We start from the raw sequence: 72,089 nt of genomic DNA, 5'->3' as shown, positions 1-72,089 counted from the left end.
GAAACAAATGGACAGCAATGCCCTTTCCACATGATATCCTTGTTTCTAAACTGGGGAGACATAAATATGATGGATGGACCACTTGGTAGGTAAGGAATTGCCTGAATGGTTGCACTCAAAGGGTTGGCTCAATGCACTCAAAGAGTTGGTGGCTCAGTGTCCAGCTGGAGACTAGTAATGAGTGCTGTTCCTCAGTGTTCAGTATTGAGACAAGCACCATTTAACATCTTTGTTGGTGACATGGACAGTGATGTTTTGTGCACCCTCAGCAAGTTTACTGATGACACCAACCTGTATGGTGTGGTCAACACAGTGGAGGAACGGGATGCTGTCCAATGGGACCTGAACAGTCTGGAGAGGTGGGCCTGTGCAAACCTCATGAGATTCAATAAGGCCAAGTGCAAGGTCCTACATCTAGGCCGGAGCAATCCCAAGCAAAAATACAGGTTGACTGGGGAATGGACTGAGAGCAGCCCAGAGGAGACATCTGGGGGTGTTAATTGATGAGAAGCTTGGCATGAGCCTTCAATGGGCACTTGAAACACAGAAAGCCAACTGTATTCTGGGCTGCATCAAAAGCAGCATTACCAGCAGTTCAAGGGAGGTGATTTTTCCTCTCTGTTCTTGTGAGATGCCACCTGGAGCACTACATTCAGTACAGGGGCCCCCAGCACAAGAAGGACATGGAAGTATTAGAGTGAGTTCAGAGGAGGGTGACGCAAAGGGACTGGAGCACCTCTTCCATGAAGACAGACTGAAGGAGTTGGGGTTGTTTGGCCTGGAGAAGAGAAGGCTCTGAGGAGACCTTATAGCAGCCTTCTAGTACCTAAAGCAGGCCTACTGGAAAGCTTGGAAGGGACTGTGTCAGGGATTGTGGGGATAAGACAAGGAGAAATGGCTTTAAGCTAAAAGAGGTGAGGTTTAGGTTAGATATAAAGAAAAAATTCTTTCCTATGTGGGAGGTGAGGCACTGGCACAGATTGCCCAAAGAAGCTGTGGATGTCTCATCCCTGGGAGTGTTTAACGTCAGGTTGGATGGGGCTCTGAGCAACCTGATCTAGTGAGAGGTGTCCCTGCCCATGGTAGGTGGATTGGAACTAGATTATCTTTAAGGTCCTTTCCAACCCAAAATATTCTATGATTCTATGATTCTCACTGCACCAAGCCTGTCTGAATTTAAGAAGTGATTGGACTGTGCACTTAGTCACATGGTCTAAAATTTTGGGTAGACCTGTGTGGTGCCAGGAGTTGGATTTGATGATCCTTATAGGTCTCTTCCAACTCGGGGTATTTAATGATTCTATGACATGCTTCCAAGAACAACAAACTTTCTAATCCTGTGAAGATGGACAAGAGATAACGTGTCTGTATTTTGTATGAGCTTAGTAATATTTTTTATCAGCTTATGTAAAGTGCTACAGAACATACATGGGAAGAGAACCAATTTTATTTATTTATTTATTTATTTATTTATTTATTTATTTATTTATTTATTTACTTTCCACCTCAGTGTTAGCTTTGTAGGAGGAAATAAGAATCTGTGCCTTAATCGACACCTACAGTCCCAAGCACTGTAATATTCCTTCTGATTGTAGCTCACAGAGAAGAGATCTTTAATGCAGTTTTAAAGTTCCCTGAGGTCCACCAGAGGCATCTTTGATTTTCCACCATTGTGAATTTCATGTGGGTGCTGTACTAATTGCTCTGATCCTCTGTGAAAGTTAATACTGAAATACTCGTGTCAATGTATCTGGATCATTAGCTGACACCTAGCTGACATCTAGCCTTATGATAAAATTAGAGTCCTTTAACACTAGCACAGTTCTTTTTTTCTCCTGAAGACACTGAGGTTCTCACTCAATAACTGTCTGCTGGGAGGTTCCTATGATTTTTGCTGCCTTATTCTCTACAACGGCAACTCTGAATGCATTTTGTGATTGGTGCATGCTTTTTTGCCTCTCTTATTTTGGGTCTTCACTAATAGTTACACATTTACTTGGGATTGTTTCAGGCTTCTTAGCTATAAATTGCTTATTGTGATTCTGGAATCCCAAGAGTGTTCTGAAATGCTCAGTTCTCTTAAGATCCAGAACTACATTTGCTTTGTAGGCACACTGAACTCCAGTCTTTTTACCGTAAATTTATTACATGTAGAAACAGTTTTAAGAGGTAACTTGGGATGTTCTGCCTGCTCAACACTTTTCAGGTGACATTGCCAAAGAAATAGGTGGAGGTTGCTATATGTGCAGTCCCTGTGGCATGCACATGTGTTCCAAAGCACAAAGTGAACTAAGGGTATTTTTTATAAGATACCTGTTTGGAAGTTGATGATAATCCAGCAGGTGGAAAGGAAAAGCAAAAGGTAAAATTCATCTCTTCTTGCCTGAAGGTAATGGTTTATACAACAACCAGTAAAATCAATACTGAAAGGAAGTGATGAATTATGGAAATCTCACAAGATATATATTTTAAAAAAGCAAGCAAACAAAAAACAATCAGATGAGAATTTTCCCTGCTGAAAAGTAAGTCTGTAAAAGTTTTAAGTGTATATTCATTTTTCAAATATTTTCCATGAAAAAAAAAATTACTATTTCCATGAAAAAATATTACTATTAATAATATATATATATATATATATATATATATATATATATATATATATATTAAACTTGAATAATGGTTTCAGCTTTCCTGGGTTCAATTTTTAAAATATTAGGAGATTTTTTGTTATTATTATTTCATAAAATAGAAAGATTCATTTATTTGCACTATTAACCCTGAGAAAATCAAAGCTTTACGGTGGGAAAAAAGACACACTGTAAAGAATATCATTTGCCAATCTTTTCTTCTCTTCTTCCACTTGAATCTGAAATTTAGGCAGTTATTGAATCTATAGCTCCTCTGTCATCATGATGACAGAGAACCCTTTCCTATCACTTGATTTGACTGAGAGGTTGCAACATTTTCTTGAGATATGGAATGAACTACACGTGAATTTGCCACTACAAGTACATTACTGTAGAGTGCTCTGGTTTATGGCAAATTATTTTAACAACTCTCTGTAACAACTTGCTGTAATGTTATTGTCACATAACAGGGACAGTAGAGAAGCACATAATTCTTACTGTATAGAACTCTGTCCATCAAAAAACAAGATCTGATAGACGTGTTACCGAGGGATTTATAAAATACCTGTTAAGGGAACTGTGACTAAGGCTGAATAGATACAGAAATACCCAATACCCATCAGAGTTGCTAAAAATATTCCTGTTATTTTCAGTTTGCACAATGGCTTAATTCCCTAAGAAAATCTGGGTGACATATTTGCTACCCAGGTGAATAAACTGACAAATATTACCAGAGCTAGTTATAAATGAATGGCCTTTTGGACAGTAATCTTTTGTGCTATCTTATATGCCAGTGCATAAGGCAAACTATTTAAAATACTCTTTTCCTAGTGTGAATCTGGCAACTCCTGAGTAAGAGAAATGGATCACAAGCACTTCTTTTCGACATATGTCTCTTTTTTGATCATCTAGAAGCAGTTTCAGGCCATGTCATCAGGAATGAGAGCAATTTTGTGCAACAGATTAGCATTCTAAATAATAATTTATTCAAACAAGGATTAAATGTTAACTATATGAGTATAATTTTCAGAAAAGATTTTTGTGACTTTTGTGTGTGTGTGTGTGTGTGTGCATGCTTGTCTAGCATGCATTTGTATTGGAATATAGATAAATCAGATATATTAGTTTATTATAAATTGATTTTCCACATATGCTTTAATAGCTTCTGAAATTGAGCCATTTTTGCATAAAACAATTCACTGAACTTTACTGACAAGTAAAAGTAAGGTTCTATTACAGTAATGGAATTGTGTGGATTTAAACATCCAAAAACTGTCTGTGTGAGGTTCTCAGATAGTGGAAACCAGTGTCCCTCTACTGGAGTCCCCAGCCTGATTCTGTCAGCCAAAGTTCTGGTGTAAGGGATGTAGAATTAAGACAATTGTTTATGTCTTGAAAAATGGAATATCATAATGGAACTTATGGAATTTAATGGAACTGCCTTATTTGTTAAGCTATTGTGTCAATCAGTGGTAAAGGGAACAGGATACTCTCAAGAGGCTATAAAGTGGCTTGTTTGTGAGGATCACTGGTAGTCTCACATTTGTTTGAAAAGGAGTATTGATTGGTCAGCACTTACACAAAAGAAGAAAATTGGTAGTGTATAGCTGCCAAAAGGAACAGAAGTGACTTAAAGTTCTTAAAGTTATAATGAAAGCTTGAAAGGATTTCTGATGCAAATCTGAAAATCCCATTAGGTTATGAAAGTACAGTATCCAGTCTACTGATCTGTCTGGGTAAATAAGCTGAAAAACATAGAATATTTTTGCAACCTGAGCTTATGTTTGAATGTAGTATCTTGCTTCTATCTCATCCCCAGTGAAGGGGGAATGTTGGAAACAATCATTAAATAGGAGAATTTGTGTCTCTTGATACTACAGTAAATAAATAAATTAATAGTGTGGGAAATCAAACCTCGGTGTTTTCATAAAATTATTTCCTGAAGTTCTTTTCCTCAACAATCTTTGTGGTCTTCATTTTCTGTACTGATTCTGCTTTATTTCTATTCCCTTTTTTCTCTTTTCTCTTTCTATTCACTTCATTTTACTTAAATCCCTTCTCCACTGCTCATTAATGTAGCCACATCTTTCTTCCACTTGTTGTCATACACTTGTTTCCCCAAGGGCCTGTTTTACTTATGAAGCTCTTATTCTACCCCATACCATTCCTGAAATAAACTCTTCCACTCCCTACTAGATAATGTCACTACTATTCCTAAGAAGAAATTCCTCTATACAATATAGGTTCAACATATTATTATATGCACAGTTGATGTTATAAGTTGTATCCATCTCCAAAAGAGAGAGAGAACGTACAGACCAAGAAAAAGATTTTATTTTCCTAACAAGCAGTCATTAAGAAATTATTTTAAGACTCATAATCATTTCCCACTGTCTGACTGTATGTAAAAAAACAAACAAACAAACAAAAACAACAAACAAACAAAAACAAAAGATCAAAATCAAAGCAAAACAAACAACAGAAATTATGGTTCATGCAGAATATCAAATAATTCTATATGACAGTGTGACTCAAGCACTTTGAGTGCTAGTAGAGTACAAATTAAAGCCCACTTAGCCATTATGCTGTTTATCTCAATCAGAAAGATCTCAAGATTCTAAAAGAAAATTACTAATTTACCTGTTTTCTCTTTTTGTCTGTGCGTTGTTTCCATTGTTTGTTGAAGCACTGCACAGTTGAAACATACTCTTTAGGTTTCACCAAAGTGCATATTCAACACGAGAATGTGTAAGAACTTCCATTTAATATTTCATAAATTTGTGAATAGCAGTTCTTCAAAGGATTGCAAAGGACATTATGATTCTACAGGGTGTGAATAGTCAGTCTAATTGTAAAACAATGCCTGACTCCCCACTGCCTGTTTGCAGAATGCAGGCTCCTGAATTCCTGTGGTTCTAATTGTCTAAACTTGACAATGTGAATATCTTCTTCTCCTTCCTTTACTCTTCACCTGATTTTCCTATCACTGTGTTAAAAGATTAATTAATTAGGAGCACAAACTTTGGATCATTAAACATGGCAATTTGGTATGAAAAATAAATTGCTTTGTGGATTGTAACATATACTATTATACACTTCTATTTTCATAGAATCATAGCATCATTTAGGTTAGAAGTGTATATATATTGTACAGGACAGAATATACAGAATTGCATTTTAAAAAATTTACCCTGTAAGATGTGTAACTACTGCGGGGAATAGAAAATACATACACTTTCCAATATACTATTGCATCCATCTAGTGTATTTCATAAATATTAGTTACTGATTCAGTTCCTTCATGTTGAAATTAGTAAGGTGACAGACTTCAGGTACTACAGCATTGCAAAATGACATCTGTAGGACATGGTCTGGTACTTTGAAACTATTTTGATTTAGGCTGTTGCCTATCAGCAGAGTAGCGAATAATATACTGAGTCAGTGAGAAATGCAATGTCTGTTCTTCAATCTTGCTTTGCAGGAAATGATAGAAATGATTGTAAACAGATTTTCTCAAGTCCTAGCAGAATCTTAGAAACTCTTATTGCAAGGAATTCCAACTGCCTAGGAGCTCTAGCTCTGATGCATTACATTTCCAAGTTCCTGTGATTGCTTTTGTGGCACTGTTATATATGAAATAACAAAATAGAGTGCAGCCATATTTATAATGAATAACACTGGCAAAGCATTTATGAGCAGCTGCTGTTTTATAAAAGTTCTTTTTGATGTATTTATATATATATTTTTCTATCTTTGCCTGTTGAACTCTCTGTAACCAACAGAGTGGAAAATAACTCTCTGAAAGCTTTGATTCAGGAAAAGAATGTGTAGGCTTTTATAAAGTATAAGAACTTGCAAACAGCATTGCTTCAAAACATGTTCTAGACTCCTGGAGGACGATGAAATTCCTAGATTTGTTTGCCAGATACTAAACTTTCTGTGAGAATATCTTTTTCATTTAGATTCTCAGCCTGTTCTCTAAGTATGCAGCATATGAAAATTATACAAACATATCACTGTTGCTGAGTTAGAATGGAATCTATTTCTTCAGTCGTCAGTATGCTTGCAGCAGCAATCTTCCTTCATGTATTTCCTGCATGAAAAATGGTTTGTTCTGATCAGTTGTTCTTCAATTTCCATTTATATCTGTCATTCTGTAATATATGTAAGAAAATTCTCTGGTAGAATTCTGTTGCATTTAAAGATTTTATACATGTCAGTTTTAATCTTTTCCATCTCTTCTCTTTCATAGATTGAGGAGGCAGGTAATTCTTTTATTCTCATTTCTTTACTTCTGATCAAAGATTTGTAAACTTGCAGTCTCACAGTGTTCAAACGGAAGCATTTTTTGGTAAATGTTACAATTAATTTTGCTCACAGTTGCTTGTCTTTCCTGTCAGTTACTGATATTGAACTCTAGCTGGATCTGGAAATGGCTAAGTTTATGTATAAAAATAAGAAGAGTATTTCTGATTATTTATTTATTTATTTATTTTTAAAAGAAAAAACAAGCCCAAATATTCTGAAGTTAGTTAATTAAATCTGCACATGTATAGAAAAGAACTTTTTTAGTGTCTGCCTCCAATAACACATTTTTGTCCATACTGTATGAATTGCAGATCAATTAAATGCATACAAACTGTTTTACCTAGTTTTCTAGTCTGGAAATTTCTAGGAAGCAGTTTATCACAACTATCCCATCACAGTCAGATGAATCACCTTCTGGAAGTACCCCTGTCCTTTCTGTGCTCTTGTAAGGAGGAAAGAAAGCTAACCCATTTTCTTAGTTTTCCAATTGCAAAAACTAAGTAGAAATAACTCCTACCCTTTGAGTTTAAATAAGGTAGCTATACTCATGAAAGTAAATAATCCATTTTTCATTATAAAAATCAGTTTTATGATTTAGCAGTTGGAAGTCTGATCAGCACTTCCAGTGGAAGTCTGATCAGCAGCTATACTGCCTGTGTGAGTGTGTTGGCTGACAAGTACTGTGATAGGAGTCCTTCTAGACCTTGGAAACAACAGGGCTATTACTTTAGGTATGGAACAAAGGCCTCTTTTTCTTGTTACATCTTGTGTGGCTAAAATAGCTATGCCAGAAGGCAAAGTCTATGAATATCATTAGCTTGTTAAGAAGTAAGTGACTATCTTTTTAGTCTCATATTAAAGTCTTTTATATTCCTTGCTAATCTCAATGATCATCTACGTAACTTTAAACACAACCTATAACCAAAATTACCTCTGTTCAAAATCACCTCTATTCAAAGCAAGTAATTTTTTTTTTTTTTTCCCCTTTGAGGACATGTTACCAATTGCTATAGTACAAAGTGGAAAGGACTGGTAGTCAGTTCATAGCAATCTGTCACTGTGCACAAGCTGTATTTTTGTCGGCAGTGAAATTCACACCAGTCTGATCCCAAATGCACACCATTCATGCAGTAGAGAGCTATCTTCTGGAGACCCCATGTGTCCTCATTGCAAGTGTTGATCTTCAGATGGCATGACTTCAATGTTTGTTGCATCAGGGAGAAAATTATTCTGGACACACCAGTGATGTGCATGAGTGTGCACAGCAGAACAGTCCATTCTGATGCAAGGCAGGCTTATAGCAAGAAGAATCCCTTTTGTACTCTAAGTGGCTACAATATCCACACCAGTTTTAACCTTACCTTTCTGCTTTTTTAGCAAACCTTTATTAGTTTGTCTTAGTAGGGATGATATACTGCATCTGCTATAGAGAACTAGCATAACTTCAGAGGACTGCAGACTTTACTTCTGTATAAATCTTTGGGGACTGGGTCATCGTATTCATAGACCAGATCCATTAGTATCTTTAGCAAAGCTAGAAGTACATCAGTGAGGATTCAGTTCTGAATCCATCCTATATATTGCGCATTTCCACTGTGTTTTGGAACACTAAAACCCCTTCTATTTGTATCTTGACAGGAACAGCTTAGAATCCTTCCCTTTGCATGGAAGAAACAGAATTGGTTATCATGATTTTCCCCTCTTTTATAAAACATAAACATTTATGCAAAAAGTTAGATGTATCCTTTCCTTCTATTTCTTTGTCAGATCACCTTTCTACTCCCATTTAGAAAAGCATACAAGTAGGTGAGACCTATTATCACCAAGAATCCAAAAGTGGCATATGGAAGCTTCTTCTCATTCACAAGGCACAACATTCTGTTTCATGGTGAGAGAGGAAAGAAGAAAATCATCCTCAGGAATTTGGCCTTTTTCATAATTCCACTGAAGGTGTCATTAATCCATGATTATCACAGGCTCTTTCCAAGAGCAAGAAATAAACTGAGACAGGTTACTAAATAGGAATCATGCAGTAATACAAAGGACAAAGAACTCCTGATCACCTTTGCACCACAGTACCCAACTAGTGGAAAATGGCACTGGAAAATTCCTTGCTAATATATCAGAAACAGACTGTAAATGTTTTTCTGCCTTTCTGTATTTTTTCTTAAAACGTTTCAATACTTGACAAGTTACATTTTATACATGGGATTTGAAACATCACTTTCCAGTATTTCTATGCCCGATATTTTCTATGACTATGTTTAGTTACCTAAAGCTTGTGTGCTAAGTATTTGATCTGGAACATTCCATACCAGGTATTTGCTTCATCATACATGTATTTTTTATTATTATTTTTAAATATTTAGATTGAAACTGTCTAACATTTCCCATGATATGGGTAAAACATATCATTTTTCTCCTAATAAGGTATTGTAAGGTATTACTTAGGAGGAAATGTGATATTCAGAATTATGTGTTTTGATGGTGAAGAGGAAACCTTGGTGTTAGGTAAAAGGAGAAAAGAAAGGTGAAATGTGGGCTAGGTAAGGAAAGAGAATGAGATAAAGACAAAGTCATAAGGCAAAGCCCATCTAGGCAAGAAGTTTTCATGGAAGTATAGAAGGGATTTCAACAGAGTGCCCAGAGCCTGGAAAGTGTGCCATTATACTCTTTGGGTGACGCTAAGTAAGTTGTTCGCAGCATGCTTTTCACTCCTCTACCATTAGCTGTCTGGTCTAGAACTGACTGCCTGTATAGGGAGAACTGCAAATTCAACTTGTACATGTCCTATAACCTATGCGCTTACACATATTTTTTTCTGATGTTCTAAAATACACAAGTTTGCTTGAGAAACCATACTATTAGATGTACAAGTGCAAAGTAGGACCGGTAATTCAAACTGAAGTTAATTTCAAATATAGTTGCATGACATACCTAGCCCTGAAGAAACGGAGTTGTCTTAGGGCTGAAATACTGTGTTATTGTTTATTATACCAACAATAAAAAGATTATTAATTTTACCAACCTATTTTGTGATGCAAAAGAGGGAAGGCAGCCTTACTGAACACATTTTTTTTTTGTTCACTTTCTCTTTTTTTTTTTTTTAATTTTTTTTTTCCTTTTCTTCTTCTCTTCTGAGAAGGCCACAGGGCTCTTCAAAATAAAGATTACAGTTATATGGACTCCTTAGGGACAATGGAAGAAATGGATGAGGTGGGCTTTGTGGCTGAGAGGAGAGAAGAAATCACAGAATTGTAGGGGTTGCAAGGGACCTCAAGAGATCATTGGGTCTAACCCCCCTGCCAAAGCAGGTTCCCTAGAGCAAGTAAATCTGTGAGAAATTCATGTGGTTGAGGGATATCTTTGGGTATTTGCGTGTGAACACAAATAAGTAAGCAGGGGAGGGTGCCAAGCAATAGGAAGCAACATTCACATATAAAAACCTTCAAAAATAATTTTAATTGGTTTAAATAGTAAGGGTAAAATGAGGCGTAAATGACAGTGGGGGAAGGTTGGAAGGTGGAAGTTTTAGGGGTTAGAAGGTGGAGTAAGAGAGATGCATCAATTTTCTCTCATGTTGTTATAATTACAGTAGCCATCCTGCAGTTAAATTATCATGATCTGGGGATATATAGTTTGTTTGGTTGGTTTTGTTTGTTTTGTTTTGTTTTGGTTTGTTTTTTTTTTTTTTTTTTCCTCCAGGCTTTCTAGAAATTGTACATTTCATGAATTTGAACACAGAACTCTACCTCCAGCAAAGCAGTTAGGAGGGAGATGGAGTTATTGGAAGTCATACATAATTATTCCGTAATTTGTTAAAAATAAAACAAGCCAAGGAAATTTGACAATCACATATCTTTAGTAATGCAGAGGCAGAGTATTCTGTGGCTTATCAAAAGTGTGACTTTATGCACTTTCAGATTAGCAAATTCATCAAATCCCAAACTAGTGAACTTAAATGTATATCTGCACACCTTATCCAAATGTGAGGTTACTACTCACATGACATTAAGGAACTGGGCTAATTTTCTTATCTTGGTTTAAAAGAAGAAAGTGAGTCTCTCAGAAAACAAACATTGGGTAAATCAGGAATGCACGTGTGTTTCTTTTTCTCTCTCCCTTCTTCTGTAGAAGGTGGTATACATTGTATGGATAACCAAGCAGCAAAGACATGGACTTCAGTTTCCCTCATCCCATGTGGTATGTTAAGCAGAGGCCTACACAATCACTCTTTTCCACTGACCTAATGGATACTTAATTTTGAAGGAAAAATCCTTCCCAGCTGGGAAGCTTGGAAGTAATTCATGGAAAATAGTGTACTACGTTGGCGTGTAGTCCACTTTCCTTGCCTGAGGAAGACCAGCCCTTTCTTGTGCTGAAGCAAGCAGAGCAGCAATATAAATACAAGCTCTCTGTACTCTAATTCTCTTCTCTTAAGTGAGAACATTTCATTTTCTAGAGTATTATGGTGTATGTTTATCTCTCCTTTTAACTTTTCTTTTTGAGAAATGAATAGAAGGCTTATTCATCTAATGTCAGTATAAGGACTGAAACAGTTACTAAAGTTCAGAGAATACTGTCTTGCCAGAGAACCCATACATGATCAGGTCATTACTTACATACATACTTCCAACTTCTTTTTCATGCATTTCTTTCCGGGTTTCCTTCGCAACAGCATTTAGAGAGTCTTCTAAAGAGCCATTTCATAGTGGTTATGTGTGGGGACCCTCTTGTCTGCAACAGCCACATCCCCCACTGATAAGCCCTTGTTATGCATTGCACTGTAATGCATGAAACACCTTAAAGCATATAGTCATAAACTGCTGGTTCAAGATTACAAAGTTTACAGTAGTGTGGAAACCCCTTTAAACCTAACCATTAGCTTAACATTCTTTTCTTGTTACATCAATAAAATAATTTTATTGTTAGACTCCTTTCTAAAGGAGTCTACACATTACATTTGATTTTCAAGTAGCAAAATACATACTCCTTTGTTACAGAAAGCAAATACATATCAGTAATTTTGTCTTGCAAGAAAGAGTTCTGTCTGTTCCAGTCTGTTCCCAATCAGTAACCTGATCTGCATCTACCGGAACAAATGACAATGCTTTGATTTGAGGTCAGCAGTTCAAGACTGTTCCACAAAAGCTATATTCTGCCTTGAGAGTTAGGCTGAGGAATAACAAATCTCCCTTTGTTTCTTCCTCACTGAAGAAATCCATTTCTCCAGAGCAAGACTCTATGCGTGTAAGTCTGTGGGCCTGATAATTCACCCCAGGGTACTCAGCAGGCTGATGTCATCACAAGACTTCTCTCAATTACTTTTCAACAGTCTTCAGAATCTAGAGAGGTCCCAGTTGACTGCAAGCTGGCAAATGTTGTTCCAATTTTCAAGAAGGGCAAACAAGAAGACCCTGGAAATTACAGGCCTGTCAGTCTCACTTCAGTGACTGGTAAAATTATGGAGAAAATTATTCTGGGAGTTATTGAAAAACACCTGAAGGACAATATGGTCATTGGTCATAGCCAACACAGGTTCATGAGAGGAAGATCCTGCTTAACAAAATTTACTTTTATGACAAGGTCACCCATCTAGTTGACCAAAGGAAGACAGTTGATGTAAACATTTTGGATATCAGTAAAACTTTCAATACTGTTTCTCACAGAATCTTTTTCAACAGAATGTCCAGCACACAGCTAGATAAAGAAATAATACAATAGGTGAACGATTGTCTGATGGGTTTTGCTCAGAGTATTCTAGTAAATGGGGTTACATTAGGTTGGCAGCCAGTCACTATTGGGGTTCCCCAGGGCTCCATTTTAGGTCCAGTTCTCTTTAATGCTTTCATAAATAACTTGGATGCAGAACTTCATAGAGTCCTAGAATTGCTTGTGTTGGAAGAGACCTTAAAGGCCATCTAGTTCCAATCCCCCTGCCATGTGCACGGATGCCTTTCACTAGGTCAGGTTGCCCAGGGCCTCGTCCAACCTGATCTTGAACACCTCCAAGGATGGGGCATCCACAGCTTCTCTGGGCAACCTGTTCCAACGCCTTACCACCTTCTGAGTGAAGAATTTCTTCCTAATATCTAATCTAAATCTCCCTTTTAGTTTGGGAGTTGAAGGTATACTGAGCAAGATTGTGGATGGCGTTAAATTGGGAGAAGCAACTGACTCCATTAAGGGTAGAGAGGCCTTGCAGAGAGATCCTGACAAATTAGAGGGCTAGGCAATCACCAACCATGTGAAACTGAACAAGAACACGCATCAGATTCTGGACCTGGGAAAGGACAACCTTAGCTATAAATACAGACTGGGGGATGAGAGTCTGGAGAGCAGCCCTGCATAAAAGGATCATGGGGGTTTTGGTCGATGGCAAGTTGAATATGAGTCAGAAGTGTGCCCTGGCAGCCAAAAGGGCCAACTGTACCCTGGGGTGCATCAGGCACAGCATTGCTAGCTAGTTGAGGGAAGGGATTGTCCTGCTTTGCTCTGCGTTGGTGTGCCTCACCTCAAGTGCTGTGTGCAGTTTTGGGTGCCACAACATAAGAGGAACATTAAACTATGAGAATGTCCAAAGGATGACTACAAAATTGGTGAAGAGTTCATCCCAGAGAAAAGGAGACTTGAGGGGAGGCTTCATGGTGGCCTGCAGCTTCTTCACAAATGTCATGGAGGGGCAGGCGCTGAGCTCTGTCTCTGGGGATAGTGACAGGACCTGAAGGAACAGTATGGAGCTGGGACAGGGGAGGGTCAGGCTGGGTGTTAGGAAAAGGTTCTTCACTGAGAGGGTGGTTTGGCACTGGAATAGGCTCCCCAGGGCAGTGGTCATGGCACTAAGCCTTCTGGAGTTCAAGAAGCATTTGGACAATGCTCTCAGACATGTGGTTTGATTTTTGTATGGCCCTGCGTGGAGCTAGGAATTGGACCCTTGTGGTTTCCTTCCAACTCAGGATATTCTATGATTTTGTGATTCTATGAAGAATCATTCCTCTTGATTGGCTGCCATGGTGCTCTTTCCTCAGAAAAGCTGATGGTTATATATAAAGAAGAAACAGAGGGATGAACTACTTATTTTTCCTACCTCTTGGCCATTCATAGGTCAGATGCTACCCACTCAGGTATTGACTGAAACTCTTACTAATAGGTGGTGCTCTGATGGGAGCATGTATAGTGTGATCACTCATTACTGTACTGTACTGTACTAGGGTTTGGATCTGCTGTTTATTTAATTTAAATCATCTGAACTGAATTTTTGGACTCTTTGCTATGAGTATGCTAGAGATATGCAGTATTTGTGTATAAGGAATACATGAAAAAAATTCTGTAGCATGTTTTACAGAAAAGGCACTGCAGAAATGGGAACTTGGAGGTTTTCAGAGTTCTCAAAACCAGACTTAAAATACTCTCATGCAGGGATGCAATAGTTTAAACAGGCTTTATGGCAGTGTTTTCAAGAATTCATTAGGCACTTTACACGTGCAGTAAACATAATGTATAATGACATAAAGTCTTGTATGTAAAATAACAAGTTCAAGTCTGTGATTAACTGCTCAGACACTTTATTTATTTAAATCTGTTAACAGATGCTGAACTGCATGGCAAAATATGGCCAACATAAATGTGACTTCTACAAATAAACTGAATATAATCAATGCTATTCCAAGGGCTAAGAATTTCATTTAAATTGGCTAGGCTTTAAAAAGTAGGATCTTTGATTATTTTTTTTTCCAGTAAAATTGAAACACTGAGTTATTTTATGATCCCTACTCCAGTTATATGAGGTTTGCTCAATTCAAATTTCAGTGGGATTCTTTTGGAATTATAGATGACATCCGTATTAATACTGGAAGAGTTCATCATGATTAATGTCATTACAACAAGTGCTCAAGGGATTAATAGGGATTTGCTACTTGTTGCGAAGTGTTGAAGCCCTAGGGGCGCTGTCATCCAAGAACACTGGGGTGGTCTCATCTTGTCAGATCTTTCGGATTAGAGATATTAAATAAAAACATCTGTAAACTGATGCATTTACATTTTTCCTTTCTGTTATAAATGACATTGCTAACTCTACTGCACTTCTGGGGCCCATTTAATTTAGCAGTTGTTCAGTTGCTTCAGAAAGCACTTCATTAAAAACATTTATTGAATTAATTGTGATATTTCTAATACACCATGCATTATAAGATCGTCACCAGCTGTAAACTCTTCTCCCAGTTGCCTTGTACAGGCAAAACTGGAACATTTTATGTATCATTAAAGTGAAAATTCCAGTAGTTTTAATGTTCTGGTCTTGTCATGTAACACTCTGCAGACATGTGAAGAGTAAAGTTACTGCCATTTGATTTGTGCTTTCCTTCCAGTTAGCCTCTTATAAATGGGGATAAAATATCCAAGAACCAAATCCCTCACTCTTAATATTGTCTGGTTTTGACATTACAGCTGTGAGATAAGGGCTACTGAATTATGAAACTCACTGAAAAAAATGCACATGGCTGAGGTTTATAGGTAGCCACAAACATTATTTTGGCAAGCATTCAAAGTGATTTCCTTATGGGATAGGCAACTGTTTGAAAAGTGCCTAAACTAGAGAGACAAAATTCTGAGAAGAAATGTATAATTTATTTATTTATTTTAAACAGAAAAATGTACTCATTGGTATCTATGAATGAGGAACAGGGAATTAAGCTGTAGTTTTAAATCATTCCTACGTGATTTGGGAGGAGTCCTCTTTGGAAAAGTACTGTCTTATTCTACCAGTTCCTTTTGTACAATTGTGAATGTAGCATGGCTGCAAAGGATTTATTTTTATTTTATTTTTATTTTTATTTCTTTTTCTTTATTTTATTTTTATTTTTATTTTTATTTTTATTTTTATTTTTATTTTTATTTTTATTTTTATTTTTATTTTTATTTTTATTTTTATTTTTATTTTTATTTTTATTTTTATTTTTATCTTTATTTTTATTTTTATTATTTATTTATTTATTTTTAACCAGGACAATGCAGGTTCCTTCATCTTTCTCTGTTTTGTATAGTCACACATAAACGAGTACCAAATGCCTAAATCTCTGAGTCTCATCCAAGATTGTTTTGCTATCTAGTCTCTCTCTCTTTTTTTTTTTTTTTTTTAAATATGAATCTCTCTGACACTTGAACAAATAAGTACGTGCAGAGAACAGTAAATGTTACAGGTGTTAACTTCAATGGAATTAATAATTGCTTGGACACTTTTCTCTGTTGTCACTGAAGAGAGAGAATCTAGAAAACTTTCTTGAGTTACAGACTTAGAGGTGGAATTCAGCTACCTAAGAATCAGCAATTCTGGACACTTCAGAAGCACTAGGACATACGGCATGTGCAGCTGGAGATCACACAGGATTTTCTAAGACATTTAGCTGTCCATTCTTTACCACATTTAAATTTTAGACACCTACACTGTGATGGCATGAATCCTGCCCCGTCATAATATAAACTGTATGATATATATATATATATTATCACTAGAAGAACTTTTAAACAGTTCTCTCATTGCAAACCTTTGTTTATGTCCTACTTCAAGAATTGCTTCAATGACTAATTCAGCTCAAGAATGTTTCCCAAGTCCTGTGTTTATTCATGAGCAACCTTGTTAAGACTTTGAAATAGTGCTATTCCATTAAAAAAAAAAAAAAAAAAAAAAGCTTGGTATTAAAAATGAACACAAAGATCTTCAAGGGATAAAATTCTTAAGTCTGAATGGGATAACATGAATATGAATACCTAACCATATGAAAATGGCCTTTCTTCACTCAGGGTGGTGAGACACAAGAACAGGTTGCCCAGAGGAATGTGAATACACCATCCCTGGTGTTCAGTGCCAGGATGGATGGGGACTTGGCCAACCTGATCTAGTGAGGGGCATCCCTGCTTATGGCAGGGGGATTAGAACTAAATGATCTTTAAGGTCCCTTCTAACCCAAGCCATTCTATGATTCTGAACAGTCTGGGTCAAAATATAGCCTTTTGAATTGTTCTGCACTACCAGGAAAAAGGACTTAATTAAAATTGATGTGGCTTTCCTGTGCTTTCTTTTTATTATTATTTTTAATTTATTTTTTTTTCCCTCTGTTTGTCTAGGTGTAGCCATTCCATGATCTTCCTCAAGTTTTACATTTCTAAGTGTAAAGCTGTAGTAAAAGGCACTGGTGCCACTTCTAGCATATGAAAATATGGAAACAGCATCCAAGTTTATTGTCCTATGGATCCTAATGTAATATTATGGTTTATATAGCAGCCCCGTGCAGGACAGATGCATTGAATGGTAAATCTAGGTGCCTGAACTGATCATTCTTATGAAACTACACTTGAGATGACACAATAAATCCTCTCTCAGCCCTGTGAGCCAAGAAATGAGAATTATGACATATGAAGAACAAATATGGCCTTTACAGAATAGTAAATGCACCATAAATTATATGGCTTTTAGTAAGAGGTTGTATAAGGCTATAGACAGTACTTTATCCTACAGGTATGAGTGATGCCTGTCATTTTGTTACTTCACTATCTGTGTGTAAATAAAAAAAGTTATTTGCAAAATCAGATTTTCAATCTGTGTTGCTGGATTCTAAACAGCACAAAAGCACTTGCAATGAATTCAATTTAAAAATAAAGAAACATGCACCAAAACAACCCATCTTGTTCATGGACTGATCAGTGCAGGGATTTAATTAGTGTATGAGTTAACATATGATTTGGAAGGGTGCATCAAATCACACATTTGGATAAGAGAGGTCTTACAGTTCATGGAAGGAAGGGGGAGAAACTTCTAGCTTAGAAACATAAGAAGAGCTATTTCGGGGAATTGAAGAAGAGAGTTCAGAATCAATCCAGGAAAATATTCAGGGTCTCAGATTAATTCAGTTTTCAGGGGATAAACTGCATTCAGTTCTGGAGCCCTCAGCTCCAGGAGGATGTCGTCCTCTTAGAGTAGGTCCAGAAGAAGTACACAAAGATGAACAGAGGGCTGGAGCACCTCTCCTATGAAGAAAGAAGGCTAAGAGACTTGGGACTGTTAAGCATAAAGGAGGGAAGGCACAAAGGAGACCTCATTCCAACCTTTCAGTACTTAAAAGAGGCTCATAAAAATGGGGAACAACTTTTTGCTTGGACAGATAGTGATAGGAAAAAGGGGAATGGTTTTAAACTAAAACAGGAGAGATTTAAATTAGATGTTAGGAGGAAATTCTCCACTCAGAAGGTGGTGAGGCATTGGAATGGATTGCCCAGAGAGACTGTGAATGCACCATCCCTGGAGGTGTTCAAGACCAGGTTGGATAAGGCCCTGGGCAACCTGACCTAGTGGGTGGCATCCCTACCCATGGCAGGGGGTTTGGAATGAGATGGTCTTTAAAGTCTCTTCCAACCCAAGCCATTGTATGATTCTGTGATTCTCTGGACTTGAATAGTAGTTAGTACCTCTGCCAAAGGAAATTGTGGAAGAAGGGAACAATATAAGAAAAAGTGAAGAAAGAAAGTGTTTTCAGTGGCCAGAAAAGATTATTCAAGTCCTGATTGTGCGAACTTATGACAAATATCACAGTTTTAGTGCTGACACACTGCAACACTTAGCTTCTGTTATATGAACAATATTCCATCATCAACAAACAGAAAGGCCACGTTAAATATTTGTGTAGATCCTTCATCCTCCCATCCCCCTCAAATTACAAAGGTGTTACTGTAACTACTATGCATGCAACTAATTTATCAACTGGCTAGGTACTGACAGAATCATAGAATCATAGAATATCCCAAGTAGGAAGGGACCCATAAGGATCATCAAGTCCACCTTCTGGCACCACACAGATCTACCCAAAAATTCAGACCATGTGACTAATTGCACAGTCCAAATGCTTCTTATACTCCAACAGGCTTGGTACAGTGACTTCTTATAGTACAGTGCTAAGAATCTATATATTTAACTTTTTCTTATAAATTCATGGGTATTCAGTTGATAAAGGCAATATTTTCATTCCTTCATCACATTACAGTTTTGTGTGTTTTCCCTTTTTTCCTTTTTTTTTTTTTTTTTTTTTTTTTTTTTCTTAAAGCAGTGTGTTACTGGCATTATACTGATACTCATGACACCCATACCTATGGATGCAGAGCCTGGAGGCAAGCTCACTTTCAGGAACTGGAATATGGGAGAGAGTAGCTTGCAAGTTACATATGAATAAATAGCCCCCTTTGTGATTGTTAAACTTAGCAATACGAAGAAGAGGAAGAAGCTACACAGGCTGAAAATGTGTATTTCTAAATAAGAAATCTTATGTTTCAGTGGATGGTCATCTTGTCAGCACAAATACAATCTTTGGAAGATGACTTGTTAGTGACTAGATATTTTTCCTCTCCTGAAAATAGGTGTTGGCCGTTTCTCTAGTTTCTTTTGCAGACTCAGTCCCAAAGCAAAGCAGAATCACACTGACAGCAGAAAGATTAATCCAGTTAAGTGTTTAGTGATTCTGAGAGTGAATGTGTTCACATCAGTTGTGCAAATGTTGTTTGTGGAGATAGTTCACAATATGCTTATTGAGCTATTAGGACTTGCTCCAAGCTCATGTTGGTTCAAGAAGATGGATAGTGAACTGGGGGACTTCGGTCTAATAAAAGAGCATTGAACACAGGAGGACCAGCAAAGGAAGACGAAGAACAGCAGAAGAGAAGATAGTGAATGGCCTAAACACTCAGGTTGGAGAGGGGAACAGGAAAAGAACTGAAGCAGAAAATTAAACGGTCTGATACTGACTTTGAATAATGGCTATAGATCACCCTGAATCTTACTGCGCTAGTAAGATGTGTGCATCTTACTGCACACATATTAACACTCCCCAGCTGTGATCAGTTTTGTTAAGGTGCAAGGCACTTTCTGTCTCTTTCTCTCTCTTTCCTTATACGAATATCCATCCCTAATAAGGATGGATAAGGATATCCATCCCTTAATAAGGAAGGTCTAACTACTTAAAAGACTGTTCCATAGTAAAAATCTCTTTGAAATCTTTTGGAAAATTTGGGTATTTCCTTCTCCTTTCATTAACTCCTTCTGAAAAGTTGGTCCTCCTGTGAGCCCTTCACTCATCAGAATCTAATTATTATTGCCATCCATTTAGGTTTGGCTGCCTGGGTCTAGCTATCAGACGTAGCCTCATGGGAAATCAGACTTGCTGAGATATTTCTTAGCACTGCCAGTTACCTCTCTGGTGGGAGTCACTTTTTTTCTGCTTTCATTAACTCTTTTTCTGTTTTCCTGTTGACCACTCTTTAAAACCCACAATCATTGTATTCCCACAGTGAGATCATTGTATTCCCACAGCAAAACACCCAAGCCATGGATTTTGAATTGTAAAAATTATAGCTGGAAGAGATCAATTAGGTTATCCCACTAGTATTGCAAGATTATATCCCACACTGTAGTTTTCTACTGTTTTGTTCAGTCTGATTTTAAAAGCCTTAAGGGATAGGGTTTCTGCACTTTCTCTAGAAAATTTTTCAACAGTTTAATATAGCTTACTGTCAATAGGATGATTTATTGTTTTCTTTTTCATCTACATATTTCTCTGCATAATGCATTTCCATGACCCTTAAGTTACATTCTTTTGAAAATATTTGAAATCAAATATTTTTCCTTGATGAACATTATATGGGGTTTGATGTTCAGCATAAATAATAGATGTCCACTATGGAACACATAAAGCATTCAGTCTTTTTCTCTTCTTTTGTTCTTTCAAACATGTACCTATTGATAAAATATGAAAAATTCCTTAAAAAGGATTTCCTACTTAAACAACCCTTTGGAAAAATAAATAAATAAATAAATAAAGTATGGAATATTGAATCCACATCTAAGTAAAGTATAATATTTATGGATAAAATGATCTTTCCTAGAGAAGAGAAGCTCACTATATCCAATTATTTCTTTGTCTATTTTTCTAGCCACTTATTGCCTGGTTGCAGTGTCCCCAATTTGTCCAAAGTCACTGCTTATGTTTCTTTTGACAACCTGTAAGTTTGAGAATGTTTTTATCCTTTTCTGGTATTCTTATTGACATATACTAATTTTAAACTACTTGTTGTGCTGCTTCCAGACCTGGTCAGTGAAATCCTGCCCAAAGCCCATAATGTTCTTCCAGATTTTATTTGAATTCCCTTACTGGAAGAGTCTCTTACAATACTCTTTTTCACTTTCTTTCTTTGTCACTATGCACACATGGAAAAAAGAAAATAATTTTAAAACATCTAGTTCTCCTTGCTTAAACAGGTTTTTGCTTATTTTTTTCTATGTAGTTTTGCTTGCATTGCACAGTTTCATACTTACAACTTGATGCATTTAACGTACACAGGCACTGAACTGTTTATACATGCATTAGTAGGGCACCAACACAACAAAAAGTGAATAGAAGAAGCTGAAGAGAATTTATTGAGGAAAACAAGTAGTGGAAACTATTCAGAAAAGTCTTCTGAATTTAATAGGATATTTTCAGGAAGTGAAACAAAGAAATGCTTCATTTTGCATGTACTTATGTTTACAATAGAAAAATGATGGTCTTTTGACACCTGATTCTAGTTTAAACCCATAAAATGGATGATTCCCATCTGCTTTACAGGTATATCAAAAACAAAAGTAGGCTGCAACTTAGTAAATCAATCTAACCATTCAGAACTTTCATATGTTCAGGTGAAAAGAGTTTGACTTAAAGATGCTTAAGAGCTTGTTTTGATAAAATATACATATATATTTAACTTTTCTCAAAACACTAAAAATCAAACAAAACCAAAAATGAAAGGAAAGCATTGTTTGTTCTTGTTTTCTGGGTAACAATATTTGCCACAAAAATATTTTTCTTTGGAGAAATATACACAGTTTTAATTAACAACACTTTCAGCCATACCTGAGCCAGATACCTGCCTATCCAGAATAATTAGAAGAAACGTTGTACTGCACTTCATGCTATGTTAACACTGTTAGAGTTTATGTTACTTAAGTATTTTCCTCAGAAATGTTATCTTTTATTTTATTTTATTTATTTTATTTTATTTTATTTTATTTTATTTTATTTTATTTTATTTTATTTTATTTTATTTTATTTTATTTTATTTTATTTTATTTTATTTTATTTATTATTATTATTTTTTTCCAATGGCAAGGACCTGGAAAGTATTCAAATGAGGATGGCTTCAGAGGAAGCCTTCCTTTGTCATTTGTCACTGCCAAAATTCATCAGTAATATGGTACCATGAGAGGGAAATGCTGAAAGACTAAGGAAAAAAAAAATAGTGGAACTTTTAAGCATGATATTGAAATGAGATTTAGAGCAATGCCCCTAAAGAAAACCAGTGCTTACTTTTTTAGTTGCTGTGAAGCAAGGAAATGTAGACATGGAGGCATCATTTATCTTCTTTTTGCCCACAGGGGCTCCTTTCATTAGCCTGCTTGACTTTTAAAATTTCCAACTTGCTTGATAAAATTGCAGACTTGTAACGATTTCACTCAGCTGAAGAATAGGTTAGTAGGAGCTCCTTTGCACACTCTTCCCTGACCTATGGAACAGAGAGATTGCTGTTTTCTGATTCCCTCCTGCTCCTTCTTAGAGCAAGGACAGGATTCTCACTCTTTGGAAGGAAAGATGTTTAGATGTAGAGCTTAGGGATATGGTTTAGTGGGGACTGTTAGCGTTAGGTCAGAGGTTGGATTCGATGATCTTGAGGTCTCTTCCAACCTAGAAATTCTGTGATTCTGTGATTCTGTGAATCGGCAAAAGAAGGGTGGAGAGGAAAGAAAAGGAAAGGAAAAGAGAAAGGGGCAGATAGGGAGTTAAATTATTACAATTTTCTCAGAGGCATAAAGGATAGTTAGCTATGCAACTGCCCTCCTCCTTTTCTTTTTCAACAGCTCTGTCATAAAGGCAAAATCTAATCGAGTCTTTGAATTAATTCAGTTTCTGTAATTTAACATGCCTCATTGACTTGTGCCTAAGGGATTTCCACATGGTCTCTCATCCAAGTGCTAAGCAGGCCCTGGAGTACTTAACTTCAAAACAGGATCAGGTACATTCAGATTATATGCCTAAATCTCCTAGAGTCCTATGTTTTTTTCTTTTAAAATCAGTTCTGTGAAAGGCAGAGTTATGGTATCATGACAACAAAGTCTCTTCAGCTGCAGAATAGAGTTCTTGCAAGAACACTGAAAAATATCATGCTTCATAGTAGATAGGTTAAGCATTAACGTACCACGGAAAGAGAGTTGATTATATGTTATTTTCACAGAATCACAGAATCAGAGTATTGTCTAGGTTGGACGAGACCTCAAGATCATCGAATCCAACCTCTGACCTAACACTAACAAGTCCTCCGCTAAACCATATCACGAAGTTCAACATCTAAATGTCTTTTAAAGACCTCTAGAGATGGTGACTCCACTACTTCCCTGGGTAGCCCATTCTAATGCCTCGCAACCCTCGCAGTAAAGAAGTTCTTCCTAATATGCAGCCTAAAACACCCCTGGAGCAACTTTAGCTTTTTCCCCTCATCCTGTCACCAGGCATGTGGGACCAACCCCCACCTCTCTACAGCCTCCTTTAATGTACTTATAAAGAGTGATAAGGTCACCCCTGAGCCTCCTTTTCTCTAGGCTGAACAAACCCAGCTCCCTTTTCCTTACATCATAAACTGTGAACATGAGGAAGTAAAAGAAAATGAAATATCCAATGCCACACCAAGAATCAGTGTTAGAGTCAGGGTCAGAACTCAGGACATCTTCACCACCAAGGCCATAGCTCAGGCCACTCTAAGCGAGGTAGAGATTTTCTAGTTCCTGCACTGTAGAACTGCTTGAGATCCTTCTTTGTCTTATTAGAGGGCATGAAACATACTGAAAAATGACCAATGTTTTAAGGAGAGATATGAGATTATGATATTTTGGTCCAGACACATTAAGGAGTGTGAAAACCCTAGAGGTGTTGAACACCTTCAGTCACTACAGAAGTCATATGAGGTATGGGATATCATTATTATTATACATCATTAAATCCATTCTGTGTTCCTCTGGACTTTGCACCAAACACAGTATTTATAGTGAAATAAAATTTGATCTGACACCTGAAAAATTTAAAGGCACAAGTAGCAGACAAGTTTTCAACTTATCCCTCTGACTCTCCTGAATAATTTTGTACTACCGTGTTATCAGTGGTGAACTAAATAATTAGGTTCAATAACAAGCAGAAAGACCAATTGCTCCCTCCTTTCAGTGCTAAGATAATTCATTCTGTGGCAGCTGGGTGGAGGGGTGGCATATTCAGAGATATCCCCTTAAGTTATCTTTCAGCAGAACAGTAAAAACATGCAAATTACTAAATAACTTCAGTGCTGCTTGACAACTTATATTATGAAATTCATGATGAAACTACAGTATATTTTTCCAATAGCAGGGGAAGAACAAATAAAGGCAAAATATTTTAAAAGAACAGGAAAAAAAAAGCATAGGGAAGACAACTGCATCTTTTTATCAATGGTGAGGATACTTGGTAGACAGACAAACAATTCAATTTCAGTGTTGGTGTTTTTCAGAATGTATACAGCAAGTTTTTAAAGGCATTAGGCTTCATTTATTCAGTTGTAATGTGTGAATCATTAGCTGCTGGTCTTTCTAAAAAGTTGTTGTAAACCAATCAGAAACTAATTCCTGCATTGCACAAAAAGCTGAGGTAATGTAATCAGAACTGGAAGTCTGTATCTTTCCACAGCAGATTGAGAAAACTGTCGTGGTTCAGATTTGTGAGACAGTTGCTTTGGTAACAGAGCCCTGGGGATTTAATTCTTAATTTCCAAGTATTTTCTTTTTGGAATCTCTGTCCTTTAGGTAGGTAATAGACACTCGTCTGTGAACTCCTTTTAGAGGTTCTTTTCTTCAATAAGCACAATTCAGTCACCTTCCAGTTACATTCCATGGAAACTTCACGTTTGGAGTGTTGTAGCTCTTTAAACTGTTCTCCTCAGGCTTCATATCCAAAGCCCGTGGCAATCAATGGAAGTCTTTCCACTTATTTAAATGACTATTGAACTGGATTCAGTTTTTTTTTTTTTTTTTAATTATTATTTATTATTTATTATTATTATTATTTTTAAATCTTGCTAGTGTTTTTTAATTTGTAAAATACATTTTGAGGTTTTATTTTTTTCCTTTTTTGTTTTTTGTTTTCATTTTTTTTTCCTTTTCCTTTGTTTGTCATTGCCTTTCTCCTCTCCCCCCCTCTTCCCTCCCTCCTCTTCCCCTTTATTTTAAAACCATAGACATCATCTTCCAGTTATTAACTCAGTCAGGCTTTTCTCAATTTTCCAGCAAAAGTTTTAAAGAAATCTGTTCTCAGAAGGAATAAACATAGTTCATAACTAGTGGAATGAAATTAACTCAATAACACCTGTGTCAATACATACTTATTCTTCCAGAGCTTTTGTTTAACTCTCATGCTTGATCCTTTCCTGCTTGAGCTCATCCTTTTGTATTGAATACATAAGATTTTTAATATCTAAATTAAATGTTTCTCATGCTCTTTGAAACAACTGATGTATTCTTTTACTTTTTTTTTTTTTTTTCCCTCTCTGTCTCTCTTTAGTATGCTCATTAACTAGCATTTTTTATTTATACTTGGGGTGAAGGTGCTGTTTATAGTTTTGTTTCAACAGAACATCTTCTTGATATGAGACTTGCTATTTTTGAGACTTTATCTGCCAGGCTTTAGATAGCATAGAGGCATGGAAACTTTTACTCACTTTCACTTGTCATGTAATCTCATTTCATATTATACATTTACAACATTTTCTACACTTCGGCACTGCCTATTATGCTAAAGTGCTATGTTTGCAATCCTGTTAGCAATGTCTCTTCAAAAGAAAAAAAATATATTTTTTTTTTGCATGAAGAAAGTTTGTCTCTTGCTCAACCAACTGTAGGTGTCACAGAGAGAGAAACTCTATAGATGACTGGTAGGATTTGTATGTTTTGAGGATATTTTTAGTCTTTCGAAGAACTCTAAGTGAATTACTATTGATACAAATCATCTCTATATTTATATTACTAAAGTCCATATTTAAAGAATGTTGTCAAATCTGTAGAAAGAATGGTGCCAAGGGAAATGGACAATTCTTTGTGGAGGAGTTTGAAATGAGAGACAGCTCCTCAAGATGCGGGGCAGATAACCATGGCTAGTATAGATGGTAAGTGCTGAGGGTTATCAGTATCAAATTGCAAAATCAATATCCTCTTACACCAGCTTCTTGGGAATGACACCAAGTGGTGCTTGATTTCTTAGCATCGTTTAAATATCACTGAGCTGAAATGCCATGGGAGGCACATGATAGATACAGACTACAGTGCACAGAGGCAGAGCTTGTGTTTGGTTACCATGGTGACAGCAATAGAGCTATCTGTCTGCAGGCAAAGAGAGTGGTAAAGACAAAAAGAAGTGGGAGACCTGAAGCAAAAAAAGGTTGGATAAGGCTACTCAAGGCCATCTGACATGTACGTAGTCAAAATACACATTTGTTTAGGGAAACAGGCAGCAGGAGACAGCAGAGGATTCCTTGCTGCCTTCTTTGATTTGCCAAATTCATATGGCAGCTACTTGAGCTGATGTGAAGTGCTGAAGAGTTGGGAGAATTAGCAGTCTTTCAGCTCTGTACATTCTTCCACCCCCCACACCTTCTTCAACATCCCAGAAATAGTACTAGCAATCCTGTCTTTCCAAGGTTTTTTTCCTGGCTCTGTGTCCCAGTTCTGCCAATTATCAGGGCAAGAACAACTCATTCAGCCTTTTCTAGGCATTAAGCACAGTAAAATTTGAGAAGTCTTTATCCGCTTCTGATGCTGTGTGTTTCCTTTAAGAGACTAAATACCAAATAGAAGACAATTTGAATTTGAAGTCAGGAGTGAAACTGGGATGAACTCAATAAGGGAGCTGGAATAGAGAATAAATAAGTGTTATAAGATCAATGGAAAATTGAGAGAGGTTTGTCAAGAAGTCTATAATGCTAATCAAAGCACAAAAGCCAAATTTTTGATGATGGTTTGCTAATTATTTTTTGTAAGCATGTAGCTAACATCTGATTTGCACAAATGTTGAGCAGTCCATGCAAGAATGATACCAAAGGGGTTATGTGCAGAGTTTATATAGTTCAAGACTTTTATAGTTAAATCTTTACAAAAATAATTTCTTCAGATTCAAATTGACCACTTCAAATTTATTGATACTGTGGACTTCTATTTTTCTAAACCGTAGTATCTCAGCTGAGAATAGAGAAAATGTTTCAAAAGGGTGCTGTAAAAATGAATGCGTGATAGAGATGAGTTACACAGAAAAGCCCATGAGGAAATTAATAATTCTATCTTCCAAGCAGTGTTATAACTGTATTCTATAAATAAGGCCCAGAGTTACACAGTGAAGGATAAGGAGGAAACAAAATACTGAATTGCTACTCATTAAATGAGTACCGTCTCCTCTGCACTGAATGAAATAGGGAAAAAAATGTATATGACTATGTAATTAAAAAATATATCATTATGTATTCACAAGAGGGAGCCAGATTAGAGCAATCTGAATTCTGACATTTTCTAATTTTGAGGGCTTACAAAACAGATTATTTTGTGAGCCATGGAAACTAAAACTTTAGGCTGCTTTATATGGTCATATATTCTCCACAGAAACTCTTATCTTTCACCAATTTCAGAAAAATTCAGCAATTTTTCAAGGGCCGTAAGGGTCCTTTCAGTTTGAGATTAAATGTGTACAAGTAGGTGTCTTCAGATAGTAGGTACCTGCAGAGAGTGGGTGACTAAACTGTTACAGTCAGTAAAGACTTAGACTTAATTCAGTTGCCTGCACAAACGTTCAGTGCTATTTTAAATAAACTTATATTTCCCGTCTGGTTTTCTGCTGCTACTGCAGGAGAGTAAGTATCCTATGTACAAATCACCTAACCCACACAATGACTGAGTATGCTTCAAATAGTGAAGGTGACCAAATACATCTCAAGTAATTGTGGACACCTGACCACAGAATCATACTCGAAGACGGTTCAGCTGATGAAACCTAGGGAGTGGGTTAGTGTCATCTGATGTAACTTGATCACCTGAATCATTCTCTAGGCTCAGCTGACTGAATTGACAAGATCTTTATTGACTAAAATGGGACCTAAAATGAGAACCTTAAATACCTAAATTAATTTAGATATCTGTGTGAAACTGAATTCTGTGTCAAATACCTGAAAATAAAAACCTATGTTCTCTTAATATACCTTTTTGTGGGAAAGGCAGAGTGACCTCAACATCTATCAGTTGTACATCAGCAATCCCTTTCCAATTATCACGAATATATTAAGTGATCACACAGGACTTCTGTAGCTTCTGATGAGCTGTGGTTCATGTTATCTCTTGTCTAGATAGAAAATAAAAACCTCATCATTGAAGATGGGAGGAAACATGAAAAGGAGCTCTGGAGGACAAGGGAGACAACAGAGGATATTGTCTGGTAATATGAGAAGGATCTAGAAATAGCAAAATCATGACATTACATACAGTATGGTATTGCAATGTGGAATAAGTGAAACATGAAATGTATGGCTGGTCATGGAAATATACTTTCACTTGTTCCTTTGTTCATAGACAATACATTTTATAGGATATTTAAATTCGCATAGTTGGTAAGTGGTTTATTTTCTATACAGAAGAACATGATTTCTTTCATTTTACGTGTTGCTTTGTTTTATATTGGTATTACCAGTATTTTCTCAGTCAGTGACTTGAATAATAGATAAGTAGAAATATACTAGATACATTACTCCTATCAAGTGATGAGCTTGTGTTTTGAGTTCATGTCCAAGTCAACGTCTTCTGTCTCCTTTTACTTATTAGCTTTAAGACCACATAGCTTAGTTTAAATCCAGGAGGCTTTGGATAGATGTTATCTTGTAAAGGCTTCCTATAAGGTGAATCTCCCAGATAAATAGCTTTTAAGAGTCATTATACTTTAATAAAAACTTACAATTTTTTTCTAAGTCAAAATTAATTAGTTACAGCACTTCACTGGATTTGGTTGGTGTCTCTGTATTTGTCCATTGTCCATAAGCAGACTCCAGTTTATCAAGTGAAATTCTTACATGCATGAAGTTATTAGATAGCAGAGTTCTTAAAATATCAGTAAAACAGACAAAAATAGAATACACGCAAATAAATGCCCCAAATGCTGTTCATAAGGAATATATGGGATATTAGACCTCTTGAGTCACTGCACTATGAAGGCTGACTAAAGTTCCACCATGACAACCTGAGGTCTGGTGATCTCCTTCATTACAGGAGATAACGAGACAAAGGAACAAAGGAATGCAAGTGCTGAGTAAACCTAAGGACAATGAGATGCTAGACATGAGCTGAAGCATGAGATGAGTGAGCTCATCACAAACACCACATTCACATTTAACTGGTTTGAAAGGACTGAGCATGGGAGATAAGAAAAGGTATAAAATAAGTAATCTCCTACTCTCAGTTTGGACTCCAGTTTAGCTGGTCTGTATACTGACAACTCTCTCATTAGCAGTAGATGCCATGATACCAGCTGCCAGGGAAGACACAATTCAACACAGGCTTCTTGAGTGTGCTGAGGATATTCTGGGGAAAACCCAAACCAAAGGAGTAGCTTACAGGGCGTGGGTAAGAGCAATAATTTGTGCCTCCATGTTGTTTGAAGAAAGACCTTAAAGAATCAATTGACTGTAACTATCTACCATTTCCCATTTATCTCTTCTGTATTTTATCTGACGCTCAGTTTCTCATCATTTCCTGACTCACTTCTCCCAACACACTTTATACAATTCTCTTTTTATGGATGCTCTTCTTGTTGCAGTAGCCTGCAACATTTTGTATTCCTGCTGCCCCATTTTCCTCCCAACCCACCACTGTCTGAAGCCTCCACGTGTGTTCTCTGTTCTCAGACAGTAGAAACTGGAATAAATGGAGTTGTGTTTCAGGTGATACAACTATTAATCAGCTAGTTTCAAAAGGGTGCTGTGAAAATGATGCTATGTAAAGAAGGAGCTGGAGCCCCGTTTGTCACCTCAGTCTACTACTGTCATCACAAACAAGGGTTTCAGTTCATCCAGCCACTGAGCCTAGTTCAGAATCAACGTTATGGTACTGTAGGTAATTCCCTTTGAGAGGAAATTTAGACACTTGATTCTATTTTTCAGTCGATTGGTCTCTTTCCAAGCTTCCCAGTTTACATTACACCCCTGCTTGGATTGTCAATGAATTTCTAGCAACAGCAGCAGCAGAAGTCATTTTACGTAGCACATCCCACTGTGGATTGTGTATGAAATTTATGCCTGTAATTTTTGTATATAAAGCCTCACTATTGTGTCTGTAGGCATTTTATAAACCTCAGAATGAATAACAAGGATATTCACAGCCCACGCCCCCACACTCCATTATAGATATGCTACAATCAGCTGGGAGTCATGACATTTATCAACTGCTGAAGGGTAATGCAGTTTATCACTTTTTAATGAATTATATTCTGTACTGCTCATTTCCAGAACAGATAAATACAGTCAAGGACATCCTGGAGGAGCAAGTTTTGCTGATTTTTTTTTATAAGTTTAATAATATTTAGTTGGATTCTTCCCCATAGATTGTGGTCTGTTTCTGTTGTACAAAACCAGAGTTCAGTACTTGAAGACATGGTATTAAGCATAGATGATGCATAATCAATAAAAGTGTACACAAAGGGCTTCAGTTCCCTGAAGGGGTTGAAGAGAGATACACAGCAGAGCACCTTGCCTTATGTGGTCATCAGTCAAAGCAGAGCACATCAAAGTCCGAACTGTCAGGTTGAAGTAGTTCGTGCTTGTAGTTCATAGAAACAACTTTAATTGTGTGAAATCTAAATGCTTTTAAAATTAAAATTCAGGTAGAGCTTGAGAAAAAGCCTGCTGAAGTCAATCTCCCAAATGTGTATGTGTTCTCAATGTGGATAACCCGAGAGAGAGAGAGAGAAAAAGGTTGAAAATGGGAACCAGATCTGTCTAGGAGATGACAAGTCTGTATTTCTGCTGTTTTCTGGAATTTGAAAGAAATGACAAGACAGATCTAGGCATAAAAACAAACAAACAACAACAAAAAACATTACCAAACCAAATAAAACATGTCAAAAAACTAAATAAAATCTATTAATGATTGTTAAAAAGGTTATGTTTCTACAGTGTTTGGCTTTGGTAAAATTAGTTATGAGTTATCTATTATATAAACTATATAATTAGTTATCTATAAAATAGATCAATTACAATAATAGATCAACAACAATAAATAGATCAATTGATGTATAAAATAGGTCAATTACATAGGAACATTAAATAGATAAATTTTCATAGGAACATTATAAAAGTTTGAAATCTAGAACCTTTTCATATGTATCAGCAGTGGTCTTTTTACAGATGTAATGGATATGGATAGCTGCTCCAAGTTAATATCCAAATATTAATTTATCACAACCAGTTTACTTGATATAGCTGTTGGCAATACATCATATTTTTACAGCAGGAATTTAAGAACAATTTTAAATACCCTTTTCAGTGATAACATTCTCTCTCACTTTTCTTTTTATTTATTTATGTATTTATTTATTTAATAAATGTGCATTGTAAAAATTAATGTTTTTATTTTTTTGTTTGTTTATAGATATAGTCCACGATCAACCCCTTTTGTGCCTTATGTACTCTATTGCATATTCTACTATCACTATTCATATTTTTTACTGTTACAGACAGCTTATTTAATATATCACTTTTTTTTTGTCATTACATACTTCTTTCTTATGCCTTACTCAAAAAAATTATGATCTGGGCCTTGATTCAGCAAATTTTTCACTCTGTACATATGTGTATAAAGCATTCAAACCATTAGAATTTTGCTGAATATTTTTTAAGATCACCACTAAATATAAAACCCTTTGAAAATGCCTCTGGTTTGATTTTTTTGTATGTTTGTTTGCCTTTTGAATAAAATATTCATATTTAAAAAAAGACCAAACATTTTCTATCTAATATTTCTTTTCTTTTAATAGTTCTGGAATTTCATGCTACAATAATATAAATAATCTGAACTACTTAGTGCAGTAAAACTGGAGAATTAATATGGGAGAATACTATCATTAATTAAAATGTTTAAGTCAAGACCTTACAAATAGGTATTAGCTTGTGTTGCCTTACTTGAACGTTGCCTTACGTAGTTAGGCCTTACTGAAGTTATTCATTTTCAGACAAGAATGAATAGGATAATATTTAGATTTATTTAAGAGTTATGTGGGAAGATGAGTGAAAAGTGTTCATGATTTGTAAATAAAATGCTCTACATGAATCCATACAATCTGGAATTAACTACAAGTAAGTTTTATGAAGGAGCTGGAGATAATTGAATGTTAAAATGTTTAGAAAATATAATTATCTTATGTCTATTTCAATACTTATGTACTGTCAAATTATGTATTCTTTTATTTAACAAAGACAAAAATATTCTGCAATAATAAATAAGAAAGTCACATTTTGTTCTATTTGAGTTTAAATATAACTTTTATTTTACTTTATTTTACTTTATTTTACTTTATTTTACTTTATTTTACTTTATTTTACTTTATTTTACTTTATTTTACTTTATTTTACTTTATTTTACTTTATTTTACTTTATTTTACTTTATTTTACTTTATTTTACTTTATTTTACTTTATTTTATTGTAAAGGAAAATAAACCACATTTGATGATGATATTATAAAATGGGCTTCAGCCTAAAGGAAATTTTTACTCTCCAGCCAACAACTCTTTTTACCAAGGGGTGTATGATGGAGACTCCAAACACAATGACAGTTGTATTTTTATGGATAGCAACACTGTAACAAGTCTCCCATGGCTGCAAATTGTATCCTTTTAAGTGTACTTCACAATTTGAAAAATATTTAAGTAATCACAGTTTCAGAGTTATCATCTGATAATGCCTGGGAATTGCTGACCCAAGGGACTAATTCCAAACATTACTAGAAAATGACATTGCTCATGTCAGTGTGGAAGTGTCTTGGTGAATATAAACTGTAATATAAAAGCATTTGCAAGCAATTTGGCCATCTGCCGTTTCCTGTCGATATTGTTTAAGAACAAGCTCATAGCTTCACACACACACACACACACACACACACACACACACACAAAAGCCAGTGTGCCAGCACCTGCAGTAAAAGTCTTTGAGATCTCAAGAGGACTTAGTCATATTTTTTCCCTCCCCTCTCATAACTGCACATTGTCTCATGATGATAATAGAGAAGGACTGGAGTTTAGACCTTGCTGTGGAATTATCCCCACATATGGAAGTTGCTTTTCTCAACTCTCAACCTTCCTTGAATTAGTAAGTTGTTCCTTTTGTAACCCTGCATTAGCTCTACTTGCTGACCAGCTGGAATGAAGACACCCCAGAGGCTGCCCAAGGCAGAGGAAGAGGCGTATATGAAGGACAGTTAAATTACATTGTATAAGTTACCAACATGTAATGGTTTATTGTCATTTTGTGTTTCATTACTGTATCTCCTTTACATCACTCTGTTTGAACTTGGTGTTGTAAGGTTGATAGATCCAGCCACGTGCATCCCTCTGGAATGGGAAAAGCTTAAGCTACAGAAAGAGTAGTGTCAAGATAATGCTACATATGGCCAAATATAAAAAGAGAGTATTCACTATGTCCTTTCTTTTCTGTGACCTCTCATGACTGTGAAGTTTTTTGAGTTTTCAAGCAACTGAAAGGAAATTAAGGCAATCTTTTTATTTTATTTTTATTTTTTCCTGCTTCTTCAAACAGTTCATTTTGTACAAATCTGGTAATATTCTCACTTGCTGGAAAATTCTGGAAACCGAGTAAATTTCATATGCAGAAAGTTCCCCAAACTTTATTAAGACAATATTCACACTTTTACATCTGATCCCTGTTCTTACTTTTTAGACTGACTTTAGTTTCTGTCTCTGCCTATTAAGAAACTTGAATTCCTATCTGACTACATTTTTCATTTTACTTTTCTTTTGAAGCTCTTCCTAATTCAGTGGTTAGCACTAGTGTATTGATTTTCAGAGGAAAGCTTGGTATACATCAACACATGCAGTGTTACTGAGTGCCTTGTAGAAGAGATCCTAAATGTGAAAATAACATATCATTTTTTTATTATTATTATTTTTTTTCATGCCATATTTGGAAGCTCATTCATGGCCCATTGGGAAAGGCTAGGACTATAATTAGTTCTTTTTCTCTAGACATTTCAGCAATAGGATTCATGAAGGTTAGTAACAGTTTCCCTTTAATTGCTCCCCGGTGATTTTCCTGTAAAGCTGTTAACTTGTTCACTGGGGATCCACAACCCACAGGCTCCTTGTGCTGACATTTGCAGCAATGATTAGAATGTCATTGCTTTCCAATACTCTGTTGTCATTCAGGGAGCACTCAAAATGCCTTTTACCTCATATTGCAATTAAACATGCATTTGCAGGCACGCATACTGGCTTTACCATCTGAGCGGCATAGGCCTTTGAAACAGGATTTGTTCTGAATATCCACTTTGATGTTTCCTTGCTTTTCTGCATGGTGTCACTCTGTTATTTTCTTAGTAATGGAGACAAAGACAAACTGGTCATTCTGCACACAATAGTGGACCCCAAGGGCAAACTTTCTATCCATATGGAAAAAAAAAAAAAAAAAAGTGAAAACAACACAATATATGTGTGAGCACAGGAGTTAATGTCCTTTCATGTTAATTCTCTCAGGTCTTTGAATGTGTCCAGTTTCAGCTTCCATCACATCACTTATTAGAGATCAGTAGCCAAAATTTTGTCTTCAAATGCCAATACTGATTTAAACATCTCAGAAACCCTGTGGAAATTTGTAGGAGATTATTTTACCTACTTTCCAGGGATGACAGAGTGAACTGCAGAAGAACCATATATGAAGGATAACAGAGTATTATAGCATGAAATATTGTAGGAAAATAGAAAAATATTTGTGGGTGGAAATCCCATGCTCCAACAATAAAAATGTAGCACTATTCTTGTAGTGTTGAGTGATAGCAATCAGGATGATAAATCAGATTAGGGAAGTCACAGCTGTAATATAGCTGGTGATAGAGATTTAAACTATATGCATATTAACTGTGTCAATGCCTCATCAGGACAAGATGCAGAGATTAAGTTACTAGATGCAATATGTTATTGCTTCCTGGAAGCAATCCTTTGTGCAGTACCTCGAGGCACAGGACCTGTTTCAAAAAATAACAATCAAAAAAAGAAAAAAGATTGCTACTCTATAGCAGCAGTCACAAAGCAAAAGTTGTCATAGGAGAGATTGGGCCAAATAAATCTTGCATACAAATATTTTCATTATTCATGAATATTCAAGACAGGGAACTATTCAAGCGGTGTTAATAGTAAAAAACAAAAAAATGTAATAAATGAAGGCAGTGTTCTGAAAAGGAAGATGCCTACATATAGTTTAAAAGATATTAAAAAATAGTAATAAAAACTAATAAAACAGCAGTGGACATTGGGGATTCAAGATATAGAAAGTAGCCAAGGTTTTGTGCATTGCTGCAGTAACATCTCCTGCTGTCACTAGTGGAGAAAGAATACTGGGCTCATGAACCACAGTTTGATGCAACAAGATGCCAGCTGCCACTGGTCCTCTGGGTATGGCTATTCTAGTAAATTAAAAGGTACCAGTGGTACCTGGGTTCTGCAACTAAAATATCCATATTGTTACTCTTGGACTGGAACCAGATAGCTCTCTCTTCTACCTACAGAGGTGATAACCATGTTCCAGGGCTGTTGTCAGTAAGCAGACTGTATCAACAGGCAAGCAAATTTGCCAGCTTCTCTTGCGAATTTGGAAACATTCAGATGTATAGATGTGACCTTTGCCATGTCAGCTGGATCAGTCTCCCTCTACTCTCTCCCCTTTTTGTGTGCTATCATAGACACAGATACACAGACTATATTACAAAAGCATCTAATCATATCAGGAGGAACATGATTGAGCTGCTGCATATATATCAGAATGGATCCAACGATATACATATCAGGGAGTATTCACATTTGCCTGATGTTCCGACATGTACTTAACAAACAAAATTATAAAAAGTTATCAGAGCTTGAATTATTAAAAAAAAAAAAAAAAAAAAGAGTAGTGGAAAAAACAATAATTACTTTGTGATGAAATACAGAAAATCACTGGATACTTCACTAATATTCTGGTTCTAGTAACTTTTGTTCACTTTTCCATTTATTCACTAAATGAGGGAGTAATTGGGAAATATAATGCTAATTTAAAAAAAACAAAACAAAACAAAACAAAACTGTTCTCTGTGCATAATGAGACAAGCAATACACTTGCAGCCACTTTCAAAACAAAAGAACACAAAGTTCTTGTCATCCATTGCAAAATGTCTTGTTCTGGAAACCTGACTTTTTCACACAATTTCTTAAATGTTTTCTCAGCACTTGAGATAAAAAGCATTCCACATTGGTGAAGGCATGGCAAAAATATTGTAGCTACTGACAGACATAATCTGTCATGCACTTAGGAATGTTTCTTATTTAGAAATCAGAGTTTGCCCACTTTTTTTACTTTTTTTTTAACTTCTTTTTTTTTTCTTTTCAGAAATTGATTCTTGATTCTACTGACTGTAAATTATTAAACAAACAAATAAAAAAACACTAGTCTTGCAATGGTGGTTGAATCAGTTTAGCAAGAAGAGATAATACTTATTTTCTACATTCTTCTTCAGTTAAAAATAAATAATTCAAGAAGCCACTTCTTGTTTTAATCTGGAAGTCAGATACCTACAAAGTATTCCAGTTGTCAGTGTTCTTAAAAAGAATCCAAAGCGTAGAGCTGGGCTTTGAGGTTTGCTGTGCAGTTTGGGAGAAGAATTAGGTGTTTCAGAATGGTGGTTCACAGATATGCATACTGGTTAGGAGAGCTGGCCCAAGAGACCTTAAGCATTGAGATGGTTCCAGCTGCAAAACACTGATTCCCTGACTATAACAAAACTTAAGATGTCCTTCAGCTAAAGTAGTGCCAAGGAGCTGGAGTCCTTTCAAGAGCACAGGCACTTATAGTTGCTCTTCCAAAGCACTCAGTGTTTCTATATAAACATGGGATACAGAGGCAGTGGAAGGAGGGGTGGTTGCTTTATGCAAGGGGTTGGAATGACCACAAAGGAAGAAAGAGTTCAAAACCTTTCTCAACTTGAGGAGGTATACATCTATGGTAGGATACTGAATCAAGGCCAAAATCAACTGAGTCAGTAGATGCAGAAAGCTCTCCAGCTCATCTGAAAGAAACCAGCTATAAGATGCACAGCACGTGTCCTTTTTGAGAAACAGTGAGAGACTGGAGCAAACAGGTCACTTTTAGTGCAATTGTACTAGATACCAGCTGACAGTGAACAGTTGATTGGGGCTGTAGATAATTACATTCATTTAAGTGAATATAGTCCTAGATGTCTTTGTTTCTGTGATAGAATAGGGGCAGATATGTACCTCCAGAAGACAGTGCAACGTGAATTAAGGTTCATAAGATCTTAAGGCAAATTTTTCTTTGGTTATGTTTACTTCTCCAGACTACAATGTCTAACAGTACAAGCCAGTGCTCCTATGCTTCTTTCCAAAGTACAGGTGAGATCACTATCACAGAGGTAATGTTTATTTTCAAATTGCAGTTGGAAGGAAAATTCCATTATGCAGTACATGCAAAGCACTGAGGTCTTAATTAGTCACACTGATTAAGCTCCTGAAATGACCACAAGGGCATGCCTAGTAATTTCACCATGCTTTCACTATTTTAGCTAGCCTAGTGCATATGCAAATAATATTAAAGTTCAACTCAGTTTGGATATTCATGGTTTTATTTTATTTTTTTTGCTCACATTGTAACACTTTGAACATCAATAAACATATAGTTGTTTTCTGTTTTGTTTCGTTATAAAAATTTGTTTCATTATAAAAAAATGTTTTTATAAATACGTCAACACAAAAAGGAGGACTAAGGAGAATCTCCATCCTTTACTGGATGCGGGGGAAACTTAGTTACAAGAGATGAGGAAAAGGCAGAGGTGCTTAATGCCTTCTTCGCCTCAGTCTTTAGCGGCAATACCGGTTGTTCTCTGGATACCCAGTACCCTGAGCTGGTGGAAGGGGATGGGGAGCAGGATGTGGCCCTCACTATCCACAAAGAACTGGTTGGTGACCTGCTACGGCACTTGGATGTGCACAAATCGATGGGGCCGGATGGAATCCACCCAAGGGTACTGAGAGAACTGGTGAAGGAGCTGGCCAAGCCACTTACCATCCTTTATCAACAGTCCTGGCTATCAGGGGAGGTCCCACCTGACTGGCGGCTAGGAAACGTGACGCCCATCTACAAGAAGGGCCGGAGGACTGACCCAGGAAACTACAGGCCTGTCAGTTTGACCTCAGTGCCAGGGAAGCTCATGGAGCAGATCCTCTTGAGAGTCATCACGCAGCACTTGCAGGGCAAGCAGGCGATCAGGCCCAGTCAGCATGGGTTTATGAAAGGCAGATCCTGCTTGATGAACCTGATCTCCTTCTATGACAAAGTGACGCGCTGGGTGGATGAGGGAAAGGCTGTGGATGTGGTCTACCTTGACTTCATCAAGGCTTTTGACACCGTTTCCCACAGCATTCTCCTCAAGAAACTGGCTGCTCTTGGCTTGGACTGGCGCATGCTTCGTTGGGTTAGAAACCGGCTGGATAGCTGGGCCCAAAGAGTCGTGGTGAATGGAGTCAAGTCCAGTTGGAGGCCAGTCGGTAGTGGAGTCCCCCAGGGCTCGGTACTGGGGCCGGTCCTCTTTAATATCTTCATCGATGATCTGGATGAGGGCATTCAGTGCACCCTCAGTAAGTTTGCAGATGACACCAAGCTAGGAGCATGTGTCGATCTGCTCGAGGGTAGGAAGGCTCTGCAGGAGGATCTGGATAGGCTGCAGCAATGGGCTGAGGTCAACTGCATGAAGTTCAGCAAGGCCAAGTGCCGGGTCCTCCACCTGGGGTGCAATAACCCCAAGCAGAGCTACAGGCTGGGAGATGAGTGGTTGGAGAGCTGCCAGGCAGAGAAGGACCTGGGAGTGATGGTTATGAGCCAGCAGTGTGCTCAGGTGGCCAAGAAGGCCAACAGCATCCTGGCTTGCATAAGAAACAGTGTGACCAGCAGGGCTAGGGAGGTGATCACACAAAATGTGAGCAACACTTTCTGGGATTTATTTATTTATTTTAAACAAAGCTTAGCTTGAAGTGGTATTTTGGAAGGTTTTGCAGCACTTACTTCTCATCCAGAAGACTACCCAGACTCTTTCAGAGTTCTTGTTATGATGTAAACTCATTTGAAACCTTTAGTCTGTTCAACATTATGTATGATGGGCATAACAGAATTTAATAACAGCATAACAGAGGTTTATGCTGATTTTTTGTAAGTTTATTATTAAGATTTTTATTTATTAAGATTATATCTTTGCAATATTTTTTTTTTTTTTTTTTGCGGGGTGAAGAGGAGGGTTAAGGATATGTGTTCTACAAGGATAGATACTACTGTGGCATATTCACGCTCTTACACTAGGAGGAACTGTTCAGCTGTACCAACAATACATTTTCAGAATCTAAAGTCAGGTGTCCATAGCCAAACTGCCATAGGTTCTGGATTATGCTAACTCTAGACCAGTGCCTGATGAGAGAAAGCTCCTTAGGACAGGCCAAAAGTATACCAGGCTCTGTTCTAGCAATTTAACTGTAGGGAAACTTAAGTTACAGTGTCTGGGAATGTATCCTGGCAAATCTTGATTTGTTTTTCTAGACAAACTTCAAATATATGACATCTTTATTTCTGTTACACAGATAGTCATTTACTATGTCTTTCTTTCCTTCTTTCATGATGTGGGTGCTGATCAACAGTTAGAAAGATAGGTTGGGAAATTTTGGACTAGGACTCGGTGGAGTGGTCAGTCCAAGCAACTGTATTAATACGACCTTCCTAATAGCCTTCTTCTGCAAGTGCCAGTTCTGAGGTGAACACAGAGTGACATGCAGAACTTGACCTTTCCAACGTGGCTGATGGCAACGATGGATGCCCCAGTTCCTTGTTGCTACAGAGGCACTGACAAAACTGGTACTTCTCTGGGAAGACCAAACTCATGCATCCCATTGAGCAGACAGTAGGTGGCAACACCTTTCCATGGCTATCACCTTGAGTTGGTTTATAATCACAGTGTGGATGTCAGAAGTATTATGGTCCGTTAACTATCTCCTGTTAATCCCCTCGCTTTCATCTTGAAGTCTCTATAGGTGTTTCCTAGCATGAACAATTCTGACATGATAAGCTGTAGCCAGTGCATGAGTCTCTGGAGCCATGATAGCCATGATAATGTATCATGCCAATAGGACTGCAATGCTTAGGTACTGCATTATTAATTTTTTGATGAAAATTATTTTTTCCACAGTGGGTGTTTTTCTAAACGAAATAATTCTGTTGATTTAATTTTTTCCCCAAAAGCCTAAAGGCAAAAGTGCACATTATTGACTAATGATGTGAAGCATTTCAGTTAGGCTCTCCCCTAGATCCTTAATCCCACACACAGAGAAAAAAAGAGATTATAATTATTATTATTTTTTTCATCAGGAACACAAGAAGCACCTGGCCTTTATTTTAATTGGTTCCTGCTCTCCTGCTCTGTAAATTAGAAATAAGAAAGATATTTTTAGCCCTCCAGATTTTTAAGCTCTTATTGACAGATGAGAGTGTATCTGGAGTTTTTCTGCCAAGTAAAAAGAACAGTTCCAGAATTATATGAATCTAAAGAGAAAGTGCAAAACGATACTCATGATAAGATACAGGATAGTACCATTAAAATACTATTATGTTGTTAATATGTAAAGTTAGCAGTTAACCCCACTGCTAATCCAAATGTTCATACTAGTTTAAACTGTGTCTTTCCTCCTTTGCAGGAAAGGAATACAGCAAAGAACATGTCTAAAGGTACATTAGCATGTCCTGCTGCATTCTCCTTCCTTCAGATATTGGGCGATTTTCTGTGGGTTAGAACAAAATGTACCAGCTTTTTTGTTGTTGATTGTAACCATGAGAAAGTATGATCCACCACATTTCCAGTATTTGAGAAGTGATAGGTTCATATGGCAATTTTATTTGAACCCATGTGAGTGTTCAGGAGAAAAGAATTTGTAATCCTTCTGTTCCTATCTGATTCCACTGTACAGTATATGTATGAATGCAGGCACATATACATATAATCAGATCAGTTGTACTGACTTTCCTGACAGTGTGTTAGCTACTATCCCTCAGATAAACAAAAAGAAACTGGATGAAATATAAGGCTTTATGAGACTAGCTGACTAAACATTTCCTTATGCATTTAATGTCTATGGATCCCAGCTAGGTTAAGTCCACATTTACATTTAGATACAACTTTCAGCTGCAAACAGATGTGAACTGTTTTCACTGTGCTAACAGAAATATTCAGGAGTGCCACACACAGCAACTAAAAATGATAGTGGTGTTGTACTTGAGTGAGTATGTGTTGCAAAGACGCAGCTATAGTGCTGTACGTACAAGCCAGCCAGTCCATATAGTGCAGACTGTATGTTTGCTCTCTGTCACTTAGATATCAACACCTTATTCGGGACTCTGGTATAGATAAACATCTAAGAAAATATATCCTGAACCTCTTCTCCCATCTATAATTACTGTGGGATGTAGCTAATACTGAATGTGAAAAGGTTAGGGAGAATGGGAATTTTCTTTTGAGAAAATACTTGAAAGAGTAATACTCAATTCAGGCATTTTAAAGGAAAAAAAAAAAAAGATGGAAAATACATGACTGAGAGAACTATACAGATATGGTGAAATGGTTTTGAGACTAATGTTATTATGAGGTATTTTATCTTAACTATATTCTGCTGTGATGTGGGATCAGAGTGAGGGTGGGGTTCATGTAAAAAACTGATCCTTGATTTCTTGCTTCCATGCCCAGGCACAACCTGATATGTTCACATTCTCTATGGCATCGGTAAGATTTTGTTCATTTGTATTCCTACCATAGACTCGTCTTCAGTTTGGAAGCGTATTCCTTGATTAGAAAAGTTTGCTCCTTGACTTCTGAAGTGCTGAACAGCACTAATGTTTGTTGTATTAAATTTCACATATAAAAGAAAGCCCTGCAGTTGTGAGGAATGAGTAAGTGTACAGCTAGTCAGAACAATTATGTAGCACTGGAGGCAATATTTGCTTCTTGTTTGTATATATCTAGCTGGAGAGCCTTTATCAAAACCTACTTTACTAAATCTGAAAAGGTTAGAGGATTTTTGGAGGGTTATCTCACACAGCTTCTTCATATCGCCTTAGGTTGTTTAATTCACATCCATAAAGGACAAGTAAGCTATGGAAGGAAAAGATTACAATGCCCCTGCCAGTTCTAAACACTGCATATTTGATTTATTCAGCCCTTTTACTTTTATTTGAGGTGTAAATCTCATCCAAAGGCTGCTGACTCTCTCTGTATTCCAGATGTTGCCATATCAGCCTAAGTTGCATTTCTCATATCTCCCTTCTACTATCTGTCAAGTTTATGAAAAATTAGAGCCCTCATACAATCAAAATGCCATCCCCCAGTCTTTACCAGGCAAGCCTGTTTTTTGATTATGAGTATGCAGTCATGTGTAAACTTCATATTGGACTTCATCAACAGGACTGCTTAAGGACTGTGGAATCTGCTGCACGACATTATATCAGGTTTTATTGAAAACTTTTTTTTTATTATTATTAAGCCGAGGTGTTCAAACATGTTATGGGAGACTTGAATACTTACGTAAGTGACAATGTTATGATGGAGAATTTGTTGACAGTGACTTGCAGGTCTGAATCCACTCTGCATCAGTTGTGATCAAAAGACAGTAATACCCATTCCCTTTGGTAGCATTTACTGTTTCCCAATAATCAAATAAGTTATTTGTATAATTTCAGTGGAAGAAGGACATTTAGCTATGTTATCTGACTTAGAAGCTCTCTTCTTTTTGCTTAGCTCAGAAAGACTGAATACTGAAAATGCAAATAACTCTTCAAATGTGTTTCATTTTTCTTAAGCACCAGAATAATAAATTTATAGGTGTTGATGGAACATGTATACTACATGCCACGCTCCAGCGACATACTGTGAAACAATTGCCAAAACCTTATTGCAAACTGAGACCTCAAGCAAAAGACCTGCAGGCACAAAAGGAAAGTACACAGTTTGAGAAGAGGGGAGGGATAGTGTTTTTGTTGTTAATGTTGCAGTTGCTTTTTTTTTGGTTGTTTTGTTGTCTGTATTTTGGAAGGAGGGAAGGTGTGGTCTATTTTATTTTATTTGTTTGTTTATTTTAACATAAAACTCACAAATAACCCGAAGAAGTCAACAGAACCCAAACTTCAGAAAGAACAAGAGAATTGATAAAACACATAGGTTCATAATATGCAGCTAATAGACGATATTGTCAGAATGTAATAGGGAAACCAAGATTTTCAGCAGCAACTGAACCAAGATTTGACATGCGAAATCACATTTCCAAGTGGTCTAGTATCTTTTTTTTTTTTTTTTTTTTTTTTTTTGTGAGACAAAAGGGATGAAAACCAGCTGGACTGTGTTAGCTAGGGTTCTTCAGCAATGGAAAGTCTCACATAAACTCCAGATTTTGGTTCTGATGAGTAGCAGTTTGGCTGGAGGCCTTGGAGGTCTTGGAATCTACAAGTAAATTGTTCAACTCAAAAATATCTACCATGGTGTTGGAATTTGGCTGGCATCCAGAAAAACACATATCTGTAAATAGAATACTATTATTCTGATTAACTTTACCTGGAAAACTCAATGCAACAGAGAATCTTTTCCTTGTACAGCAAACAACATCAATAATGTCAACAGTCAATGAATAAACCTTTTAATTTGTATTGTTTTCATGTTTCCAGGTTTAGTTTAGCAATTTTGTACCTATGTGTGGAAATTTAAGAATTAAAGTACTATGCTTTCAATTTTTTATAAAGAATTTATTTTGGGTAGAGGGAAAGGTTTCAATACAAATTCAATTTCAATTGAATTTCAACTTTCAATACAAGTTTCCATTTCAATACAAAATGTCATGAAAGTTGCTGTTTGACACTAGAAATTTACATTTGCGACTTTGGAAACTTACACCAGTAAAATGTCCTCTGAGTTCTTAGGATCACAGACCAAATTTGAAAGCACAAATCTTTATTTAACAGAATAAAATAAAATAAAATAAAATAAAATAAAATAAAATAAAATAAAATAAAATAAAATAAAATAAAATAAAATAAAATAAAATAAAATAAAATAAAATAAAATAAAATAAAATAATACTATGTCACTTAATACAGCATAACATTGCATGCTAAGGAAATTGAAAACACTACCTGCATGTGTTTTTTCCATCAACATTAGTGTGATAAGAACAGCTTTGGATCACTTCTGGCTCACTCTTCTCTCTTCCCCATCTCTCCCTATATTCCTTTTATCGTTTCAGAAACTTTTCTGGTTTCAGTTTTTCTACAATATCCATTATTATGATGTCTAAGTGTTGACCTCGCAACCTGATCATTTTTAAAAAAGCCTTTGAGAAAAAGGCCAGTTCTTTAACCTCGTCTTGTCAATTGGGTTATTTCAACTGGTTAGTCTTAATAGATATACAAAAAACTTTCTAAGGCAATAAATCAAATTCTTGTGGCTTTATGCCCATTCCACCATTCATTTTCATTTGGATGGACCCTATCAAGCATTATATGAACTACTGGCAGGGTATTCTTTTCTTTTATATGACATTTAAAAAAATATATTTTTCTACCTTTGCATCTGAGCAATTGGACCATAGTTTCAATGTCTTTTACACAAATTTGAAGCACTGTCTGACTCATGAATTGGCTTTTTCAGCAATGATGTATATTTTGCTGCAGTCCTTGATGCTAAACCAGCTCACTTCCAGTATTCTGAAAATAACTGGATGAACTGTTAAGGTTTAAGTTTGGCTAAAATAAAACATTTTTATGCTACTTTGATTGAAGTAATGCTAACAGTCTGATCTGGGCAGAGACTCTTGTTTTCCCTCATATGCTTTCCTCTAATGTTTTTACGTCCCTCTGTTTACTAATAAAACCTTGTTGCATTTATGGCTTTTACCTATAATACTAGAAGGGCAGGAAAGACTGACACACCATGGGAAAAATAAAAAATAAGTTCCGTATTTGTTTGCAGTCCACCATAAAGGACTATAGTTATTCTAATATACTCAGTCTTTTAGAATCTTGGTATTGTTTCTTGTCATGTATTTATAATGAAACAAAAACAGCAACAACAACAAACACACTGTACGGTGCACATGGATATACTGACCATACAGAATTCATTGATTAAGCCATAAGCAAACAGTTTGATCACAGACTTGAGTGAAAATGGTATTTATGTAGCTTTACTTGGTGAATTACTTGATCTTTGTAGGTTGTGATAGTTATTAGGGTGGTAACATCTCATCAGCAAGTCTAGATAAGCCTCCCTAAGAGAATAGTATGCTTCAGCATTTTCCAGAAAAGACAAAATATACAGTAGGTCATTGTAGACACTTACTATAATTATTAGTTTAAGCTAATGAAAAAAGATTTGTTTTAAGGACTAGTAATCAGCAATAATTGTCATAAGCCATTCCACAATCAATGCAGAAAATACATTGATTGATGGTGGACTATTCAGTGGAAAACATCATACAAGAGGCATTCATCATAATCAATAGCTACAAGAACAAACATTCTGATTTTTTTATTATTATTATTATTTTTACTGGTAATGTAAGTTAATAAAAGGCTGTCTAGGTGTCTGTTAAAGGAATCAGAGCTGTCTCAAGCCTTCATTGCCATGTGGTAAGGATGACAATACTTAATTTTTCCTCAGTGGCAGAATAGATTCTGTTTCCTAGACCAAGTAAAGAGAAAACAGAGGAGAGCAGCTCATTTCAGGAGAAGCAAGAGGTGTTAGCTGAATCAGGGCACCAAAATTTTGTATAGGGTTCTCCAGGGCTCTCTCATACAATCTTTCCTTTCTTCATAGCCCCTATTCTCTGAGTTGTGATTTCTCTAGTTTCTGGTCCACCCTCTACAAAGCCTTACCTCATCTACGAGAAATATCTATTTCTGTTCCTACAGTAGAAGAAAGTCTACTCCCCTCTAGCAGTACACATTTTCCTGCATTCCTTGGTCTGCTGTAGTAAGGAAGATGAGATAAGGCCAGGGGAAGGTGAGAAGAAAAGGGTAAATTAATACCAGAAAGAGAGCTGATGACAGAAAAAAAGAAAAAAAAAAAAAGAAAAAAGAAAAAAAAATATTAGTGTGGCAATTACTAATCAGTTATAAAGCTGCTAGAACTGAGTGTTTCCTTACTGATTGAAAGATATATTTTTCTCTGTGTTCAATGGTGCTTCAAAAATAGAAATGTAGGGATGTCTGCTTGTTTTTCATTGCTATACCATTGAAATAATTGTAGATTAGAATCACAGAATCATAGAATGATTGGATGAGTTGAAAGGTATCTTAAAAATCATCTACTTGCAAACCCTATTCTATGCTCAGGGACACTTTACACTAGATCAGGTAGCTCAAACCCCATCCAACCTGGCCTTACACACTTCCAGGGATGGGGAATCCACAATCTCTCTGGGCAACCTATGCCAGTACCTCATCATCTTCATAGCAAAGAATTTCCTCCTAATACCAAATCAAAATCTACTCTCGTTTAGCTTACAACCATAATCCTTTGTCCTACCCCTAAACTCCCTGGCAAAGTGTCCCTCCCCAGATTTCCTACAGGCCTCCTTTAAGTACTGGAAAGCCACTGTACAATCTCCCTGGAGGTCTCCCTCTTTTCTCTAGGCTGAACAACCTCAATTCTCTCAGCTTGTTGAGAGGAATGAATGGAGAGGCCCTTCATGGACTTCCTCTACACATACTTGAACAGGTCCATGACTCGCTTGTGCTGGGGTCCCCAGAGCTGAACACAGTATTCCAGGAAGTGTCTCACAAGTGCAGAGCAAAAGGGGAGAATCACTTCCCTTGATGTGCTAGTGACACTTCTTTCGATGAAGCCAAGGATACAGATGAGTTTCTGGCTTTCTGGGCTGCAGGTGTATACTTTTGGCTCATGTTCAGCTTTTCATCCACCAACCAAGATCTGAGCATTCCTCAGGAAAAGGACTGCTCTCAATCCACTCAATCTCAGTGCCCCAGCCTGTGTTCTTGTTTCAGATTGCCCCAACCCAAGTGCAGGACCTTACACTTGGCCTTGTTAAACTTCATGAGCCCACCTCTCAAACCTGTCAAGGTTGCCAAGCCTTGATGGCATTCCTTCTCTCCAGTGTTCAAGGATATCACTCAGCTTGGTATCACTCACAAACTGGTTGAGGATACATTCAATCCCACTATGTCACTGACAAAGATGTTAAACAATACCAGTTTCAATACAGTCCCCTCATCACTGGTCTCCATCTGAACATTGAGCCTTTGACATTATTGTTTTGATTATTACCAATGAATGTTAACAATTCTTGTTTTGAACATTACCAATGTCTGAAAAAAATGTGCCCAACATTATCAAGTAATGTGAATTTTGATAGATATCTCATATTAATGCATACTTTAGGTGGCACTTCGTCACAAAGATAGTTGTATCTAATTTGTAGGTTTTTTTTCTTGTGTACTAGAAAACAAATATTAGTTATTACTTTTCCTTATCCATATGAAAACAAAACAAAACAAACAAACAAACAAAAAACACAACAGAATTATAAGACCTATTTTATCATTTTTGAATAAATGGACAAACTGATGTACAGACCCACAAAATAGTCATTTTTTCTACAGAAGTTGAAGGTTCTGTTGATGTTTTCTGTGTCTTAAAAATAGGTTGTTCAATTTTGTAATTGCAGTCCTTTTTGTTTGTTTGTTTTGTTTTTAAGGTTCTCAGATTTTTTTTTCTTCAAATGGAGATATGTAGAGTCACTTCATTGGTTAAATGCTACTTCAATTTTTACATCATTGTAAGAATTATGATACATTTAACATTAGAGCAACTCCTTTTCATATAAACAGAATTTAATCGCATAATTCATTAACAGAAATATAAGTGAAAACAAGGAATTAATGACAAATTATTGGGCCTTGTGTAAATCAACTAAAAGTATATCATGGCAGAACTGAAAAAATAGACAAGGATTTTATTCAGTATTATGGTTTGGTTCTCAATTATCCAGCTTTTGGTTTCAGTAATCAAAAACATCTCAGTTCAGTCACTTACCAGGAAAAAAAGATATTGACTTATATAGTATTGTAAAGGGTTGAATTTTTTAAAAGATGAGTTAGGAATGGTTTCTTAGAAAATATTACATGGTGACAGCCATACTACAATTTGTGTTTTCCAAGAATTTCCTATTAGGAAATAACATCAAGATCTACTTTCAAATTTGAGTTATTCCAATTTCTTAAAGCTAATGGGCTTTTTAAAAGAATACCTACATTAAATATAACAATGAAAACAGTACTTTTCTTGCCATAGATGGGCGATTTTTTTGTTTGTTTAATTGTTGTTTTGTGTTGTTTTTTTTTTTTTTTTTTGTGTTGTTTTGTTTTTTAAAGAGAGGAGAGTTATTTTAAAATGTTTTTCAATTTAAAATAAATTGCAAGTAAACAATTATGGATTTTTTTAAGAAATAAAAAATATTTCAATTGAAGTTTATGACTACTGAAAAGTACACGTTAAGGCAATGGAAAAGGACACAAGAGAGATTTTTTTTCTGTTAAATTTTCCTGAACATAGTAGTTTTCTTTATTTTTAATTTACTGTTAATTTATTTCAATAAAATGAAAATATCCTTAAACCTTACCAGAACAAGGGAAATCTCCTTTTCTATTCTTAGTCTAGAATCATATTTAGTCTGTCCAAGTATGAAGTCTCTTGCATGGAAATAAATGAGTCTTTCTCTAAGGATTGCTCTAATGAACTAGAGCCACCTGGATAGCCAAGTATTACTGCAATCTTCTGCAGACCATACCCTGGCCTGCTCTACAGATTGAAGACCTTAGTAACTGGAATTCAACAATATCAAGTCTGTTAAAGACATCTGGTTAATGGATATTTGGCTTTCAGAGACTGAAGAGAGGGGAAAACATGTAAAATAAACACTCCAAAACAAACAAAAATAAAGGCAGAGAGTGGAAACAATAACAAGGCTTTAAGATCGTGTTGGTAAGCTGTTGAAAAAGTCACTCCAATATGACCTGCAGATACTTAGTGAGTACTTTGATAAGGACACAAGAAAGCAAGATATTGCAGAATCTTACTGAAAAGAGCAAACATGACATTTGAAGAACAGTGTGAAATTTGTTATGGGATATTAAAATGGGACTGTGAGGGCATGCAAAATTTGTTATAGCATGTTATATATATATGTATATAAGTATGTGTTATACATATATGTTATATATATATATAGCATATAGCATGCATGTTATAGCATGAAGGACATAATGATGGAAAAGGGAATTGAGGTGGAATGGGGAAATGCAAGTATGGGAAAGAGAGAGAAGGGATAGAATGGACCTGTTGCTTGAAAGCAGTTGTCTGTTCATTTTGTTTGTCTGGCTGAACCCTGCACTTCCTCACAGCAGTCTTCTCATTAATCTATTCCTAAGTATATGTTATGCAACCTTGTACCTGTAGAAGAGTGTCTGGATATATTTCCTAGTAAACTTCAAAAAGCTGGACTAACCTGAGAGTGGAAACCTTGCAACCCAAACTCTTCTATGATCCTGGAATGGATTCTGGATAGATGTAAAGTCCACGCTATTATTTGAGGCATCCATATATGACAGCAAGCTAGTGAATTGAAAAAGTAAAGGTATTGCACTAATCATCACTATAATTGTTTAATGTCCATCAGCTGGAAAGGAGGGGCTGTCTGTGTTCTCCATTATGTGAGTGCTGTTGGTGTTAATGTGGGTGCCAGCAAAGGCCCTGCTCTCCTATTTGTGTTATTGTCTGGCCAGCCACATTTTTTATTTTGTGCATGTGTCTTTGCATGGCTGGAATATTCACTCAGCTCTACTTCTGATCAGTCCTGGGAATGTGGAAGAGCAGCAGTCTGGGAAGGAGAAATCCTCAAGGTCTTCAAACCTACTGAAGTTGGCTTCTCTTAGCACTTAGTGTTTGCCTGAGGGATACAGGATGTGTTTGCTTTTCAATCTCTGTTTAATATCTCTGCAGAAGTACACCTAGTTGTTTGTTTCCTGTCAAATAAGTGCATGGATGAGTCACAAAAAAAGATGGTGCCAGTCAGGTTAGACACTTGTCTTCTCTCAAGACCACTTGGTGCTAGCTGACTGAAGTCCTGAATGAACCCTTGAGTTAATATGGTAATTTTTTATTATTATTAATATTTACATATATATAATCGCCTCCCTCTCCCACCACAAATCCAGTGTAATAGACAGAGTTGAGAGCATACCTACTCTTCCACTACAAAAGGTTTTTATCACTTTCTTTTTACACACCTCACACTGACAGCTATAATGAAGACAACAGTAGCCTAGTTAGGTGCACAGATCGATCACAACATCCTCTCTACAGGAGGAACTCTTACTGGTCTTCTGAGAATAAATCCCTCAGTTTATTGACACTCTCACCTTGGATATGGTGCTGCCCATCTTTGACCTTTTGGTCTTCCTATATGTCTGCCTGGGATATTTTCTCACGTCCCTACTCTCAGCTGTCTTGATGTGGGTCACAGTAGCCTTGTCTTCCAATAAATATTACACAGGAGGAACCATCCTCCTTCCCTTCCTGTGTATGAAGCTTTCCTAAGCTATCCTCAAACTTTGGAATGAGGGCAGAGAGTATAGAGTATCCCCAAGGAAAGGAGCATAGGGATAGGCTCAATTCATCACAGGGAAAGAAATTAATTGACTGAATTCATGTGGTTCTAATTATGAATATCCTAGACTCTGCTTTATTTAGTTTTTGAGTGCTTTGTTCTCATCTATATTTTATATTAATTGTTTACATCTAATACTAAACTACCACCCCATTATAGCTGCAATGTTTAAGCTAGCAAATCACAGTGGAGCAACAGATTGTATGACATAGCATTGAACTTTAAATGGTAACCACCTTAAGAGTTCATTGTTTGAAAATAAATGAATATGAACATTGAAATTTATAACAAGAAATTAGATTAAACAACTTAATTCAAAGAGTATAGTCTTTTTCCTTTTCTGTTTTGTTTTCTTTTTTGTTGTTGTTTGTTTGTTTGTTTGGCTGAGTCTATTTTGTTACCAGTATTTGTTGACAACCAGACTGTTTAAGTTCCTTTTTCCTATCTCAAGTAATAATAATTACTGAAAATGAGTATATCAACCTGCAGTTGCTATGAAATCTTTTAACCTGCATTGTGGGAGTATATTGTATTATAAATGCATGCACATAACTTTTACTGACATTAATAGGAGTTACTGGCACTCAGTTGAGAATAGATGATACCATTTCTGAATAAGCTACTCATGTCTTTCAAATGCATGAAGTTTCATTAAAAGATTCTTTAAAGGGAAGAATTAAGAACACAAAAGAGAAGCTATCATTTTTATTCAAGGGAATTTTGGCATCTAGCACAGACTCCCTATCTGACTGTACTAAGTACGTTACCAGAAATGATTTTTCAAAACAACGCATAGTCATATGCTGTTCATTTATTTACTACATGTAGACCCGTCAATGTTGCAGCACTTCTGAGTTTTATGGATAATATAGGTTTTATGTCCTAATGTGTAGGAAATTAATACTCACAGTGGTCTGAAGAGTGATGACTTCCCTGATAATAATGATAAATGGATTGAGGACTTGATGGATGTACTTAACCTAGTGGAGGTTAATGATGGTGCTCCTAAAAGATTTGCTTTGGTAGTGATAAATTGAAGATGACCTGCAAAGATAAGTACAGATCCCATTAACTTTAACAGAGTTGCCACCCCTGTAGAAGAACTAGATCAGAGGTTCTATGTAGTGTATTATCTGCTTTCTTAGCCACAAAATAACAATATTTTGTGTACTATCCAGTGGTATCCACTTCTGATGCAGTTAGTTAGTTGCCCATCAGGATAAGCTGCAAGGACAAAAAATTACGTATCTATTATATGGTGAGTAAGTCTCTAACAGTGAAGATTAACTTTTAACATCAGAAATCAAGGAAAATCTTCTGAATATTTATACTGACATAGGTTTGGGGTTAAGTTGCAGTGTACAGCTAGGACCATTAGACCAATGATGGTCCTGCTCTAAAAGCTAATAACTTCTATATAGAGTACTGTACTAAAAGGAAGAATCATTTTGGTTCTTCCCAGCTGGATGACACCATACAGCCATAAACCAGAGGCTACACAATCAACAGAAAGAAGACAGGCAAAGAATTAACCTGAATAATTTTATATTGAAGTTTTTCTTTATGAATATGATAGAGATGACTGATATATTCTTGTCAAGTTCCTCATTGTTCTAAAATGGTTATATACAAAATACCATTTTAAACATAGCCCTTGGTGGCAGTTTAGTATTAGTCACTTCTTTGGGAAGCATATAGGAAATTAATTGGTTTAAAACCAATTTTTCAGGACTGAATGTCCATGATTCAAAAAGCAATTAATCTTCTAGTACACATTGACAATGTTCTGGAGAAATCAAGAAAACAAGCCCATAAGACTGAGTGGGCCTTTTAACCTCATCCTCTTACTGTATATTGAACTAATAGGTGGATTGGGAAGTGTGAAGAAGCTTACATTATCTGTATCCCTACTGGGATTGGTTTTTGGTTGCTGCAGCTGTCAGTATGACCTTTTTTTGAATTAAATTAGCTTAAAACCCCTGTTTTTCAAAGTCTTGCTTTTCTTCATGCAGTATATGTATGAACACAGAGGTGGTTTTTGCATATTACATTTTAACAGCTAATTTTTAACACAATTAATTTTAACAAAAGGTAGGGAGAGAGGTCAGAACATGGAAAGGACAGGTCAAAGAATATTAAATAACTTAGATGTAGCCAAGTTGTCAGGATCTGATGAAATTAACTAAGCCAGAACTGTCTTTGAACCATTAGTAATTATGTTCAAGAACTCTAGGAGGACAAGCAGAGACCTGTAAGACTGAAGAAGGACAAAAACAACACTTAAAAAAAAAAAAAAGTAGGACAGAATCTTGTTTATAGGTTTATATTTGAAAGTGATGTTATTCAGTATTTTAGTTTAACAGCTAGGCTAGCAGAACTGACTATACTTTCTTTGTGGATTATAAATATCAGCAGTTCGATGAACATTATCAAAACTAGGGACTATTGAAGGTGGAAATGGAATTGGAATTGGAGAGGGTAGTAATGAAAAGACAACTATCCAAAACATTTGAAAATAAATTAATTGAAGACAAGTTTGATGTAGAGTAGTTGGGAGCCATACCTCTATTGCAAAATTACAAAATTATTCTGCTTCAAATATGTAGTGTAATACAGTACATTATAACTGATATTATGATCTTTTTGTAAAGATAAGTAAGTATCATGTTGCCTTTTGTTAACCATTGTGTAGTATATAATACATGGGAAGTAATTTTTAAATTTACCTCTGTGTTTATTCAGTGTATTCTATTTTGTGTTTCATTTTTGCCACCATGATTTAGGAGATTATCTTGAAAAAAAGGTATCAGAAATACGTAGAGACTTAGAAAATATTGCCTCTGAGAAACTTTTGAAGGAAGGTAATGTCATCTATAGAGATGAGAAGAGGAGAAGAATGTCTTCAAATATACTGAAAGTGATTATAAACACAACAATGGTCTTTTTGCTGTAAGTGTTTAATCTCCAAAGTACTGTGGTTTGTGCAGAAAGTAGAAATCCTTCTCACAGGTGTTTTCTAAAAACAGTCTAGACTTGATTTTGATCCTACCACAGTCTAGGTTGATGAACTACTTGGCTTCCTGAGTTTGTCCATCTATTGTGGTTTCTTTGTGTTTTATATGTACTATATGTACTGCAGTGATACAACATGTTCTTGGAATATATTATTCTTACACCATTTCTCTTTTGATTCACTTATTGTTAGTATTTACACTCATCACACTATATCACATAAATTTTAGACTCCTCACAAATATATACCTAATTATCTCAAAATACTATCAGCAATATTTTCTATGAATTTTGTTGTGTATGGTATATAATTAATCTGAACTAAATAGTTTTTCATTCAGAAAGTCTACCCTTGCTGCTAATGGAATTAACTGGGTGAGTCACAGAATCACAGAATCTCATAATATTAGGGATTGGAGGAGACCTTGAAAGATCATCTAGTCCAATCCCCTTGCCGGAACAGTCTTACCTATCGGTCCTTAATTAGGCAGGATAATGGCCAGAGTTATTTTTATTGCTCATTTCTTTCCTAACTTCCTCTCCAACATTTTCTTAATTCTTTCAATAAATGGTAATTAGCACAATGTACAAGTATTTTTTGTTAACCTTCAGAATACCTGTTGCAAAGAAATTTATAAATGGTTGGACGACATTAATTTTAGAAACACTGAGGATTTTTTTTTCATCAGCCATATAGATTTTAGAAGGAAAACCATAACAAAGTCCACTAATTTGGAGAAGACAAATAGAGTTTACAGCAAGCCTTGTTGAACCAATGTCTTAGAAAATGATATAAAGATGTAGGAATGTGTGCTCAAATTCAATTAGTGTACTTCTTTTAGATAATTCTCACAACTAGGTAACAGATAAACAGTTCATGAAAGCAGATGCTTATAGGAGAAATAAAGAGTAACTGCCAATCCTATGCATTTTCATATCTCTAGATATTGAAAAGAGTTTATACAGGTAACTAGCGTTACAGACTCTGTTAGACTTTGTACAGGTAAAACTGTAGTGATGCAATAACCATTCATTATTACTATGAAAACTATTACATCTTGTTTGTTTTCTAGCTTCTTTCTGTAACCAGGAAGTACAGTCATACTGAGGCCTCTCTTTTGGAGCCTTGGTTTCAGGGGTAACTGAAAAAATACATTACTATAGATTAATTCAGGAAATTTAGATTTAGATTTATAAGATGCTTGTTAGCTTTTGAACTAATAAAGGACTAAATATTTTATATTGCTTTTAGTTGGCACCAATATAATCCCATTCTGAATGACACAAAGGTTAGCAAATACCACTGAATAAACAAATACAGTAGAATGAACATAGCAATGTAAGTTACACTCCTGAACTAAATGTACTAAATGAGGGAAGGGCTGTGGATGTGGTCTACCTTGACTTCAGCAAGGCTTTTGACACCGTTTCCCACAGCATTCTCCTCAAGAAACTGGCTGCTCTTGGCTTGGACTGACGCACGCTTCGTTGGGTTAGAAACTGGCTGGATAGCCGGGTCCAAAGAGTCATGGTGAATGGAGTCAAGTCCAGTTGGAGGCCGGTCACTAGTGGCGTTCCCCAGGGCTCAGTGCTGGGGCCGGTCCTCTTTAATATCTTCATCAATGATCTGGATGAGGGCATTGAGTGCACCCTCAGTAAGTTTGCAGATGACACCAAGCTAGGTGCATGTGTCGATCTGCTCGAGGGTAGGAAGGCTCTGCAGGAGGATCTGGATAGGCTGCACCGATGGGCTGAGGTCAACTGCATGAAGTTCAACAAGGCCAAGTGCCGGGTCCTCCACTTGGGGTGCAATAACCCCAAGCAGAGCTACAGGCTGGGAGATGAGTGGTTGGAGAGCTGCCAGGCAGAGAAGGACCTGGGAGTGATGGTTGATAGTCGGCTGAATATGAGCCAGCAGTGTGCTCAGGTGGCCAAGAAGGCCAACAGCATCCTGGCTTGCATAAGAAACAGTGTGGCCAGCAGGGCTAGGGAGGTGATCGTCCCCCTGTACTCGGCTCTGGTGAGGCCGCACCTCGAGTACTGTGTTCAGTTTTGGGCCCCTCGCTACACGAAGGACATTGAGGTGCTTGAGCGGGTCCAGAGAAGGGTGACAAAGCTGGTGAGGGGCCGGGAGAACAAGTCCTACGAGGAGCGGCTGAGGGAGCTGGGCTTGTTCAGCCTGGAGAAAAGGAGGCTCAGGGGCAACCTTATTGCTCTCTACAGGTACCTTAAAGGAGGCTGTAGTGAGGTGGGGGTTGGTCTATTCTCCCACGTGCCTGATGACAGGACGAGGGGGAATGGGCTTAAGTTGTGCCAGGGGAGTTTTAGTTTGGATCTTAGGAAGACCTTTTTTACCGAAAGGGTTGTTAGACATTGGAACAGGCTGCCTAGGGTAGTGGTGGAGTCAGCATCCCTGGAAGTCTTTAAAAGACGTTTAGCTGTAGAGCTTAGGGTTATGGTTTAGTGGGGACTGTTAGTGTTAGGTCAGAGGTTGGACTCGATGATCTTGAGGTCTCTTCCAACCTAGAAATTCTGTGATTCTGTGATTCTGTACTATTGTAAAATATACTTTGATACAGATACAATCAAACCTTGGATGATGCAAACATTCTCAGTGTATAATAAAGGACGGGAAAGGTCATATGGTAGTTGAAGTAAATAATTTCAACCTGAAAACTCATTACATTGAAGTTTAGATTAATAGGCTGAATACAATGATTAATCTCATAATGAATATTCCATAGTTCAACTATATTAGAAAGCATGTTTTAGAAAACAAAATAAAACTTAAAGTTACAATAGCCTTCATATGTATCTTGCTTTTATAGGTACTTTGCAGAAGGAAAAATAAATAAACATACTAAAATATTTACAAGAAGTATATTTGGATTGAAGGAAGAAATAACATTGATTTTCAAAAATCTCAAGTAACTAATTCATTGTTTAACAGATTTGTATATAACAGCATCCTTGTAGCCTTTCGATGCTGCTTGACCCTACTTCCATCAGCCATACACTTTCTTTTTGTGCCTAAGGTCCAGAAGAAGATCCCTGGACAGACAAGCCAGCCTTCTGCCCCATCTATGAATACAGTTACATAGGTGAATATTCTTTATTTCAGAGCAAACATGACAGACTATATTGTTAACAGAAGATCATTGGTGTGTATGAGGTAGAAGGAAATACAGACTACTGCCTGCTCATTTTATCCTATGTACTTTGAATGGACTGATGGTAATGTATCATATTTTTATGGGAAAATACGAAACTTTCCCCATTCATATGGAATAAATGGCCATCCCATTCTTGAGGGAACTGCAGTTCCTCATGGCTTCTTTCACACAGAGTGATAAAGAAGAATATTTAGCTCTGTTACCCAAAGTATCTTTTGCAATTTGGCACATTTATGTTTTCAGATAACAACATAGGACCGTGCATTTATGATATCCTTGACCTCTAAGTAATTATAAGTCTCAGACCTTGTATGGTATTTGTAGTTTTCCTACCTATTTTACATGTTTTAAAGTTGAGGGAGTTTGGATGTTTTCAAGAAACCAAGTGGAAGTGCCTTTTGCAGCCTGTAACACTGAGAAACAAATTTATCAATAGTGCTTATTCTGCATGTCTGCACAATTTTATCCCCTTTCAAATACAAATCCTCCATAGTCTCTGTTTCGATTTCTTTTTAGGTTAGACCCATCAAATTCCTCCACAAAAGGCAATTCAAGGTCACAGTCCTCAAAGGATATTTTTATCAAATCAATCTTTCATAAAGCTTGAAATATATAAAAGCATTATTGAACAAATAGGAAGCAGCATCTTTTTTAAAAATTACTTGGTTCTGTAATGAAATTTTGCAAACTTGTCTTCTTTAACTCACTCTAACAAATTCATGCCTGCCAGAAGTGGAATTTTCTTTATTTAATTTTGCTAATTTCTCTTGGACAAATGAAGTAAGGAGATATGGGGGAAGTGGAATGGAGAGACAATGTAAAGCCCAGAAGGCTGAGGGTAAAAACAAAATAAAATGAACATTACCAAACAGATAAATAAGTTTTGCATTAATAGATTAAACAACAACAAAAACAGAAAAAAAATATCCAACAGCAAGCCCCAAATGAGCAGCTCATAAAAGCATTAATATGGAGGCATATGTGATACATAGCAAGTACAGTATTCAAGAGATATCAACACCAGATGTGTTTGTTTAATAGCTCAAGCAATTAAGATGTAAAACAGACAGTGTTGTAGTCTCCTTAATGTTTCTTCCATCCTCATGGTGTTTTGCCTTAAGTTGGTTCTGTGAAGTAAATGATTCCAGTGAAGTTGACAGCTGGTTATTCCGGGGTAGGTTCTCTTTTCTCATGGCCCAAGCGACTTATTAAGAATAGATTCCTGGTGCTCAGATCTATCCATAATTAATCATGAAATGAGGAAATACTATCCATCTTGAGTTTTTAATAAATCTGGAGACAACATTTTATAGATGCAAATGGGCTTATTCTGAATCAAGGAGCAGAATGTAAAGATTGAATTATGAATAAGTATTTTTTTTTAATTATTATTTATGTAATTTAATTTGACTCCAGCATCCTGTATTCCTACTGAAATTGCTATTGAACTTTTAATACACTATTATTGTGCTCAGAGACATTTTCCTAGCACTGCTGCCAATTTGCTTTAATTTATATATACTACTTTCAGGGATTTGCCTTGTGGTCTGATTTTGTGATCTGTTTGTTTCCTCCTACGACCATGAAAATGAATGTCATAACCTAAGAAATACAGGTTAACTTTGGGTAGTAAATTCATATAATTAGTACAGTTTCTGTGAATTTAAGATGAAGTGAAAACACAGGCTTTATATATGTATATACAGCATCAAGCTAAAATTCATCTGTGCTACTCATGCGCAATGGTGATGTAAAAGTGAACAATCATGATTGCAGATGTTCCAAAGATGTGGATGAGGCCAGATTTCTGGACTAGTTTTGTGCCTCCTTAATTAGTCTGCATCTGAGAGGAAGATACCATACATAGTATTGCATTATTGCATTTTTGCCCTATTACTTTCTCCAGTGAAGCCAAGAAGCATTGAAAAGCACCTTACTCCATGAAGCCTGATGTTGCTTGTAAGTAAGATGGCTCTAAGAACTTGATAATCCCTCAGTCTTCATCTTTGCCTAAACACAGCCATAATTTAGCCCTTAGCAAGAATATATTGACAGATGCTAAAGACCTTGATGCTCCTTTGTTTTCAGAAAGATGAGCTAGTCCTCCAGGGACATAATGTAATTTTAGTTGAACAAAAAGGCATGTCTTGATTAGAGCTGAGCTAAGAGCAAACCATATTTCTCACTTTGTCTAACTGTTATATAGATGTTTGTTTTCTTGCTTCTTTATGCCTGATAAGCTTAGGATTTGTCTCCAGAGTCATATTTCTAAGCCCATTGTGTTCTGCTACATGTTCCTCTGTCCTTTGAAACCTTGTTTTCATAGATTGTGTATACATTTAAAAGTCTTATCTGAAAATTTATCTACATGTTGCAGTAGAAATACTTATCATTTTTAGATTAATTTCTCTTTGACATATCTGACAAACAGATTGCATGGTTTTATTAGCTAACTCTCTGTAAATCCACTGCATATTTAAGAAATGTAATGAATTCTGTTGAAGCAGTCCCTTGAGTGTTTCCTTTTATTTAGTAAGACTACAGGAAAGACCAGCCTTCACATCTTGTTAAACTATAAACCCCCCAGACACCTAACAGTTCCGAGAGCTGCTGATAGAGAAGTTATCTAATATGATTATCGAGACAGTAATATTTATTATCTTGGAAGACTTCAATGACAGCATAAGTGATGTTCCCATCCTCCTGCTGAAATTTTCACCAATGATTCCTTCAGACAGTCTAACTCACATATTTTTTTATAGCATTATTTACTTTAATGTCTGACTAGGACATAGAACAACAATTGTTTCCACACTTCCCTCACACAGTAACATTTAAAATTGTTGGTCAGCTGAGAAGACTTGTGAATGATGAAGGAAAAACTTCCATATGCAAAAAAGAGAAAGAGTTGAACCTAAACTCATGAAAGAAGAGTATTGACATTACATTCAGACTGAAAACATAATTATTTATTTTTCAAGCTTTTTTTTTTTTTTTTTTTCCACAGATGTAGGTAACAGACAATGCATACAGCTGAGTGACTGATGACATTTGTTCATTGAAAGTGGGGCTTTTATGTGTATCCAATTCTTATGATGCAGGTTTAGGTCACCTGGATTATCTAGATATCTCATGAAGCTTCATTAACCATGATTTCAGGCATCTGTCTCAATTCAGACCCATATCTCAGCAACAAAAAGTAGGGACATAAGGAATATAGAATGGCATTACATTTCAGATATTTTAAATTTTATGTAAATCTAAAAAAAAATAAAAAAAATGTTAATGTTTACCTGACAAAATATATATATATATTAAAATGTAAATTGAAATATGTCACAAATATTTCTGACTGTAGACATCTGACATTTAATTCCAGCTCTAGGAAAAACAGTCAGAATGAGAAACAGTTAACAGTTTTTCTTCTTTAATTCCTGCCCATGAATTAATTAATTAAGAGACAATAAATAATGGGACCCAGAGGAAGGGGTGAATAGAAATCCTGATGCGAAGCTGTGTAACTGCTTTTCATAAAGAACAGCTACTTTTGGTTACATCACTTTGGGATGTGGACCACAATTTAGAAAATGCTGAAAATGCAGTGCACATTACTTATGCTCAGGAATGTCTTATCGGTTTGACAATAATGCAATATTAATATGAAATGATGACACTTGTGTTGTGCAGTGATATTATCCCTTTAAAATAATATTTACAGAAAAATTCAACTTTATTTAATTTCACAGGAGGGAATGTGTGTATGCATGTCTAGGCAAAGCACAATATAGGACTTCAGTTTGTTTATTTTCCCACAAATTAAAACCAAAGCAAGCAAACTTCTGTTGCTGGAATAAGTTTAGATTTTAGTTTGATCAGGATGCAGAAAATTTCAGCTCAGAATATTGCACCTGTCATCTGCTTTTCATTTCATGGAATTAATCAAGCTGGTTGTTCAGAGTGTTTTTGAGAATGTTCATTATTTCAGCTATTAATTTTTAAAAGCGGCAAATGTTGCAAGTCAACAGCATCCATAAAAATTGATTTATTGTGCAATTTACCTCATGCTACTGGAAGAAAAGAGAAGGGTTTATATATATACTACTCCCCCTCTCCAGTGTATGTGATTTTTTTATTATTATTTTAAAGGAAAATTATTTAGCTGAAAGTAATAGAATCCTTTTTTGCATTTGTGTTACACCAAGTGAATAGGTAAGATCTGGCCACGTGGAATAACTGCAGAATTTAACATTAAAGAGAACGAAAAACAAAAGCAATTTCATAGATTAGTAGTCACAGACATGTAATCTGAAACTGGCGGGCTCTCACTGTAAGAATCAGTTAGGCATCAATATAGTTCTCTAGGCTTCGATCTCAGTAAAGTCTATTAAGAGTTGTTCTTTCATAACATGTATTTGATGTATTTTTGCTGTGGGCCCAATAAAAACAAGTTTTAGAAGTTTAGAAGTGTCCAAAATAAATGAAATGAGGCCTTTATGTTAAATAAGGTTTACAGAATGGTACAATGCATGCATCTGGTGCAAAAGTACATCTTGTGAGCAATTTCAGGCCTTGGTACATAACACCTTCTCCACAGTGTTGGCTAAAAACGTAGTCTCATTGTGATCTAGGGGAATTCAGTTAAGGGTAGGATTCAACCACTGCTTCTGTATGTGGCATAGAATATTCTGGACTTGAGGTTTTGTCTTTTACATGCCAATGTTAAAAGTGACAGATAATGAAGAACCTTGTTTCATGTATTTATTTATTTATCTATTTATTTTTAATACAAGTTAGATGTACCATGGGGATTCATACTCTGAATGTCAAATATAACGTGCTAAGTCCACACTCCTGTAACAACACTGATCCAACTTGAGAGTGTTGGGCTTGACCTGCTTATGCAAGGCTCCAAAGGGGAATGGAGGAAGGGAGAAAAAGGAAACTGTTCCAGGAGATAATTCCTGAACAGATTTTTTAAGAGGTTAAGAGTGAAAAGCAGACTTGCTGTGGAGCACAGACCTTCCAAAAAAATTCTTAGTAACACAAAAGAGAGGCATAAATATTATTATTATTTTGGTTTGAAAATCTTGACTATTCATGTGAAGAACATTATACAGTTCACAAAACTGCCCATTGCAATTAAAGAAATGATAGATCTTTTCTATCCTTTAAGTTTCTAAAATTGTGGATATGAGGATCAAAGATCTACTCTACTACAATATGAAGGAAAGACCATATAACATTTTTATAGCGTTTGTCTGCTTGATAGCTTTGCTCAAGGAAATATTAACTCACTTTGGACTTTCATATCTGAAATATAGACCAGATTATGAAATGAATAACATTGTGTTTGTTCTGATTGGAGAAATCCAGAGTGCAGGGAGCCATTATTTGTTTTACAAATCCTTTTTATATTACATATCCAAATATTACACAGATAAAAGAAGAGATGAGAGATCACTCACATATACTTTTTAAAAAGAAAAGACAGCATGTAGTAATATTTCCTGAATGGATTTATAGGAGAGAGCCACAAAGGAAGTAAGGCTTTTATGTACACATTTTCCATACATTATTTTTACTTCCCTTTAACTTCTATTAATAACATAAAGTCCCTACAAAACAGACAGTTTAGGCTGTGTTATAAGACCTTTATGTGTTATGTTCTTTCTGACCCATTTATGTGTCTTAGCTTCAGGCTTTCATATAACCCTTGGGCAAACATTCAATGACAGCAAAGCACACCTGTAGGTTGCTTGTGGATTAAATTCGAAATGGTAAGTACTCTGTTGGAACATTCCACTTATTATCTTGATTCCTGTCACGGTTTTGTCTTGGAAAGTGTTAATTTTCTTCATAGAGGATCACAGGACATTGTGTTTTGGACTTGTGATTAAAACAATGGTGGTAACACATGGATGTTTTCAGTTGTTGCAGAACAGGGCTTACACAGAGTCAAGAACTTTTCAGCTTCTTGTGCTGCCCTTCCAGCAAGGAGGTTGGGGATGCACCAGAAGCTGGGAGGAGACACAGCTAGGACAGCTGACCCAAACTGGCCAAAGGGATGTCCCATACCATATAGTGTCATGCTGAAAAATAAAAGCTGGGATAAAGAAGGAGGAAGGGGGTACATTCAGACTGATTGTATTTGTCTTCACAAGAAACTGCTGTGTGACGAGCTCTGCTTTCCTGGAAATGGCTGAATATGTACCTGCTGATGGGAAGTAGTGAATGAATATGTACCTGCTGAATACATACCTGCTGATGGGAAGTAGTAAATGAATTCCTTGTTTTGTTTTGCTTTCCTTGAGCATGCAGCTTTCCTTTACCGAGTAAACTGTTTTTATCTTAGCCCATGAGCTCTCACAATTTTGCTTCTCACTTGGGAAGACTGAGCAAATGTCTGTGTGGTACTTAGCTGCCTGCCAGGGTTAAATCACAACAATCTTCAAAAATATTCAAGCTGGAAATGATTTTATGCTGCCTACTGTGTAAGATTTCAGCTTCAGTGTAACATTTAATAAAGCATTATCTGTGGAATTCAGTGGTGCTGTATTGATAAGAGTTGCCATTAGGAGACTTTTTGAGGCTTAGCAGTGGTGGCTATGTAACACAAACACAAGAAATAATGAAAAAAAAAATAAACTACATGATATGCAGAGATAAAATTTCACTGCAACTAATGAAGAAAAACAATAGCAAAAGGAAAAATATTGTTGAAAGAGAATGAAAACAAATAAAGAATTAGGAAAGAAGGAAAACAAATAGAAAGAGCAAACTAAAAAATGAATAACAAATAATAAAATAATAATGAATAATGAACAACAGCAAACCAGACTTCAGAGGTAATCAAAGGGAGAAAGAAAGGGAAAGAGTGGAGAGAAGATGATTATAGGAGATTATGTGATGATTATTATAGGAGAAGATGATTAGTGCTGCAGGCTCTTGGGATCAAGAACTCCAATACCTTTCATAAGTAAAATAGGTTAGGGAATATTTTTGCCGAAGTTTTGCACATCACAATAAACACCCCACAGTTTGCAGCACTGATTGTTTGTCAACACAGACCTTAGAATTGCTAACATATGAATTAACATGTAGGTTCATGGAAGGACTGCGATATGGGGAAGCACGTAAGCTGCCTTGTGCTTGGCCCAACATTTGCTGTCCTGGTAAGTGTTTTGAGGAATCTCTCCATTAATTTCCAAGGTCTTTGGATCAGACAAAAAATAAAATGAAGACATGAGTGAAAGAATGGAAACCATGTATTTGTTTTTAATGCATGTTAGTTTCCTTCACTTTTTATTTATTTATTTATTTTCTTCTATAACAGCATTATCTGTTTAGCATTGATCAAAAATTGTGCATACATTTTCACTGAAAATGAAATGCTTTGCAAAGGTATGTACATGCAGTTAACTATTTTTTTTCAAAAATGAATGCTGATTTTTAATATTGTTAAGACAAGATAGTTTAATTTCTTATTTGAAATGACTAAACTTTATTCTATTATTACACATATTACTCTACTGTATTTTGAAATAAGTCAAAATCATATTGCAAGACTAATTTAATCAAAATTAAATGTTTTGACTGATCAAAATCAATTTCCAGTTATTCATTTCAGAATTTTTTTTTCATTGAGCAACATCCCATTCAAGCTGAAATAAAGATAGATTTGAAAACTCAGTATACTGCCTGTACTATTCATTCTCTTCAACCTACTTCTACAGCTGTACAGTCTTTAACAATAGCACCTTCAGTGAATAAACATTTTAGGAAAAACACTTGGATAAACATTATGTTTCTCTCATGTTCTTTTTGACCTTGACAACAGCATATAGAGAAATGGGCAATCTCAGTGGAAGAAAGGGAGGGGAAAGAGCAGATCATGAGCAAGATGATGAGCTCTCCATCTGCAGAGAAGCTGCACATTCTACAGGAGTACAGAAAAGAGAGAGACAGGGAGTGAGAGAGAAAAAAATAAAATCAATATTTGACCAGTCTCCCACTAACCCAGTGGTCAGGTCACTCTTGACTGAACTGTCCCTTCCTTAATTCATAATTTTGATCTGTTCCTTGTGCCTTCCCATGTCACCATGAGAGCTAGAAACAGCTCTCACCTACAGGTAGAGGCATCATGTGATTCATGTGCTGCTGGAAGGGCATTGTGTTTGTATGCTGCAGACACTGATTTCAGCAAACCATCATTTTCAGTTGGGACTGGCGACACTGAAAAACTACTGGCCTTCTTTATTTTGATAGCTCTCCAAACTATCTTGCACACAGAAACAGCATGCCTCCTATTAGTGTCCTTTACTTTTGCTTTGAAGGACAGATTATCTCATGGAGAAAAGCTTTCCAACTGAGATTTTGGTACACTTTCTATCTTCCTTGTTTAAAACACTGTCTTGTCTTCTCACAACTTACTATTTTAAAACATTGGATTTTAATGACATAAAAAAGCACTGAGCCAGCTGTCACTATATTACAAATGTGAGTTTGAGAGCAAAACAGATGAGAACTAGAATCCACTAGGACTAGAATTATTGTGAAAGAGGTCTAAGGTCCTCTTCCTATACTGTTGACTGTGCAGACCTTATTGGATTGCAGACAGACATTTTTGAGTCAGTGAGGAAGAAAATAATATTGTAATGATCAAGTGAATTATGTTTAAATGACCCTAACTGGACCCAAAGAGAACCCCCGTTCTTCTTCCTCTCCACCCTTACAGCCTCTGACAGGTTTTCTTTCTGACTTCAAATGTGGCAAACTGCTTACAGCTCTGAATAAGGCAAATAAGCCAGGTAGCTAAGAATATATTGTCAGTGAAATGGAGCACCACATCTATCTGCATTAGCTTCAGAATAAAGCAACATTTCACTTGGTTTCTGCCTGACCTGAATTCCTGGTTAGAGTCTGGTGTTGTACATTATTGTCCCAGTGTTGTTACCTGAGGTTCAAACTTCAGTTTCTAGGAGTTCGCACTATGCTAGACAGATTTGCCAACCAGAGTAATGCTTCCTCAGGTGTCTGTGATATATGGTAGAAAGCTCAAATGACTAGGAGTTAGAAGGACAAAGGTCTTCCTTTTTATTTATAAATGAACCTCTAGCTTCTCAACCACTAAACTTCTAATTTTGATAAACAAACAAAGAAAAAAAAAAAGATTTAGATATTTTTGCTAATCTAACACTAACTATCCTTCACTTTCTTTGTTTTGCAGAATTGGATGAAAATGTGTTGAGGTCAAATGCTGGTTATGATAACAATTTTTCTGCTGAACTAAGATATTGGAAATCCAGGACACAAATAGGTATATCTCTTACAATTCCATTGCCTTAAGTCAAAGCTGAATTCAGCAGGGATCTCATTTTATGATAACTAGTATCATTATAACATAAATTGAAGTCAGAATAAATGTTGGTATGTAGTACTAAAAATAACATTTCATGCTGGCTTGGGATTTAGGAGGTTAACATGGGAACAGACACATTTTGCAAATTATTAAAATGTTAGACTTTTATCCATCTTTCTTTGCTATTCAGCTGTGTAATCTATTTTACTCTAACTCAGATTTTGTGCTGATACAACAGTGATGACCAAAGATGCTAAGACTTTATTTTTAGATGACTTCTCTGTATATTATATCACATTTCTGTATAATCTGATCTATGGTTGTTAAATTAGCCCTAGAGAAGCCTAGGTTGTTGGCAGGGGTATCATATCCTGAAACCACTGAGTAAAATATAATTGCAATATATGGAACAGCTAGATCAGTAAATCAGGTCCAGTATCGTTTATTCCATGCTCAGTAATAGCCATTGAATACTATAATAAGTTGCATCTATATCAATGCAGTTCTACTGGAAAGAAGGTGCTGAGTTTAAACCTGGCCATAGGTCTCAGGTAACTCTGCTGAGTTTGGTGGAGTTTCCTTGGATTCACAGCTACAAATATGAGGTTTGATTCTAATAGGATTTCTAACTGCAGAAGATGTACACAGACAGTTAAAACAGCTTCTGTCTGTTATATCTTTACATGAAATTTCTGCAGGGCTCAGTAGGAAGGACTAAGAGCGTGGTCCTCAATTTACCCTCTCTATATTGGCTGGAGACATCCTTTAGTCCTTTAACTCATCAACTTGTTTGGCTACTGTTTGCTGTGTGAATGTTCATTCTTTTTTAAAGTTCACCACTGGTCTGAGTGAATACAAGAGGAATCTTTTAGACAGCTGAAATGAGAAAAATATGTTCAATGATAGTCCTAAATTTATATGGAATTTAGTGCTAGAACTGAGACTCAAATTCTGCCCAAATCCAGGTTTATGTTAATTTTTTTAATTATGTTTTGATTGTCATCTGCTTGATATTTTGAAAATATTCAACTTTTTTTTTTTTTTTTTTTTTTCCTAAATTGAATTGGATCCAAATTAAGCCAGGGATATGAGAAACATTAAAAAAGGGGAAAGTAGAATCTAAAATTAATGTACTGCTTCTTCAAATTATTTTTCCTTTTTTTTTTTTTTTTTTTTTTTGTGGCTCTGTCTGCATTACAATGAACTCTGTGCCTTATTCAGTTACTGTCCTCATGACAGCCCTTAGAAGTGCAAAGAGTTAAAAACTCACAGAGAACTGTAATGGTAATGTGTTCTGAGAGATATTCATTTGGCCTCAGCTGTCCATTTTATTCTAAGTGCTAAATGCTTTAATATACATAGACTATCATTTACATAGCAAGTGGCTATGTGTGATGAATTATTTATTTTGTGACAAATACCTAATACCCAATGTACTGTCAAATACAAAGAACTTCCTTATTTGACCCCCATGTGTAAATTTGCATTAGAGAATTCATTATCTTTGCACGTAAGTCACATTGAAGTTATATGCAGATATCTGTCAGTGGAACTGCAGATTATCTCAGCTTTGATTTAATTGCACTATTTCCTGTTATGTCTTTTTTTTTTTTTTTTTTTTTTTTAACTTTGTGCGACAGAAGCTGATTTAGTAAGAGGTACACTTCCAGTGTAAAAAGGGTAGGTGAGATAGAAAAACAAACTCAAATTATGATGTAAATATGATGAAAATCAATAATTTATGTGAGACAAATTGCACCAGAATTTCTTGCCTCTAGAGGAAGACAAAAGCTCCTCATGCTCCTAATGGAATGCAAAGCTCCTTAGTTCAACAAGACAGTATCACAGAATCACAGAATGGTTGAGGCTGGAAGGGATCTCTGGAGGTTATCTGGTCCAACACACTTGCTCAAGCAGGGTTACCTAAAGAAGGTTGCCCAGGTCCATATCTGGGTGACTTTTGAAGATCTTCAATTAGGGAGACCCCACAACCTTTCTGGGCAACCTGTGCCAGTGTTCCATCATCCACACAACAAAGAAATGCTTCAAGGTTGTGCCCATTGCTTCTTGTGCTGGCACTGGGTACCACTGAAAAGAGCTTGGCTCTGTCCTCTTTACATCTTCCCTTCAGGTATGTATACGCATTAATAAGATTCCCCCTGAACCTTCTCTTGTTTAGGTTGAACAGTTCCAGCTCTCTCAACCTTTCTTCACAGGAAAAGTTCTCCAGTCCCTTCACAAACTCTGTGGCCTTCTGTTGGACTCTTTCCAATATGACCATGTCTCTCTTGTACTGGGTGCCCCAGAAATGGACACAGTACATCCACAGAGATGTGGCCTCACCAGTGCTGAGTAGATGTGAAGGACCTGGTGATACTTTGCCTAATGCATCCAAGAATTCTATTAGCTTTCTTAGCAGCAAAGGCATATTGCTCGCTCATGTTCAACTTGGTGTCCAATGGACTTACAGGTCCTTTTCTGCAGAGTTGCTTTCCAGCTGGGTGGCCCCAGCACATACTGGGATTCTTGTCAGCCCACCTCTCCAGCCTGTCAAGGTCTCTCTGCATGGCTGTGCAGTCTGCTGGTGAGTTTTTTACTCCACCCCCTTTTGTGTCACCTGTGAATTTACTGAGGGTACATTTAACCCCATTATACAGATTGCTATTGAATACGTTTAACAGGACTGGACACAGTATTGACCCCTGGGGTACTCTACTCATTACTGGCTTCCAACTAGACTTTGCACTACTGACCCTTGCCCTCTGGGCCCAGCTCTTCCGCCAGTTTTTGATCCATCTCACTGTCTGCTCATCCAGCCCGTACTTCAAAAGCTTCTCTACGAGGATCTTATGGCGAACAGTGTCGAAGGCCTTACAGAAGTCAGTAAAGACAATACCCACTGCTCTGACCTCATCCATCAGGTTGGTCATTTCATCAGGTTGGTCTATCATGACTTTACCTTAGTGAATCCATGCTGACTACTCAGTGATTTCTTTCTCCTTCATGTGCCTGGAAATAGTTTCCAAAATAGCTGTTCCATAACCTTCCCAGGTATCAGGGTGAATCTAACCACTCTGAAGTTCCCTGGGTCCTCCTTCTTGCCCTGATTGAAGATAGGAGTTACATTTGCTTTCTTCTAGTCTATGGGCACTTCTTCCAGTCGTCACAGTTAAGTGAAGATTACAGAGCATGACCTCAGAATCACATCTGCTATCTCCCTCAGCACTCATGGGTGCATCCAGTCAGGGACTATATAATTCAGTCAGTTTTCCCCAGGCAATAGGTGACCTGATCTTATGCAGCCAGCTCCATGTTTACATTCCAGAAAAAGGTAAAAGAAATCAGCTTGCATAAGAAATTGTATCATATCAGATTTACAATTCTTATACTGCATACAAGGAAAGGGAAGGGAGAGCATATAAGGGAGGGGAGGGGAGGCGAGGCGAGGCGAGGCGAGGGTCCTCAGTGTTTATTGTATCAAAAATGGAGAAAATGCTGAATTCAGAAACATTGTATCTTCTCTCTGACATTGGATGGGTATACTTCAAAGGGTTCTGGGGTATGATTTAATTTGTGTGCACAACACACACATTTCAGATATTTATTTGCATAATTTGTAGCCATAAAACATGATTAAAGATCTCACATAAAAAAATACATCTTATACTTTTTTTTTTCCTATGCTTACCCTTCTGGTTTGACTTTTGACATAGCATGTGGGAGAAAGAGTAAATAAAACATTTCTGAAACTTGAAAGAGATTTTGCCTGGGATGAAGTCAGAACAGGAAGGTCAGGTCAATTTTTATTGAATCAGTCCAGCTTTCCACCCTTTGCTGAGATACAATTTCTGAAGCTGCTGCCTTCTAGGCTGGGTCATTTTAGCAGTTAGCAGATGAGAAGGAGCTGACAGAGCACCAAAGATTTTCATTCTGTAGGTTAAAAAGTTGGTAGAGTCACAGACCAAACTCAGCCAGAGGGAGTTTATGCCTGCTAAGTGAACTGAAAGTTAGTATTGACCCTGAAAAAAAGCTCCTCTGTAGTTGTAGAATTTGTTTATCTCCACTTTGACACATCTTGGATAATGAAAGCCTTTAAAGCACAATAGGCCAATTACAGACCTGGTGTGAATGGGCACAATGCCACTGAAACCGGACAAGCTGGGCCCACTCACACCAGGTTTGAATTTGGCACATTGCCTTTGTCAATGGCAAAACAATGTTTTCAACAAATTTCCTGGCAGAAGCTATGCTGCATGGAAAATGCATTCACTTAATATGTTTATTTGCATTATAGCTCTGAGCTTCAACAGAGCTTATTATTCATTATGCAAGTTCATTCCCTTCCCAGGCAGCTTTCTGAAATGCACATCAGAAAGTATAGTTAGAGTCTTTTAGAGCTGAAGAGACATTCTCCTGTTTGTTTTTGTTAGAGATAATACAGATCTTGTTATATCCCCCTACTTTTTCCCCCACAAAGAAATGACATGAATACTGGGCCAAACCCTTCAAAAAAATGAGAGTTCAGGAGTAGATAAAAATAAGATCTTATTCAAAGACCTACTTGGTTTTCAGTAGCGTGGAGTGTTCTCTGGCTCTTCTGCTGATGCATTCCTTGATTCTTAAACAATCTCAAAGAAACTAATAGGAGCTCAGATTTTAATTGGGCAGTGAATTAAATGTGGATTTAGGAGTCTGACTTCAGGCTTCTATTTTCAAGAATTGCCCCAGATTTTCAGAAAGAATGTTCATTCAACTTAAATCCTCCAGTAAGGAAACTTCCTGTGGAGGGTAGAGAATGGTGTATTTCTACTGGGAGAAAATAAAATCTTTTCTGCTACCCTGTATGAAATTTTATTTATTTGGTACCATTCACTATTTAGTGATTTTCTACCTGCAGTTTTAAGGGTTATGACCCTCTGAGCAGGCAGTAAGCCATGCCTTTTATTGGGAAGTATCTTAGAATCATAGAATCTTAGAATCATGGCTTATGCTGGAAGGGACCTTAAGCATTATCTAGTTCCAAACACCCCTGACATGAGCCGCAACACCTCCCACTAGATCAGGTTGCACAAAGCCCCATCCAACCTGGCCTTAAGCACTTCCAGTGATGGGGCATCCACAACCTCTCTGGCCTGGAGAGCCTACCCCACCGTCAGATGGTGATGGGCCTTGTTCCCGGGCCATGGGGCTGACACTCTCCTGGAATGCTCGGTGAGAGGATGCATCAGGGCCTCATTCCTCTCATTGTGTTATTGTGGTTCTACCACTTTCTCTTGTGCCTTTGAGCTCTTTTGTGTGTGTAGAGATGAGGCTTTAGTTTTCTAACCTAAAGTTTTCAACATGCAGGTATCTGTACCTAGAGTCAACAGAATTAATGGGGTCCTGAAAGAAAACAGAAAGGGTGGAGAGGTGAGTAAACTGGGAACAGAAAATGAAGCCAGTTTCAACTCCAGTAATAAGAAAAAACAGCA

Source organism: Anas acuta, chromosome 3, assembly GCF_963932015.1.
Source record: "Anas acuta chromosome 3, bAnaAcu1.1, whole genome shotgun sequence".
NCBI lineage: Eukaryota > Metazoa > Chordata > Aves > Anseriformes > Anatidae > Anas > Anas acuta.
This window is presented reverse-complemented; position numbering follows the sequence as displayed.